The sequence below is a fragment of the Bos taurus genome, chromosome 3, assembly GCF_002263795.3.
Source record: "Bos taurus isolate L1 Dominette 01449 registration number 42190680 breed Hereford chromosome 3, ARS-UCD2.0, whole genome shotgun sequence".
NCBI lineage: Eukaryota > Metazoa > Chordata > Mammalia > Artiodactyla > Bovidae > Bos > Bos taurus.
This window is the reverse complement of record NC_037330.1, coordinates 33,401,338-33,473,426: the sequence shown is the minus strand read 5'-3', so window position 1 is coordinate 33,473,426 and position 72,089 is coordinate 33,401,338. Positions and strand designations below refer to the sequence as shown.

General features: G+C 41.8%; 1 protein-coding gene across 1 annotated transcript; it reads left to right on the top strand.

The window, feature by feature from the left end:
• The first annotated feature begins 28,599 nt into the window (after positions 1-28,599).
• Positions 28,600-69,628, top strand: AHCYL1 (adenosylhomocysteinase like 1). Its single transcript, NM_001101052.2, is given in 17 exon segments — positions 28,600-28,997; positions 54,328-54,439; positions 56,698-56,841; positions 58,225-58,325; positions 58,734-58,836; positions 60,727-60,821; positions 61,400-61,506; positions 62,328-62,444; positions 62,700-62,763; positions 63,539-63,627; positions 63,982-64,052; positions 64,640-64,734; positions 64,814-64,912; positions 65,272-65,340; positions 65,762-65,840; positions 66,953-67,073; positions 67,577-69,628. Coding segments are annotated over 17 exon segments (1,593 nt in total). The 5' UTR covers positions 28,600-28,877; the 3' UTR covers positions 67,584-69,628.
• The last annotated feature ends 2,461 nt before the right edge of the window (positions 69,629-72,089 follow it).

Here is a 72,089-nt window from a genome sequence, read left to right as displayed (position 1 = left end):
CAAAGAAGCCTTAAAAGATGCTGCTGTTGCTAAGTCACTTCAGTCGTGTCCGACTCTGTGCGACCCCTGGCAGCCCGCCAGGCTCCTCTGTCCCTGGGATTTTCCAGGCAAGAACACTGGAGTGGGTTGCCATTTCCTTCTCCAATGTGTGAAAGTGAAAAGTGAAAGTGAAGCCGCTCAGTTGTTTCCGACTCTTAGCGACCCCATGGACTGCATGCAGCCCACCAGGCTCCTCCGTCCATGGGATTTTCCAGGCAAGAGTACTGGAGTGGGGTGCCATTGCCTTCTCCGCTTAACGATGAATCAGTCTTTAGCAAAATTCTCTTGCAGACATAGAGGAGGAGGACATTACATGGCAAAGCTTCCTAAAAATGCCCTGGAGACATGCCTCCCTCTCCTTCAGGCCCCTTCATTTGCCTGCCCATCCAACTGCCCCAGGCAGCCAAATTTGTAACTGTTCCCAGGGAAAACACATGAGCATCAGGATTTAATTTTGACACTATTCGCTTTTAACCAATGGCCAGGCTATCAAGGGAGGAAAAAAAAAAAAAAAACCACCATCCACTTCCTAAACTCTTGGGCGTGTTCCTGGATCTGTCTGCCACACAGCAGGGTCTGAGTCCCCGGCGGTCTCATTTGGACATATTTAGGACCAGTTCTCAGTCACAAGAAGAAACTCAAGGAGAACTGCCTCCAGCCAGGGCCTAGAAGCTGACTCCAAGGAGGAGTCAGGGGAGGAGACAAACCTGCCTGACAGCCCATCAGCCTGAACGCTCAGGGATGCCCCACCTCCCCAAGCCAGCACAGCATCTCCAATGTGAACGCCTTGAAGGCATTCCTTCTTCCTCCTCCCAAGTTCATGTCAAATCAACAGCAACAACAACAACAAAATGAGTGTGGATAAAATCTCACTTGGTCCAGTAACTCTCAGCTATAAATTCCTTATGCTCCCATGTGATCTAGCCCTTTCTGATTCTCCTAGCTGTGCTCGTAGACACTTTGTTGTATGAGCAAGTCACCCCAAGTGCCTAAAAATGACAAGCGCTCCAGTGTAGGAGCTTTACCTGTTTTGTTGCATCTAATCCTCACAGTGACCCTATGAAGTAGGTACTATTGTTATCCCACATTTTCCCCAGGGGGAAGCTGAGCCACAAAGAATTTAAGTGACTTGCCCCAGGTAACTCGACTAACAAGCGGTGGAGACGGAGTTCAAATCCAGGCAGCCTGGCAACTTTAAGCAAATACCTCATCTTCCTGGTTACCTGGATTGTGAACTGGACAAATAAACTGCTGCTTCTCTCCATCTTACCGTGTCTTCTATCTAAGCTTTCAGGGATCCTGCCTCATATGCAGAGGGCTCCGGAGCCACATAAAATTCCTTAATGTTGGCCCCTTCCTCTGGCATTTTCTCATCCTCAGGTTTGCCACCCCTGTAACTTCTGAGGGCAGCACCCAAGCCCAGGGCTCCCTGTGAGGTCCTCTAGTTTCCAAGAACCTTTGAGATGCTTTACTGCTTCCTCCTCTTTGGGTTCTCAGCCTCTAAGGAGACATTACATTACTTTGCCAACAAAAGTCCCATCTAGTCAAAGCTATGGTTTTTCCAGTAGTCATTTATGGATGTGAGAGTTGGACTATAAAGAAAGCTGAGTACTGAAAAACTGGTGCTTTTGAACTGTGGTGTTGGAGAAGACTCTTGAGAGTCCCTTGGACTGCAAGGAGATCCAACCAGTTCATCCTAAAGGAGATCAGTCCTGGGTGTTCATTGGAAGGACTGATGTTGAAGCTGAAACTCCAATACTTTGGCCACTTAATACGAAGAACTGACTCATTTGAAAAGACCCTGATGCTGGGAAAGATTAAAGGTGGCAGGAGCAGGGGATGACAGAGGATAAGATGGGATGGCATCACCAACTCAATGGACATGAGTTTGAGTAAACTCCGGGAGTTGGTGATGGACAGGGAGGCCTAGCATGCTGCAGTCCATAGAGTCACAAAGAGTAGGACACAACTGAGTGACTGAACTGAACTGAACTGAAGGAGGCTGGGCTCAGCCTCTGAACTGCTCAGTCCTGTCTATCTCCTCCTCCCTCTAACTAACTGCAGGGTAATTGTGTCCACAAGACCAAGTTAACAGCCGCAAGAGCCTAAGTTAAACCCTGACTTCCAGCCTCAAGTTTCACCAAGGAATTCCTTAGACTTTTCATTCTGAAAAGCTGGCATCACTCTGTGTAAGGCGGTCCTTCATTTGCTACAATTAGTGCTGGATGCCTTACCCCAAAGGTGAGAATTCTGATCCCAAAGTTGACCTCTGCTTAATTATAGAAAGATCACACCTAAGTTCAACGCTTTGGATGGTAATTATGCTGTGTTGACATTCACATTCCCAAGTGTTAAAAAAAAAGTCCCCACATTGCCAATTTTAGTGGTCCAACATGTTATTATAAGAAAGTTCACTTAGAAATTTCTTTACTCTTTAGCATTTGGGCCATTTCCAATTTTTCACTTTTTTACATAGTATAAAAACAGGTTACTTTTTTTTTTGCTTGCTTAATTTTTCATTTATTTACTTGTCGATAAGTTTCATAAAATAGAATAGTCTGGAAGAGATAAACATTGTTGTAGCTTTTGATACATATCACCTGATTGTTTGAATGTTTAAGAAAACAAACAAACTCATATCGTCAGCAGCAACATATCAGTATCTATTTCCCCACAGTTCTGTTAATAAGCAGTCTACCACTTTTATTTGTTTTAATAGTTTGATAGTTTTGGAATATCTTTAAGTTGTTTAAATATATTTTTTTTATTGCTTTCAAGGTTGTATATTTTTCTATGTGATATTTGTTCTGCCATTTTATTTAGAAATAAACTCATCTTTGGCTACTTACAGAGTGGAATCCAGACACAAACTGTATATTTGTATCAGTTCTTCCCTATTTTGGAATAAGCTGCTAATAACTATATTTTTCATGCATCTTTTGTTTCTATAGCCTTGATTTATATGTGCATGGGTGTGTCCAGGCTGTGTCACTCCAGTCATGTCTGACTCTGCGACCTTATGGATGGTAGCCTGTCAGGCTCTCCTGTCCATGGGATTCTCCAGGCAATAATACTGCAGTGGGTTGCCATGCCCTCCTCTAGGAGATCTTCCCAACTCAGGGATCCAAACTATGTCTCTTATGTCTGCTGCAGTGGCAGGCAGGTTCTTTACCACTAGCGCCACCTGGGAAGCCTGTTTTATATGTATCTACCATAAAATTTAGAATAATCTTTACATATTCATATTTCTGTCTTGTCCTTAGTAATATTTTTCATTTCTTCCAGTCAGAAATTGATCACCTCTTCAAACATGAGATAATCATGTTATTTTTTCCTATTCTTAAAAATACTAGTGTACATTTTACTTTAATGCATCTGAAATTTATTATTTATATGATGTGATACATTACTCTAGAGTAAATAACTTCCTTTCTATTATCCCATTGCCCAGATAATTAATAGCCAATGAAGTCTTGCTGCATTTTTGTATTGTTTCTCTTTCGTTGTAATTAAGCTGCTAAAATAGGACATCTAAGCTACAGGAATTTCTGTTTTGTTTCATTCACTCAGCAAATATTTATTGAGCATCTACTATACTTCAAGCCCTGTTCTATGTGCTAAGGGTAAAGCAATGAACAAAACAAACATAGCTGCACTCACGGAGCTAACATTCTGGTAGAGGAATGAGGGGACAGAGACAAACTTTTAAAATAGATGGTAGATGGATAGATAATAAGTAAGGTAGAAAAGGGCTTCCCAGGTGGCATTAGATGTAAACCACCCTTCTGCCAATGCAGCAGACATACGAGATGTGGGTTCGATCCCTGGGTTGGGAAGTTCCCCTGGAGGAGGACATGGCAACCCACTCCAGTATTCTGCTTGGAGAATCCCATGGACAGAGGAACCTGGAAGGCTACAGTCCATGGGGTCACAAAGAGTCAGACACGACTGAAGTGACTTAGCATGCATGCACAAGGTAGAAAAGAATAAAAGGGAGGCTGACATTGGGGGAGTGAAAGTTGAATTTTTTTTAAGTTAATTTATTTATTTTAATTGGAGGCTAATTACTTTACAGTATTGTGGTGGTTTTTGCCATACATTGATCTGAATCATCCATGGGTGTACATGTGTTCCCCATCCTGAACCCTCTTCCCACCTCCCTCCCCATCCCATCCCTCAGGGTTGACCCAGTGCATGGCCCTGAGTGCCCTGTCTCATACATCGAACCTGGACTGGTGATCTATTTCACATATGGTAATATACATGTTTCAGTGCTATTCTCTCAAATCATCCCACCCTTGGCTTCTCCCACAGAGTTCAAAAGTCTGTTCTTTATATCTGTGTCTCTTTTGCTATCTTGCATATAGGGTCATCATTACCATCTTTCTAAATTCCATATATATGCGTTAATATACTGTATTGGTGTTTTTCTTTCTGACATACTTCACTCTGTATAATAGGCTCCAGTTTCATCCATCTCATTAGAACTGATTCAAATGTGTTCTTTTTAATGGCTGAGTAATATTCCATTGTGTATATGTACCACAGCTTTCTTATCCATTCGTCTGCTGGTGGACATCTAGGTTGCTTCCATGTCCTGGCTATTGTAAACAGTGCTGTGATGAACATTGGGGTACACGTGTCTCTTTCAATTCTGGTTTCCTTGGTGTGTATGCCCAGCAGTTGGATTGCTGGGTCATATGGCAGTTCTATTTCCAGTTTTTTAAGGAATCTCCACACTGTTCTCCATAGTGGCTGTACTAGTTTGCATTCCCATCAACAGTGTAAGAGGGTTCCCTTAAAGCTGAATTTTTCAATGGGGAGTTTAAAGACCTCACTGAGAAGATGACATCTGAGCTAAGACCTGAAGAGAGGGAGGGAATAGGCATGGAAATAGCTGAGGGAAAGAAGGTTCCAGCTGAGAGGACAGCAGTTGTAAAGGAATGCCCGGTTCCCTGAGGAGGAAGGTGCCTGATGTGGGGTGGCTGTTGTGCTGAGAGACTGTAGGAGAGCAGTGGAGATCACACATGTGTTAGGAGGCCCGAAACAGTGGCACTGGCAAGAGGCCGTGGGGCTTCTGTCAGGCTGATGGAGGTGAGGCAGTGAAAGGGGGCGATTCTGGATCTATTTTTGACCTCTTAGATGTGGACAGTGGTGAAAAAGAAGGTCAAAGATGACTTCGGATATTTGGGGCAGACCACTGGAAGGGTGGTTTTGCCATTTACTTAGATGGAGCAAACTCAGTTTTGGATTTGGAGAAATATTTTGGACTTTGGAGTTGGTCCTGTTTTAAGTTTAAGATGGTATACCAAGTGGAGATGTTCTACTGATTTATTTTTTCTGTTTGGGGACCTAGGGTTTTGATAAATATTTTTTTGTAATGCATTTTAAATCTTATGAGAGTCCATATTTTTTCCCACTATTCTCCCTCTAAGGCTGATACCAATTACTCAGCTTCTGTAAGTATTTTATAAAGCCTTTAACTACCACTGCATTAAATCTATTAACACTGCCACATTTATCAGATTTTTTTTCAATAATGATCTGGTATGTCTCTCCATTGGTTCACATCCTCCTTTTCTTTTCCTGTTACGGTTTAATAATTTTCTTGGAATAAATCTTGTGGCTCAAAGAAAGTCCTCAAACTTATTTTTGGTTTGTGGTTATAAATGAAATCATTCTCCTGTTTTTGTTTTATGTTTTTATTAATATGCAGCTGTATTTCACTGACAGATGGAAATGCCATTGTTCTACATGGGTTTCTTCTGGCTGTATGTTTGCTGAATTCATTTATTAATTCTAGTAATTTAGGGGTTGCTTTTCTTGGAATTTTCAGGTGTATAATCGTGTCAACTATAAAAAGCATGCTTTTTATCCCTAAATTTATATGTCCTTCCCAAATAGCTATTTGGGGCTTCCCCACTGGCTCAGCTGGTAGAGAATTTGCCTGCCAATTCAGGAGACATAAGAGACGTGGGTTTAATTCCTGGGTTGGGAATATCCTCTGGAGAAGGAAATGGCAACCCACTCCAGTATTCTTGCTTGGGAACTTCCATGGACAGAGGAGCCTGGTGGGCTATAGTTTATGGGTCACAAAAGAGTCGTAGATGACTTAGCGATTAAATACTGACAAAATTTTTCTTATACATAATGAATAGTTATATTTATCTTATAACCCAGTCTTTAAACTTATTTTCTCCTCATAGAGAAGTCTATGTCCTTGACATGTAATATAAATAATATGATCTTTTATTGTGCACTTATTTTTATTGCACCATTTTTTTACTTCCCTCTTTTCTTTAACTTTGTGAAGAAACAGAAGCATCAACCTTTATGGTAATATTTTGACAGTCTTGAATTCCTTTTGAAATTATATTTTTTTAGGTAGAATTTGGCAGATATTTGAATGTGGGCATTTTTTTTCCAATAGTGTCTCATTGACATGTGTTAACAAATCTGGGAAGTAGATATTATCAGCCTTGCTTTGTATACTTTGAGGCTCAGGGAGGTTAAGTGACAATGTTTTACACCTAGTAAGTGGTAGAACCATAATTAAATTGTATTAAATATTATATTACCAGTTGGTTTTACTTTGATTCATACAGTAAATGAAGTTCAAAGTAAATGAATTTTTACTTTGATTCAGCAATGTCTCAGGTGGATTACTTTTTCCTAAGGGTTTTTCTGTTTTGCAGACATTTTCATCCCTGGCTGTGGTCTTTGCCTCTGGGCTCTGCTGATAAATAGTATCCACACTCTTCCTTGCTCTTCAAAAAGAGAAGTTGGAAGCGGTCAGTCTCACTTGCTTATTGGCAGAGGGGAGGCTCAGATCCAGGTGTGCCTCTCTCCAAAGTCACGAGGTAACCTCCATGACAGTGTTTCTGTAGAGGCAGCCTAGGGACCTTGCCTTACACACAACTGAAAAATTAACTGCACACCAGCAAAACAAATTTCCAGACCACATCCTGGACTTACTGAGTCAGAAACTCTGAGGATAGGTCCCAGGAAACCTAACTTACTCTTAACAGACTCCCCCAGGTGATTCTTACGCACACTAAAATTTGAGAATCTCTGCCAAGTTTGGAAAGTATGCTTCCTATGGTGAACACATGTAGAATGGCCCCAGTGACTTATGTGCTTGTGTAAGCTTCTCCCTTGAGTATGGGAAGAATATGTGACCTGCACCTAACCAATAGAAAATGGTAAAGGTAGACACTCATGTGATTGTATTACATTATATAAAACTATATCAGAGGGGAGAGATTCTCCTTCCTTGAAGAGGTAAGTTGCCATCCCATGAGAGGAAACGTGGGTGACCTCTATAAGAACAGGCCCCAGATGACAGCAAGAAAATATGGACCTCAGTCCTACAATCACAGGAACTGAATTCTGCCAATAGCTATGTGGGCTGAAAGAGGACTCCAAGCTCCACAAAAGAATGCAGCCTGAGCTCAAATCTTGATTGCAGCTTTGTGAAATCCTGAGCAAAAGATCCAGCAAAGCCACACCCAGACTCCTGACCCACAGAAACTACCAGATAATAAATGCAGATTGTTTAAGCTGCTAAGTTTGTGATACTTTCTCTGCACAGCAATAGAAAACTTATATCCCTCCTTTCTAAAAATTTCAACATCTAACTCTCTTATTATCACATTAGTTACAGACTTGGGGAGAAAGGCTATGAATAAATATCCATTTTTAATCTAAAGTGTATCTTTTAAAATAGGTAATACACCATCATATACTCATTATAAAATTTAAAAGATCAACACCAAGTATTAGCAAGGATGTAGAACAACGGAAATTCTCATACACTGCAGGTAGGAATGGAAAATGATCCAATCATTTTGCAAAACTGGCATTTCTTAAGAAGTTAACATACATATACCATACAGTCCTGCCTTTCCACTTCAAGGTATTTACTAAAAACAAAAATGAAGACATAGCTGCATTCAAAGACTTGTACATAAAGGTTCACAACAGCATTATTCACATAGTCCAAATCTGTAGACAACCCAAATGTTAACCAACAGTTGGCTACATAAACAAAATGTGGTACAACTGTATGATAGACTACTATTCAGTAAGGTAAGGTAAGGTGAAGTCACTCAGTCATGTCTGACTCTTTGCGACTCCATGGACTGTAGCTTACCAGACTCCTCCATCCATGGGATTTTCAAGGGAAAAGTACTAGAGTGGGTTGTCATTTCCTTCTCCAGAGGATCTTCCCAACACAGAGATCGAACCCAGGTCTTCCGCATTGTAGACAGATGCTTTACCGTCTGAGCCACCAGGGAAGTTGCTATTCAGTAATGAGCTATCGATACACATAACAACATGAATGAATCTTGAGTCATTATGCAATGTGCAAAAGCCAGATACAGGAGTACATACTGTATGATTCAGTTTATATCAAATACACACTAACCTCTAATGACAGAAAGCAGTTCAGTGGTTGTGAAGGACCAGGGAAGAGAGAGAGATGGACAGCAAAGTGTCATGGGGAATCTTTGGAGATGATGTAAATGTTTTCTGTATCTTGATCGTGGTGATGTTTTCACAAGTGTATAAAATTCTCAAAACTCATAGAATTGTGCCTTTTAAATGGATGTAGTATAATACCTCCTGTACACACTAATTCCTCAATAAAGTTGATAAGGAAAAAATAGATCCATATGATACAAAATTCAAAAGGTACAAAAAGTGTAAAGTTAAGATTGTCCACCCTAGAGGCAGCCACTGGTACCAGTTTCCTTCTAGAGATAGCCACTGGTACCAGTTTCCTTCTAGGGATAGCCACTGGTACCAGTTTCCTTCTAGAGATAGCCACTGGTACCAGTTTCCTTCTAGAGATATTTTTACTTGATATAAACTGGAAACCTTTCCCATATCAGTACATTTAAAATAAAAATACTCTCTAGTTTTTAATAGTTGTATAGTTGTCCTTTTATGGATGTACCAGAATTTACTAAACCAGTTTCTAATGGAGGGAACCAGTTTTTTTATTATTTCCAGTCTATTTACAAAGAAAACAACAATGAGCTTATTAAACTGTTGGGTTAAAAAGTATGCAATTTTTTTTAATTTTTAAAAATATCGCTAAACTATCCTCCTTAGAGATTATACAGATATATATTTCCACCAGCAAGGAGAGTGCCTATTTTCTTCACACCTTTCTGGCACAGTATGTAATCAGACTGTTCAATTTGACAGGTGAAAAATATATATCATTTTAACTTTACCTTGTATTTCTCTTATTATGAGTGAGGTTAATCTTTTCATATTAAAAAAATTATTTCTAGTGTCTTTTAAAGTAACATTTTTGTGAACTATTTCTTCACATCTGCATACTTTTCTATAGCATTGTTGGTCTTTTTCATATTGTCTTCTAGTAGTTCTTTATATGGGCTTCCCTGGTGGCTCAGATGGTAAAGAATCAGCCTGCAATGCAGAGACCCAGGTTCAATCCCTTGTTTGGGAAGATCCTCTGGAGAAGGGAATAGTTACCCACTCTAGCAGTCCATGGGGTCGCTAGGAGTCGGACACGACTGAGCGACTTCACTTTCACTTTTCACTTTCATGCATTGGAGAAGGAGATGGCAACCCACTCCAGTGTTCTTGCCTGGAGAATCCCAGGGATGGGGGAATCTGGTGGGCTGCCGTCTATGGGGTCGCACAGAGTCGGACAGAACTGAAACGACTTAGCAGCAGCAGCAGCAGCAGTATTCTTGCCTGGAGAATTCCATTATCTTGACTCAGATTCCCTAGGAAACAGGGGCTGAGACAAAGCTCGCATTCTCATGCTGTACTGGGAGTGCAATCCTACGAGAGTGAGACTGAAGGGGGAATGGGAGTGAGGAGGGAAAGCAAGTACAAGGAGGTATAGCACAGAGCTGCTGCCGCTTCACGAGCGAACAGTTGCTCAGTTACCAGAACGCTGGGTGGAGAGAAGGTAGAAACGGGGATTCGAATTTCATTCAGATCTGTCATTTCCTCACCCCCCATCTGTAGTCTCTCATAGTTCAACATTTGCCCACAAGGCATCATGGCCCTGAACTTCCAGGCTGCATCACCCAGAATAGCTGGTGGGGAAGCCAAGTTCCATGTCCCATAGCATGATGCTCAACTTGAGTCCAAAAGAGGGAGGAATTACATCTTTCAGCTCTGGGCACCAATGCAACTGTGGTTCTAGTCCAGCCTTCATCCTGGTGGAGGACAAGTTAGGCAGTATGTTGGGAACCAGGTAACAAGGGCAGTGGCCAGACACTTCACTGAGCAAGAAACTGAGATCCTGCAGGAGCAGGTAGATCTGAACAATTCTGGAGGGAACTGGAGAAAAACAACAACAAAATATATACATATACATATATGTATGCATGTACTATAATTTTGTATATTAATGAATATGTAATTCCATCCAGAATTGTTTGGATCTACCTGTAATATCCAAAAATAATAATTATCTGTATTTTATATTAATAACATATAATTATATATTAAATTATACATTACTATATTAAAAGGATATTATATATTGTCCTTTTTGCTAATATTAAGTTTCAGATATACCCTCATCCCAGTTTGCTATTTTACTTTGACCATTTATGGTGATTTTTTTTGTCATGTAGAAACGTTTGATTTTCATGTGACTAAATTTATCAACACTTTCTATTATCAACAAACAGCTTTAGTTGTTTTGTACTGTAGGATTATGAAAAGGAAGATACAAACTGTCTCATGTTTTCCTGTAGTGCTTCTAGGATCTCATTTTTCAAAGATTAAATATCTCTGACTCATCTTGATTTTATTTTGGTATATAGGCATAGAATATGGATCAAATTAATTTTTTTTCCAAATGGCCAAGAGTTGTTATAAAAGGACACCTTTACCATATATTAAATTTCCTTATTTTTGAATACTTATTACTGAATATTTTACCTACAGAGTCTGAAGTTCAGTAGATCGAAAAAATGATTCATGAAATGAGAATCACGCAACTGGACAGCTAGACTTTGTCCTGCACTGTTAGTCACTCTAAAAGAGGCCACAGTGGACAAACAGGCAGTTAAAACATAATTAATACTGCATTTTGTAATTCTGTGGTCAATGTTTCATCTCCTTCATTTACCAGATGTTGCTGGCTGTGGAGACATTGCCCCATCTTGACATATTGTGGTTTGAATGATAGCCTCTTCCTCTGGAGAATATCATAAAATATAAATGCAGTTTGAGATGGCCATTTTTATCTGGCATGGTCTGTGGAATATCCTGAAAGGTGCTTAAAGTGCCAAAAGACTGGGGTGAATAGGAAAAAGAAGAAAAAAAACATTTAAGAAACTAGACCTCTGAAACAACCCTTGGCATATAGCATCAACAATGCCTTGTGCGCCCCAACACAATTTTAATGTTGAGTTATTTGCTGTCTATCCCTCTGGGCTAGACTATAAGTTTCTTAGGGACATATACTGGATGGAGACTTGCCTGTGTTTAATCCCAGGGCTAAGCCTAAAGCCTGAAACACAATAGTTCCTTAAAACATGTTTGGGGAATGAAGGAAATAAAGAGCAGGATAATGAATCAATTCAAACCACCTCCTTTGAAAGCTTTATCTGACACCAACATTACTCCCTTCAACCTGACCTGGATTCTGAGGTCCCAGTATGCCCTTTTACTTAATCATTGATTTCCCCACTTATCCACTTGTCTGTCTTCTACATGAGAGTGTGAACTCTTTTTTATTAATTGAAGTATAGTTGATTTACAATATTTTGTTGGTTTCAGGTATACAGCAAAGTGATTCAGATATTTATATATATATAAAATTTTGGATTATTTTATAGATTATTAAGATATTGAATACAGTTCCCTGTGCATCACAGTCAGTCCTTGTTGTTTATTTTATATATAGTAGTGTGTATCTGTTAAACTCAGATTCCTAATTTATTCCTCTCCCGCTTTTGTAATGGTAGGTTTGTTTTCTATGTCTTGAGTCTATTTCTATTTTGTAAATCAGTTCATTCGTACCAGCTTAGATTCCATATCGAAGTGTTATCATGCAGTATTTGCCTTCCTCTCTCTGACTTACTTCACTTAGTATGATAATCTCTATCAACGTGATCCACCCATGTTGCTCAAGAGTGTGAACTCTTTAGAGACGTGGACTCTTCTTCAGTTTTACATCCCTATAGCATCTAGTGAACACTCATAAGCATCTGTGGAATGAATGAATGAATTGCAGTTACAGAGGCAAATTATTAGAAAAGGTCTGAAAGTTATTAGGGGTAGCTAGTATCTCTGGTCTTCATATCCAGAGAAGAGATATCTTCCCAGAAGAGACAATATGGTTGAGAAGAAAGAGTATATGCTTCAGAGAAAGAAGACTTAAATTCTTGATTCCAACTCGTGCCACATTGGACAAGGTGCTTTTTTGTTCTGAGCTTCAGTTTCCTACACGGTAAACTAGAAATAATTAGGATTGAAGATAAAGTTTGGAAAGTTTCACCACAGGGCATGGCATGCAGCAGGCCCACTGTAATAGCTGGGCTACTGCTATTGTTATTAATATCTACTATTATTGTTAATAAGTGGTGTAAAGGAAATACAGAGGAAGCTGTTAAACTTAGAGTTTAGATAGCTTTGAAGGAGAGAGTTTGGGCATAGCTTGGAGTATGGCAGAGGGGCCTCCAGTAACCATCAAAGACACCTACTCTGTCAGGCACTCCATATGTGTCATTTCATTAAATCCTTGCAACAAATCTTAACATCAGTGGTATCATCCCAACGGTCAAAGTGAAGAAACTTAATCACAGAGCATTTCCCTGAGTTTCAAAGTCACAGAGCTAGTAAGTGATTAAACTTAATACTTATCCTATTCTGAATAATCCAGGAGCTTCGAATGTTCTGGGAATAAAACCTAGATTAGAGACCTCAAGAACCTAGATATTGAGTTAAACTGGGTTAAGGTCTTAAGTAAGATTACAAGGCTAAACATACTTATTTTTTCATTAACCTGAAACTTATCACCCCTACTGTTATTAAAGATGCCTTAGCATTTTTAAATAACTGAGCTTGTGCTGAACCACATGGATTGCATTTGGTGTGGGAAGCTGGTCCTTAGAAAAAATCTGTACCTATGCCTTTAGCAGCAGAAAGTTACCAGTGATTAGGAAAGCTGCCTTTTAAGGAATGGCCCTGGGCCTGGCTTATCACATGAAGAGAGAAGTTCATTGATTTGCATTTCCCGAGCACACATCAGATGTTTGCCTTAGCATACCACACATTCTCAAAGGACACAGAACATGGAGACTCACCCCAGGCATGGCTGTCACAAAGCATCATCTCGCTGCAGCTTCTCTGACCCCCTCTCTGGTGTATCTGAAGTATCTGACCTCATCTTGGTTATATACTTCTCTTCAGCATCAGTTCCCACACATTGCCTGCCATTGTTGTGCAAGCCTTCTCTCCACCAACCAGATGGTCTTAAATGTGCTCTGACTACCCTCCGCCCAATAAGTTGCAGTTCCCAATAAGTTGCAGAGTGCTTGATAGGTATTCCAAAAATATGCTGTGAACTGAGAGGTTCACTGAACAAGAGGACATGAGCAATATCTCCTTTTGGCATCAGTTTTATGTGGCATCAGTATTCAGGAGGGGTGGAGGGGGTTGTGGAGCAGGGGTAACTTCTTTAAAACCTCTCTGTTTGTATATATGTCTCCCCTACAGAGAGTCCTGCTGAAAATAAACATACCCTCCCCTGTGTGTCTCCACCACAGGCGGGTCATAAGACATGGATAAGAACTGGCTTCTCTAGAGGAGCTTTTCCAAAGGATAGCATCTATTTACTCAGCAAATATTTGCTGAGCAAAATGGGAGGAGGAATGGCATTCCAGGGAGAGGGAACAGTTTGAACAAAGCTAAAGATGAGGGAAAGCCAGGTGTATGTATGGGGTCCAGTGAGCAGAGAAATTCAGACGATAAAATCTGAAAGGCAGGAGGGAACTGATCAAGAAGAGCTTTGAATTCTTGGCAAAAGAGTTTGGGCTTATTTCAACAAGCAAGAGGGAGTCAAAGAAAGATTTTGAGCAAGAGATGGACAGAATCAAAGCAGCTCATTAGGAAAACCAATTTGACAATAGTGGCTAAAATGAACTGAGATGAAGAATAATTATATAAAGCAGTCAGCAATGATAGAGTGCTTACTATGTATCCAGCACCATGCCAAGCCCTTTATATACATTGTCTCATTCAATAGAAGTAATAGTGCATTTAAGATTCTGTCCCTGGCATGCAGTGTCTTCCAATCCTCATAATCACCCTGGGAGTTGAGTATTACCACCTCAATTTTACAGAGGATGCTCGACCTCAAAGCAAGGATGTTAAGAATATTATGTTCAAGGTCAAAAACAGAGATAGTGGCAAAGCCAGAATTTAGAGTCAGATCAGTTCTGATTTCAAAGCTGACATTTTTTTTTTTTCTTTTGAGCTACATGGCATGCAGGGATCTAGTTCCCCGATCAGGGATCAAATCCGTGGCCCCTGTAGTGGAAGCAAAAGTCTTAACACTGGACCACCAGGAAAGTCTCCTGAAGCTGACTGTTATGGGAGGGAAATGTTAGGAAATAATTGTTTAAAAGTCCTAATAAGTGGTGATGAACTGGGGGAGGGGCAGGAGGTAAAGAAAAGAGAAAATGGATGTACAGCTGAATTCTGAATACATAATAGATGTGACATGGCAACTGACAGACGATTGGAAAGAAAGAGTAGTCAAGAGGGCCCAAGGTTTGGAGCGTGGGTAACCAACAGAAAGGTGGCACTATAATGAAAATCAAGAACAGAGGAAACAAAGTAAGTTAAAAGGATTTAAAACATGCTGAAATATGTTGATGGCATTATCAAGTACAGGTATCTTGCAAGGATTTGGAAAAATTACCCTGTTCCTTACATGCTATTCCTCATTTATAATTTCTAATTCTTTCCTTTGAAAAATTCTTTATCATTTAAAATATACATAATATAAAAGTTACATTTTAACCATTTTAAGAGTCCTTTCTTTTTTAAATTAACATAAATTGACTTCTGGTTTCTGGTCTAGCATGCAAGGAGCTTGGAAGTCATCACTCCATCATAATACCAAGTAAAAATCTGGACAAATTGGAAAATCAACAACTCTTCTTAGATCCATCAGAGAAATGATGTCTCAGGGCAAACTGCAGCTCCCCAGATTGGGGAGACAGACAGACAGACACAGAACATCACTACTTCCCAGAGCAGGAACTTCCGTGAAAACCAGTATTGGGGTAGAACAACCTACACTGTAATTAATTAATTGCTAGATGCTCAGGATGGACAAGTATGAGAGCTTAAAACTCCAAGAGGTCCAATCAGGGGAGATTCCCCATACTTCTGTGAGTTTTAGCTATAGGAACTCTACTAGGCTCTCATAGAGAATATCAGAAAAAAGTCCCCTCGTGATTCTGGCAGGGGAAGGGGAAAATGACCATACCGAAATAAGCTAGCAAATTCTTTCTGTTCCTCTTAACAAGGCCTGCTCTCAAAAGGAACTGCTTTATCCAACTTATTGGGCCCAACTTATTGGCCCCAACTTACTGGGGTTTTATCACAGCTTAATCAACCTGGGGGAAGGGAAATACTCAATTCCACCCACTCTAGATGTTCTATTCCACCAAATGGGAGAGAAAATTGAGAATCACATATGAAATTCACAACCCAGGGGCACAGACTCACTAACAGCCCAAGTCCTAGTCATAGAAGTACAGAACGCTTACCCTTCCCCCCGCACCTTACCCCCACAACACTAAAGGCCTTTTTACCAGTGTGCCTTTTATCCAGCACATCATGTCAGGCTTTCAACCAATTTTTTTTTAAAGTTGCAAGGCATGCTAAGAGGCAAAAAACACAGTTTGAAGGGACAGAGCATACATAAAAACCAGATTCAGATATGGCAGGAAAATTGGAATTATCAGACTAGAAATTTAAAACAACTATGACTAATATGCTAAGTGCTCTAATGGGAAAAGTAGACAACATTCAGTAACAGATGGATAATGTAAGCAGAGAGATGGAAAGTCTAAGATAGAATCAAAAAGAAATGCTAGAGATTAAAAAAAATACAGTAACAGAAATAAAGAATGCCTTTGATGGATTTGTTAGTAGACTGAATATGGCTGAGGAAAAAAACCTCCGAGTTTGAGGATATGCCAATAGCAGCTCTCAAATTGAAAAATAAAGAGGAAAAAAATGCTGAAAAAAATGGAACAGAATATCCAAGAACTGTGAGATAACTACAAAAAGAGTAACATTTGTACAATGGGCATACTAGAAGAAGAAAAGGAAAAAATAATAGGAAATATTTGAAGCAAATCATGGCTGAGAACTTCCCCCGAATTACTGACAGACACCAAACCACAGATCAGGAAGCTCAGGGTACACAGAACAGGATAGATGCCAATAAATAAATAACCCTGCTGCTGCTGCTGCTGCTGCTGCTGCTGCTGCTAAGTCACTTCAGTCGTGTCCGACTCTGTGCGACCCCATAGACGGCAGCCCACCAGGCTCCCCCGTCCCCGAGATTCTCCAGGCAAGAACTCTACACCTAAATATATTATATCCAAGCTACATAAAATCAGAAATGAATAGAAAGTCTTGAAAGAAGCCAGAGGAAAACTCCACTACACCTACAGAGGAACAAAAATAAGAATTAATTTGACTTTTCAGAAACCATGCAAACCAAGTGTTGACAGAAAAAAATCAACCTAGAGTTCTATACCTTGTGAAATTATCTTTCAAAAAAGAAGGAAAAATAAAACAAACAAATATTGAGGAAATCTGTTGCTAGTAGATCTGACTTGCAAGAAATGGTAATTTCTTCAGAGAAAAGGAAAACTACATCAGTCAGAAACTCAGATCTACATAGAGAAAGGAAGAACATCAAAGAAGAACTAAATGGAAGTAAAATTAAAACTTTCATTTTTCTATTCTTAATTGATCTGATAGATAACAATTTGTTCAGAGGGAGGAATTAGGAATACTTGTTATTAGAAGATACAGCACTATTTCTGCAGTGGTATAGTGTTATTTGAAAATGGACTTGGATTACCTGCAAATGCATATTACAAATTCTAGGGTACGTTAAAAAAAGTTTTTAAAGACCTATAATTAGGGACCTCCCTGGTGGCCCAGTGGCTAAGACTCCACGCTCCCCATGCAGGGGGCCTGGTTAGATCCATGGTCAGGGAGCTAGCTCCCACATGCCACAACTAAAAGATTATGCAGGCCGCAAGGAAGACAGGTCTCATGTGCCTCAACTGTCACCTGGCGAGCCACATAATAAATACTTGTTTTTAAATATGTATAGTTGGCATGCTAAGAAAAGAAAGAAAAATGAAAATATAAAAATGGATCAATTAAAACCACAAAAGCCAAAAAACAAGTAAAAGAAATAAGAACAAAAAATAAGGATAATGAATAGAAAATAGTAACAAATATGGTAGATATTAGTCCAACTATATCCATAATCACTTTAAATTGTTAATAATCTACTACACCAAGTAAAAGATACAGATTGTCAGAGTGGGTAAAAAACCAAGACCCAATTACATGTGGTCTATAAGAAATGCTTTAGATATAATATAGGTTCTATATAAATATGAATATGATTAAAACTAAAGGGATGAGAAAAGATATACTCTGCTAACAATAATTAGGAGAGTAGGAGGGACTTCTTTCACTCAGCATAATGCCTCAGAGATTCATCAAGATTGTTACCTATATCAATAGTTTCTTTCTTTTTAATCCATTATATGGATGAACTATAGTTTTTTTTTTAATCTATTTACTTCCTGAAAAACATTTAGATTGTTTCAATTTTGGCAATTGTGAATAAATATTCCTGGACAGGTTTTCATAGGAATATAAATTTTCATTTCTTTAGGGTAACCACCTATGAGTGCAATTGCTGGTTCATATGGTAATCTGTGTTTCATTTAAAAAGAATTTGTCCAGTTGTCTTCCAGTACAGCTGCACCATTTTGCATTCATACCAACAATGTATTGGAACAACATTCCATTGTATGAGAGCACCCACACAGTGGACTTGGTATTGTCAGTATCCGTATTTTTATTTTAGCCATTCTAACATGTGTTGTGCTATTTCATGGAGGTTTTAATATGCATTTTGCTAATGATTAATGATGTTGAACATAATCTTATGTGTTTATTTGCCCTGTTTATCCTCTTTAGCAAAATGTTGAAGTCTTTTACTCATTTTATTGGATCATTTGCCTTCTTATTGTCAAGTAAGAAACATTTGAGAATTCTTTAGATATTTTACACATCTATTGTTGGACATAACAATTTGCAAATATTTTCTTCTACCCTGTAACTTGTCTTTTCATTTTCCTTAATTGCTTCTTTTATAGCAAAAGTTTTTAACTTTGATGAAGTCCATTGTATCCATATTTTCTTTTTGGACCATGCTTTTCTTCTCAAGTCTTAGAGCTCTTTGCCTAACTTCAGCCCATGAAGATTTTCTTCTATTTTTTTAATCTGAAAGTTTTGTAGTTTTATGTTTACATTTAAATTCATGATCAATTCTGAGTTAATTTTTATATAAGGTGTGAAGTTTGCTTTTCCTCGTATGGATGGCCAACTGCTACAACAGTTTGTTGAAAAAAAGCTATCCTTTCTGCAATGAGTTGTCTTTGCACCTTTGTAAAATGCCCATGGACCGTATTTATGTGTTTACTTCCTGAAGCCTCTGTCTCGCTCATCTATGGATCTCTTCTGTTGCCAATACCACAGTGTTTTGAATACTGTAGCTATGAAGTAAGTCTTAAAATCAGGCCAAATTTGTATTTCTTTCAAAATTGTTTTAGCTATTCTGGTTCCTTTGCTGTTCTGTATAAATTTTAGAATCAGATTGTATATCTATCTACCAAAAATCCTCTGAAGTTTTGATTAGAATTTAGTTAAATCTACTTATCAATTTGGAGAGAATTAAATCTATATAATGAGTCTTCTAATCCCTGAATATGTTGCTCCGCTATTTAACTCGTGCTCAATTTCTTTCATCAGTGTTTTATCATTTTTGGCACAAAGATCTTATATATGTCTTAAGAGATTTATATTTAAATATTTCATCTTATGCTATTGTAAATGGTATTGGTTTTAACATATTTTATTTCCAAATTTTATTTCTAGTATATAGAAATATGACTGATTTTTATGTATTGACCTTACATTCTACAATCTTGTTAAACTCACTTATTAGTTCTAGGTGATTTGTGTGTGTGTATATGCAAATTCTTTGGTCTTCTTTGCGAATAGGGACAGTTATATTTCTTCCTTTGCAATTTACATTCCCTTCATATCCTTTCTAAAATCATAACTGGATGTTTAATTCTGTCAAATGCTTTGTGTGCATCAACTGCTGTCATCATGTTGCTTCTTTGTTTTGGGTAGTGGAATGGGCTGGTTAATCAAACATTTAGTGTGGCAGCATAACCTGATTGAGAAATTAGTTATATCTGGTTTTCTTGGTTGTGGACTCTTCAGAAAAGAATGTGAAGTATTTTTGCCACATCCTCCCAGGATGACATGTGGGACTTCCAGTTCTGGAGGTCAAAGAGGATTGGGGCTAGTCTTCCAACTGGGAAATGGGAGTAGCCTTACCTGTGCGGGGGCGGGGGGGACTGATTTCTGGTACCTGAGAAGAGGGTGGGGGATCATGAGCATCCACAAGCTGAGATCCAACTGGAACACACACAGCCTCCAGCCTCTCAAGATAGCAAAACCTGATATGAAGATGGCCATGACAGGGAGGCAGGAAGAAAGACCACTTAGTGGTCAGCTGTTGGGAGAGGACTCTGTGAGTGGGCAGCCCAGCAGTCTGAATGGAGAAACAGTGCCCACAGAGAGAAAGGATCCGCATTCAACACCAGGTACAAGGAACAGAGTCACCAAGGCTGTCTCCACTGAACGAGGACCAGCTTCCCCAGTTCTACAAGATCAGGCTCTTGGTATGCTTGTCTGGGGAATTTTTTTTTTTTTTTTTTTAACCCAGTGAGCCAACAGATGGCTTTAACCCTAACATGATACTAAAATTCTCACCAACTGTAATGGTGCTTGGGACCTGATTAAATAAACTTGGAAAAATAGAGAATATTGGCCTTTCTTTCCTATCCAGTTACATGGGGCTATTCATTCTTTGCTTACACGCAACATCATGAGGAACACCTGTTGTTAAGTCACTCAGTTGTGTCCAACTTTTTGCGACCCCATGGACTGTAGCCTGCCAGGCTCTTCTGTCCATGAGATTTCCCAGGCAAGAATACTGGAGTGGGTTGCCACTTCATTCCTTAGGATATCTTTCCGATCGAACCTGCATCTCCTGCTTGGCAGGTGGATTCTTTACTGTTGAGCCACCTTGGAAGCCCAAGTAGCTAAATTTTTGTTTTCATCCTTGCTAAGAGGTGGCAAGCTTGCTGGGTCAGTCAGCTCATGGATTAAGCTCCTTGGACTAAGGGACCTGTACTGGACCAAGACAGATAAGGGTGAGGGAACCTGGTGCTAGTCCTCACTGTATCACTAATGTATTTTACAGCTCCCAAACAAGTTTCTTCGATCTCTCTGTGCCTCCGTGTTCTGGTCTATACAATTCTTAGAACCAACATGTCTTTGCCTCTTGGGAGCCCTCAGCCTGCAGCAAGGGTGGACAAACACACTGTCAGCTAAATGACACATGCTTGGAAACGGAAAACATCTCAGTACTCTCCCATGTGCTCCAGTCCAGACTGTGGGTCATGTTCCAGAACATACTCTTAAGTTTCGCACCCCTGTAAGTTTGCTCTTGCTGTTCCTTCCATCCAGAATGAATGCCCCTCATTTCTGCCTTTTGAAGTCCTACTCAGTCTTTGAGATTCAACAAAAACAATTCTCCTCCACAAGTCTGCTTCCACTCCTTACGCAGAAAACCATTTTTCTTCTCCTGCAGGCATCATGTGCCTTTGGCTGTAGTCACAGGGAACATTTTACAAGCTCCCTGAAGGCAGAGGCTGAACCTCATTCATCTCTACATCCTCTACAGGACCCAGCCTAGGATTCTGCAAGTTATGGTGAAGCCAAATGTTTGTGGAACTAAATTTGGGAACTGGGCCTAGGCTTGGATGAAGTTTCAGGCTATTTCAGGCCCTGACATGGGTGGGGTAGTGAGGGGAAGGCTGGGGCTGGGAGATGAAAGTCCTGAGCAGGAATGTGGCCTGGGCCTTACTCACTGGAAGGGCCTCTCTGCCTTCCTCCTGTCCCTACCCCGCCCCCCATGCCTCCTCACCCAGCCCCTACAGGAGCAGGGAAACACTGTGTACTTGGGACTCTCCTCTATCAGCTCCTTGGGCCCCTGAGGACCCTCGCCCCACCCACACCTTCCCTGGTCCCTCTAAACAGGGCAAAGGCCTGAGCAGGTCTGTAGGAAACGGTTAGGGTCCTATGGAGCCAGGCCAATGTCCACGTGCCTGGCTTCTGGCTTGGGCCCTGCTCTTAGTCTTGATCTGACACGTTGTGTTGATCCTTTGTCCGACTCTGTTTGGAGTGTGGAAGTGGCATGAGCTCATGATGGAGGCTGAGAGGCTTTCCTCACTGCTGCAGAATGGGACAAATGCTGAGGGTGGGGACGACGGAAGTTAACTCTTTTCCTGGGAAGAGGTGAGGCATTCGTTGGGGAATATGGGGCCTCCAACCCCCAAAGGGCTGCCAAGGCAGAGCACCTGTGCATTGTGAAGCAGAAGGGAAGTTTTTAAGGTCTGGACAGGCAGGCTCGAGTGACAGCCTTGGGAATCCAGGTCTGCTAGAGGGAGGCCCAGGAGGATGAAATGGTTAACGGTTTGTTGAAAAACAGGGAGAGTCCCTCCTCCAGGGGCCCAGCTGGCTGCAAAGCCAGGAGCAGAGGCTCCAAGGGTGATGCAATGGGGCCCGCCCTGCACACCAGAGAGGGTGAGGAAGGCGAGTTCCCACCCAGCAGCAGCCTCCACACAACCAGCAGCTGACCACTTTGTCTCCTCCAGCTCCAACAAACTGGCCACAGGCAGGGCCTTGGGGTGAATGGGGGCAAGACCCTGGCCACTTGAGATTTGGGAAGTTGTAGCTCCCACCTGTCCTGCCAGTCCCAGTAGGACCTTTCCAATCAAGGCAGATGCCTCTACTAGCTCCCAGCAGGGTGTCTAATTGACCTGGCAAGGAGCAGGTAGCGGGCAGTGGGTGGGGAGGCGGTACGTGTGACAGGCACAGATAGGCCCTGCTGCGCCTACTCTCGGCACACTGGCACCTCCACCAGCCCACTCTCCATTGCCTTGGGAAAGGATATCTGTCAGGGAGATAGTGTTCTAGAAGCTTCTAAAAGACTCGGGGCAACTCCAAGGGTTGGTAAGTCAATCTGAACTCGGGCTGGACTGCTGTCCTCCTCCCCACCCTGGGGTCTGGCAGGGTCTCAGAGACATGGAGAAGATGACTTTTACTTCTAGGAAGGACTCTTCAGGGTGGGGCACAGGGGGAGAGTAAAGAGGAGGGCTTCTCTTTCAGAAGGAACCCAGATTTGGAACCCAGATTTGGTGACCAAGGCCTGCTATTGACTCTAAGCCCCATGAGGACAGGAAGTGTGTCTGTCTTGCTGACTTTGGGCTCCCTGGCACCTAGCAGAGTTGGCGATCAATAAATAACTGACTGGCAGAGACATGGGCAGAGGCTGAAGGCCAAAGCCAGTTTCACAATTTCTGGAGTCTGCCTTTTTGGTAAACTCCTCACCATAAACACACACACACACACAGAAAAGTACACAAAGCAGCACAAAAAATCATCAGAACAGATTCCTTGAACATTGTTTACAATTACTGGATGACTTCTCAGCCTTAATTTTTATGAGCTTCAGCTCCAGAAACTGAAAAAAAATATATCAGACTCTCTGGTCCAACCTAGAAAAAAGTACCTGTGGAAGTCTGGAGAGGCTGCTAGACACACAGTAGCCAGACCCGGAGCCAAGTTGACCCAGAGAAGTGACAGCTGCTCACGGCTGGAGCAGGTCCGGCCCTCCTTTTCAAGGAAGTACAATCCCAGCGTAAACAAGTGCTCAGGATCAGCAGTGACAATCCTTTTCTGCAGCCAGCAGGTTTCTGTTTATTCCTATCATTCTGGGAAGCAGGGCACAGAGAGAGTTCCAAACTCTCAATAGTAACTCCGTTCCCGTCCAGATTTCTAGCCTGGACTCACATCTTAATAACTGATATTTGCACAATACATGCAACTTGTTCAAAGCTCTTTGATATTTATTATTTTGTTGGACTGGATCATCACAAGCCCTAGATGGAGAGCTATCATCCTGCTTTGCATGAGGAAGCAGAGACCAGGAAAAACACAGGATTCCAGTGGCCAACTTGGTAGTCAAGTCAAGACTGGAGGCCACACCTCCAGTCTGCCTGGATGCCCAGCTTCCCTGCACACCATGCAGCCTCCACATGAGTCAGCCCTCGTGAGTTCCAGGCAGTGGACCTTACATGCCCTTACGGCCAAAGTGTGACTTCTCCCAGGCCCTGTTTACAGCCAGGACAATTGACCCCACTGCTTAACATTTTTCCTCCTTCTCTCCAGCAGGACCTGGTGCTGTGACCCCGGCTTGTCGGCTTTGCTTGAAAGCCATTCCCATACTGTTCCTACCCTGACATACACTCTGTTTATATTGCACTGAGTTGGAAAGAACTCTAAGAACAAGAGGATAACGGTTAAGCAAACTCCTATGGCAATATGATGGCACCCTTGGGAAGCACTGACAATGATAAGTATGTAAACAATCTCAGTATGTGGTAATGTGTTTTCAAAATACTATAATTTGACCAAAACGGAATGACATGTACATACCGATCAGGTATGCAAAAGTACACTTCTGTAAACTGAGAAGAACTGCAAGTGAACTTATGGAGATCTAGAGATTTTCATCTTCATAGGTTTTTCTTTCCTCTAAAGAGTATGTTCAAAGTGAGCATAAATAGTAAAATAAATAATACATATGATCATCATAAGCAGAAGAGGAGGAGGAGCCTTTCTCCTTGGCCTTGGCCCTCGGAGAGTCTTCCCAACAGGGCTGGCATTGCAGAGAAGAGCAGGAAGAAGGCTAGAAGAGGGGAACAGGGGATTGAGGGAAGTAGGAGAAAGGCCCACCAGGGGAGCCAGTGCCCAGAGCCACAGAGGTACAGCCAGCAATCTTGCCCCGGGTGTCCCCGCAGGGCCAGCAGGGCAGATCAGCAATCTGAAGCTGTGTTCCCAGGGCACCTTTCACATCACTTACTACACCTATGGTGCCTCCAGGGTTGCACAATCAGGCAGCTCTGGGACAGAAAGAAGATGGCTAAAGTGGGGCCAGTACCACAGGAGGTGAAGGGGCCCTAGGGAGAGCACAGCCCTGCTCTGGAGTGTGCCAGGCCAGCAGGGAGCAGGCAGGTGTGAAGGGCGCCACCCTAGGAGCGCCGGGGCCTCTGGGATATGTGTGCACTGCACACAAATATAAAACTCAAACGGCTCAAGTTCACTCCTTATCTCAGCAGTCTCTCCACCTGACCTGCTTCTCCTCCTCCTCGCCTTCACCACCACCCACCCATAGCTCACCAGGCTCCGCAGGATCTTGCTGTCACAGTGGCTCTCATTCCACCCAGCCCTGCCCCTATGCCCCACCCACACTGAAATCTTTACAGCTCTCCTAATATGCCAGGATGCCTCAGGGCCCTGCATTTTCTCAGGCTATTTCTTCAGCCTGAGATACCTTCCCTGGCTTATCCAGCTGCTTATCTGTCAAGAGTCAGCTGGAGCAGCACCTTCTGTATAAAGCCTTTCCTGCTCACCCTCCCATCCTCCACCCACCATCACTCCCAGGTAGAGATCGGCACTTCACTTGTCTCTGTGGTCCCAGCATCTAGTACTGCTCTGAGCACATCTTCAGCAGTCATGGTGTGTGTGTGTCAGTTGCTCAGTCGTGCCTGACACTTTGTGACTCCATGGGACTGTAGCCTGCCAGGCTCCTCTGTCCATGGGATTCTCCAAGCAAGAATGCTGGAGTGGGTAGCTATTTCCTTCTCCAGGGAATCTTCCCAACCCAGGGATTGAACCAGGGTCTCCTGCATTGCAGGCAGATTCTTTACCATCTGAGCCACCAGGGAAGCCCAGCATTCACTGTACATTTTATGAATTAAAAAAATGAATGCACATGGAGAGTAATTTGGGGGGGGGGGTAGACAGAAGAATGAATTTGATTAAGCAGTCCCAGCCCACCTATGGTACCAGTGTGCTACCATGCTTGTGGTGACAGCATGTCCTAGTTCATCTCTCTCTCCTCAGACTGCTCCTTTCTAGAGCATGGCCCCCCTCTGATTTCTAGACCCTTTGGAGACTACTTCCGCCCACCACACATAACAGGTGCACCTGTCCTTAGGTCCCTGCCGACCTTGGGTCCGCATAGCATCTGCCGTCTCTGTGTGGGTGATGCAGTTCAGGGGAGTAAGCCCTGACTCACCCACCTGACACAGCATAGAGGCTCAGTTCAGAGAGCTGGGTGGGTAGGCTGGTAGCCAGACCCAGGGCCAGGTTGGGTAGGATGTTTATTTCTTTCACGCATAGGCAGTCACAGCCATGGCCTTGTGGGGCCATCGGGGGAGGGAGGAGGGAGCGTGCAATGGTTCTCACCAGTGTCATGTCATCACACTCTGACTGGGTGAACGCTTTGATCTGCAGCCCATACCTGGCGGGTGGGATGGCAACCGCCCATGTCCTCTGCAGGGGGCTGGTTTCCAGGAACGCCCTTGGTGGCTCTCGCCTGACATGAGCCACCTAGGCCTACTGCCTTTCCACCCGGGCAAGGCGTGCTGGCCCCCCACTTTCAGTGCAAGCACTCTGACTCCCCTCGGCCAGCCTCCCCAGCCTCCATTTGGGCCGGGCACTCAGGTAAGTGAAGTCACATCTGTTGATCTTCTTTCTGCTCAGACTGCAAAGTTACTGCTTCCTCTAGGTCTGGCCCTGTTGTCACCATTGTCCACAGCAGCAGCAGGCAATTCTGTGAGTCTAGTATGAGGGAAAACCTGTTACTTTGGTTCAGGCGGAATAAAAGAGAGGCTGAACTCCAGTCCCCAGCCAGCTCTCTAGCAATCTGAACATTAACATGCATGGCAGAGCTGGAGCTGACCACAAAGCTCTCAGACAACAGGAGTTTTAAAAAAATCAAATCCAAAAGACATCCATGCTTTTTTCTTTTTTTCAAATAAGCTCACCTAAGTCACATGCTTTCCTATTCATGGGATATGGAGTTTTCACCTCTGTTCTAGCTGGCTCTGTCTCTAAGGAGACAGCTCTGATTCCTGGACGCTGCCAACAGTTTGGCCAAACCCACACGATGAAAGCTACTTCAGGCCATACAGCCAGAGAGTCCTGGGTGGGCAGGCATAGCTCCTGGCCTCAGCTGAGAAATAAGAAGGAAAGTGCCAGTCTGGCACCCTTATGGATCAATCTCGTATTCTGCTCCCCAATCTCTGTCCCTTCTGCTACATAAATACTTCTGAGAGGGAAGTCGAGGGGCCTGAAAGAGTGGGTATAGGCGGGATTTCCCTGGTGGTCCAGTGGTTAAGACTCTGTGCTTTCACTGCAGGGGGCTTGAGTTTGATTCCTACTCAGGGAACTAAGATCCTACAGGCAGGATGGCATGGCCAGAAAGAAAAAAAAGTATTTACAGCACCCGAAACTAACAGAACATTGTAAATCAACTACATTTGAATAATTTTTTTTAATTAAAAAAGAGTGGGCAGAGGAGAGAATCCTAAAATGAAAATTTGCAGAAATGCATCCTTCCAGACACTTCCACAACCCAGTTCAAACAGGCAACCTCATGGGGCTGGGCGGTTGGAACATGGGATTCTCTGACTAAGACTCCTGAGGCCCCAGAAGCAAGTATTTTACACTCTTCCCAACCTTTTGTAAACCAGTTGGGAAAATGTTACTTCAAGCCACAACTTCTTTCTTCAGAGTTGACCTGTTGGGTCTCTGAAGTGGAAGGAAGAAGGTGGGATGGGAGGAATTTAGGAAAAGAGCCCTGGGAAGTCTTGAACACTCAGCAGAGTGGAGAGGAATCTGGCTTCCCAGTCAATCAAAGAGGGAAGGGTGAGGCGGAGGCATGGGAAGGGAGGAACAGGAGGACAGGGGATGAAACAGGCAATAGACTAGGGAGCTTTGTGGGGTGGTGGGGCTAATGAGAAGTCCCGGGTGACGAGATGGCCAAAATAACTTTTTAGAACATTTCAGAAATGTGACTTCAAATTGTTTGTGATGTGATGTAACCTCTCCCTTGTGGCCCACAAAACTTCATTAAAAGTTCTGCTACATGTTACAGCATTATTTTTGTGGTTGTTTTGGAATAGGGGTGGGGGTTGAAAGGAGAAGGGACTGTTCTCCACATTTGAATTGACAAGCAGGAACTAAAGAAACAGCCACAAAGACCAGAATAGCGACTAAAACTTCAGATGAGGCAGAAAACTAGAGCCAGAGGTAACCTTGAAAATTTCTGTCCCCCCAGTAATTCACAGAAATCGGGGAGGGGGGAGCATTGGACTTTCCACAGGACGTGGACATTTGAGCCAATGTCATTTGAATGTCAAAGGACAAGCAACCTCAGCTGACATTGCCTCACCAGCTGGACTAAGCCTTTAGAAACAAAAAACGTATTACACACATCTGTACTATCCAGGGCCTTGGCACAGGGGTAGCACATAGCCAGGCCCAGTAAAAGCATGTGAATATTTCATAAATGCCCTAGTGCTGCCCTGGAAGCTGGCAGAGTGAAACGCTTGGGGGTGGGGGGATGGAAGGGCTCGTCGACTTCTCTTCCCCTCCCCCACCCCTTTTCCTCTCCCACCCTCTTACCCATCGTTAGCCCTATCCCATCAGCTCCGCGACATGAAGAACTTGTAAACAAGCAAGGCCCAGCGGAGACGGTGGTGGAGGAGGTCACAAAGTGTTGCGCAGAAACCACACTGCTCTGGTTCTGTTCTGCCCACTCTTACGGTGTCAAAGAGGCAAACACTGCCTCTTGGGAAGGAGGTTCTGGTTCAAAGAGCCTGGGCATGGGGCATTGAGCGAGTGGGCTACGTAGGGCGCCGGAAGCTTCCTAGGACTGGCTGTAGGCTGTGTTGTGTAAGGCTCTGGTACTCGTTCCCAAGCATCCCTACACCCTTCTGAGGCCTCCCCTGGCATTCCGCAGTCCAAAGGCCCTCCAGCACCGCGGCAACCTTGCAGGAACCGCGCGCTCCTCGCAAGGTAATGGCGCCACCTGGCGGCATACAAGGGCGCGGCTCACCCCTGGAGCTTCCCTTCCCCCTCGAGCGAGGAAGAAAAGGTGGCTTCAGCGGCCCAGTCCAGCGTAGTGACGTCATGACAGAGCGCCGTTCTCCCCGCCTCTCCCCCCGCCCGCTGGGAGCTGCCAGTACTCGACGTGGCGTCACCGCCCTCTACCCTTACTTTGCGTCCGTGTTTGCGTGCGGCGGAGGTGGCGGCGCGGGCCGGTCGGAGCTCCGCGTTGCTGCTTCTGGTGCTCCTGTCGCCGCTGTCGCTGTCCGGCTGTCTTGGACCGCGGAGCAGAGGAGGCGCGGGCCACAGCACCTCAGCACCCGACGCGGCTTAGCTTGGGGCCCGGCGGGAGGGTGGGCGAGCGCGTGTCGGAGGGCGCCGCGCGGGCAGGCGGGCGGGCGCCCGTGAGGGAAAGAGGCGGGGGCGGCGGGTCAGCCGCGGGCCCGGCCGGCCGGGGGATGTCGATGCCTGACGCGATGCCGCTGCCCGGTGTCGGGGAGGAGCTGAAGCAGGCCAAGGAGATTGAGGACGCCGAGAAGTACTCCTTCATGGCCACCGTCACCAAGGCGCCCAAAAAGGTGCGGGGGCTCTGGGTGGCGGCGGGGGTCCGGGTTGGGGCCTCGAGGAAGGGGCGCGAGCCAGCCCCGGCCCTGGGCTCCAGCTAGTTTGGGACTTAAGGGGCGAGGTTTCAGGGACCCAGGACTACGGAGGTGGTGTGAGGGGTGGAGAGTGAGCGGCCCCAGGCCTATCCCAAGCTGGAAAGGCCGACCCTGACCTCACTTTCCTTTGTCCCTCGGCCCAAGTCCTCCGGGATCTTTTCGAAACCCAGCACGGCCAGGCCTTAAATTTGCGGCTGACTTATCCTAGATGAAGGGCCTCAGAGATGGGAGTGGGAGAGAGGTGAGCGAAGTCTGCTGACCCCAGTGACCAGCCCCAGGGGATGAGGGTGTACGGGAACTCTCCCCTCAGGTGAGCAGGTAAATCTGATAGTGCTTCTTTGGGAGCAGTGGCCGGCTTAGCCAACAACTGCGTGTGATCTTGGAGGCAAGATGGGGAAAAAAAAATGCGTGGAGCTAGCTAGCTCTTTTATGCAGGTGAAAAGCATGAGGGCAGCATGAAATTGAAGACTAATTTTCATCTTCTGTGGTCGTCTAGTTGCTTCGACACATGTAAGAAATTAACGTTTGGAGGTTAGTGACAGCAGACACTCATGGATACAGGTTGATGGTAGAGTCGTGTGAATAGATCACTTCGGCATCCCTTGAGAAAGGAGCTTGGGTGGGTTGGAGGGGTGGGTGGTAAGGAGCGATTGCTCATTCTTTACTGCACTTACTGAGGAAGAACAGGTTTAGTCTATTATGCTGTGGGTTGAGCTCAAAGACCATTCTTCTAATTCTTTTATTTTGGAAGATTAAATGGCAGCCTTTGGAAGTATTAATCTAACCAGCTCTCTGAGTGGTGGAATTGGGATCCTTGGTGCTTTCTGAGTGTTTACTGCCAACCACATTTTGATTTTCTACATCACTGGCACCAGTTAACGGAGAACAAGAGAACCTTTGCAGAGAGGTGACCTTTCTGAAACCAGTAAGAACCTGGGTAAATATTTCCCTCCTATATAAAGACAGAGTTTCAAGGCTGTCCCCACCTGCAGTGTTTGATGGGATGCACTGCTGGTGTAAGCTGCACAAAGCAAGATTTGTAGATAGTGACAGTCCTTCAGGCTGTGGGAGAGATGATTTTTTTGTTTGTTTGTTTTTTCTTTTAAGGAAATTAACCTGCCACTCCAGAAATCTAATACAGGATTGAGAAGATAGTTCACCATTGTGTGCTGTAGCTCTGTCTTCCCACAAAATTTAGATCTTACCCCACAGAATGCCTTATAAAACCTTGCAGAAGATCCCTTGATTCTAAGAAGTCTGATTAATCTTATTTTTAGTGCTCTCAGTTCAGCTGACTGCTTTGTTGGAGCAGTAACCCTTTGTAATCTGCACTGCTGCTAAGGCACTTGAGTTGTGTCCGACTCTGTGCGACCCCATAGACGGCAGCCCACCAGGCTCCCCTGTCCCTGGGATTCTCCAGGCGAGAATACTGGAGTGGGTTGCCATTTCCTTCTCCAGTGCATGAAAGTGAAAAGTGAAAGTGAAGTTGCTGCATTTGTGTCTGACTCTTAGCAACCCCATGGACTGCAGCCTACCAGGCTTCTCCGTCCATGGGATTTTCCAGGCAAGAGTACTGGAGTGGGGTGCCATTGCCTTCTCCGTTGTAATCTGCACCAGGTGGAGACAAAGTGTACATAAGCAGAATGTTTAAGGATAGTACTTGGCGATGAGTTAGGGAGAAGAATGGGAACACCCTGGTACCCTCATTCCCTGAACTCTTCCTCTGCGCATAGCCTTTTGTTGGCCTAGTGGCTTCAGGGATTAGGCCTCTTTATTCTTACTTGCCTTTATTTTAGTAAGGTTTTATTCCTGCAGGTGCCACTAGTAATAAAACAAAAGTTTGTGTTGTAGACTGTAAACTCCATCAAGGCGGCAACGCGTGTTCACCATTGTATCCATTGTGCCCCAGCTCTGTACCAAGCATATAGTAGGTATTCAAATAGTAATTGCCCATCTGGCTGGCTAACTGGTAATTGAGATGTCTGTATGGCTGCCTACCAGGAATAAATAACTCTTTTCCCCTTTTTTTCCCAAGGTGGAATGTTGCTAATGTGTATCACTGTCAGGTCAAGTACTAATGAAAAATCTCTAAAAAGAGATTCATATTCCATTAGCTCAAAGGAGTGGTCTCTGCCAGGAATGTGGGAAGACCCTGTTGTAAGTTTCCATTTGCTGGTAAATGTACCCCTGTGTTTCTTATTAATCTTGCTCTTTGTGAGCTTTGTTGTTTAGTGTTTGCACAGCACTTTCTATTAAAGTGCTTTATGATGACTAATTACCCTTCCCCCAGTGATGATAAAAAAGGCCTTTATTTAGTTAATGGGTTTGTTGAGGACTAGTCAAGGTCACATAGCAAGTCCTAAGTAAACTGTTTTTTCACCACTTTAGCTGAACTGGACATTATGACTTAGGTCACTTTTGTACTTCTGCCATGTGTTGATAATGTGAGAAAGCATGAGCAAAGTAAGAGAAAAAATTTTATCTTGGCATGTATTGAATGGTGTGAGAAAAGGCCTCTTCAAATAGTGCTGTCCTTTGCCTGTGAGAATTCAGCATGGCTCTAAACCAGCTAATCCTTGGATCATTCTAAGCCTGAGGCCCCTTAGGAAATGAGGACATTTCTGGTGCCAGCCAGAGGCTATAGGTTACTTCAGGGTGACCCTGATGGTCTTCAGTCAGATCAGATTCCTGTGCAACTTGTGAAGTTTTTTCACTTTGGGGAAGTTTGGATGTCCTTCCATTAAATGCATAAATAGCAAGATTCTAAAACTGTAATCACAAGTTACTCATTTTTGTATGCCGTGAGATCTGCCACAGTACTATGTAGATAATATGACTCCACAGTCCTATTCAAAGCTTGATCTGAGTATCAGAAAGCCAGCTAAATGGGTCCCAACTTGAGCAAATGAGCTGCTGTGCCTCAATTTTCTTATCTGCCGAATAAGTGCTTTGTGTTTAGAATATGTGCAGATAGGTATATGTTGGGAGTAAGCAAAAATGATTTTTAAAAAGAAATATATTAGTATACTTATACTCTCTGTCTTTAATGAGCATTTGAAATGATTTACAACACAGGACACATACAATATACATGAGGAGCCCGAATAATAGAAAAAAGGGAAAAAATGTTGTTAACCCTGAGGGCTAAGACAATTGATGAGGCTGGCTGATCATCACATGCAACCCTAAGCTCCCTAGGAGCTGGAGAATGAATCAGAATTACAGTCTTATTAGCAGACATGGGAAATAATCTATACCAATTCCTCAGGGAGGCAACTTCTGCTGACACTAAGTTCTAAAGGATATTTTCATGTGATAGTATTAATAGCTATAGTATGATTTGTGTGTGAAGTCTTGTTCGCCAGCTGTCACTGGTGATTTCAGATGGAATTGCCAGGAAAATCTGGGAGAGAAAAGGAGACCTTGAGTTGTAAGGGCCATGTACATTGTATCACAGCTGAAGAGGATCCTTGTTTAATGTTGGCAGTTATCAGTCAAACTGAACAAGTCAGCCAGTTCTTCATCTTCCCTGGGTATTCATCCCTCTTTTTCTGCTACTTTGTATTGCAATGGTAATATTTGTCCTTGGACCTTTGGAAATTGAGATTATGTCAAATTGGATTGTTGGTTTTTTTAATTTCCCCCCATAGGGTAAACCCAAGTTTGTTGAGGAAGCCTCCTGAGATGGACACGTTTCTTTGGAAGGCCTGTCAGAACACCTGTACTTTTGAACATATAGAGTGACTCTGTAGAGTGAAACATTAGGCATTTGACTAGGATCTATACAGTCAAACCTTACCACCAACATAGTAGGAAGAAGAGAAAAAGAACACGACAGAACTACTTTTGCTTGTAGGATATTCTTTGTAGGATGTATTTGAATAAAGCATATGTGGAACTAATTCATCAGAAGGGTCAGCTGAGACTTAGGAAGCATACCAGATAGAGACCCAGTAAGTAATGCTTAGACATTTAAGTGAAATACAGGATTTTTTTTTTTTTTTAGTCAGGGTTTTGTTGTGGCTAATTCTTGGTGCAGTTTTATAAAATTCACACCAGTACTTCTTGGATTCCCTGAGAAGTGATTTGATAGATTGGCATTTCCTATCCTCTCCACATCATTAGTATCTGTTACTTCTCTTTAGAATGACCACTGTTGTAGTGCAGTCTTTGAACAGGAGTCAGAGGTGTAAGAAGATCCTATCTCTTTTAGATTGCTCTACAGATACTGATTAGCTCTCTTTTTCTTATTGGATTCTGTTTAGTTTGTCAGGCACAGTTTTCATATTACTTTGTTGTAAGTTCCTTTAGATTTTTAGCTTGTAACAGAAATCTGTTCATTGTCTACATTCCTTGCTGTCAGTGTTATAAATCTGTACCTTTTGTTTCTTGAGGAGGGTGTCCTCGGGCTCCAGTGTGTTACCCAGTGTATTATTCTTGTAAAATTGTTTGTAAAAGATATTTTGATACATAGAATCATATCGATCTTTAGTTGCCTGTGACTCCTAAAAGTTTATTCTGCCACCTCAAGTAGTTATAATCTGTAAATAAACCCTTTAATGCTCTCTTGAAGCTGTTACTTAAAGGAACTAGCCACTAAAGGAGAATCATGTATACCTGACTGTTTCTCAAGTTTGGAAATTTGAATATTAAAATTTTATAAAGAAAGGCCACCCTTGTACTGGATATAATAATTCAGAATACATCACATTGAGGTGGGTCGGAAGCACACCCCTCTTGTATGAAGAACAATCCATTCACATAGAATATAATTTTTTTCCTGAAATCCAAGAATCCAAAGTTAAAGACAGATTCTTAACACAGATTTTCCTTCCAACTCTTGTCAGTGCTATCAGTGCCTTGAATGTGGTAAATATTTAAAAATTCACATCAATTTCTATTCACATGAATTCTGTTCTGATTCCATATTTCCCTTTGTCTCATTTCCCTTTATCTCATTCAAGTAGTTCTCTTGCGATCCCACTTTGGTTTCGCTGTTACATAAGACCTCTTAATGTCCCCCTTTCTGTTTCTAAAACTGTGAGGAGTAGTACAATGTAAGTTAAGCACTTGATTTTGCAGTAAGGTTTGCCTTCAGAATCTACCACCTTGAAGTTATGTGACCTTTGGACAACTTGGGTAGCTTAACCTGTTTGAACCTCCGTTTGTTTTTTTTTTTAATCTGTGAAATGAGGAATAATGATAGTACTACAGGATAGCTGAGATTAGAATGTAATAAAGACTAATTAGTGTATTTATTTGTTTCTGACTAGAGTGACCATATGTCCTGGTTTGCCTAGTACAATTCTGGCTTATGCCTGTTATCCCAGCCTGCTATTCAATGAGTGCCTTCTTACACAAAAGTACCCTGCTTTATATGGAATTTCAAAACACTCTCAAAGAGTGAAAACAAAGATGTTTCTATTGGAGTATCTTTCAGCAGGAAATTTCCCTGACAAAAATGTTATTTTATGTAGAGCTTACTCCTGTTGAACACTAGACTGAGTTCCAGGAGGTACATAGACAGTGGGAGAGCTTAGAGCTTGTAACGGAAATGAGGTGGGTTCTACTGGACCGCTCCCCCACCTCCTTCCCTGTGACACACAGTGTACCTGTAGAATATGGGTGTTTCTCAGACATTGGCCTAGCTGAGTCCAGGAGTTTATTTCCTTAACCTGCAATCAATAGTTTGGGAGTCTTCCAAAACTAGAATCCTAGAATCACATGAAGCAATTCCAGAGGCTCTTCTGAGCTGTAACCTTGTCTTTGTGTATACAGTCACCTTCAGATCCCATCCCTATGTACCCCAGCTCCCTCCAAACCCACTCAGGTTCTGTTTCTCTCTCCTCTAACAGCCTGCTCTTAATTATGTGTAACTGATTTTCTCTTGTAGAAATGTGTGGCCTTTACTCCACAGCAATTACGGACCTAGGGTGGCTCACCCTTTGCCTTTGTTGACAGTCATACGGGTTTCATTTTTGTTCCTATCTCTGTTCAGTTTTTCTAAAACAATTCAGTCAAGTACCTTAATCTCAGAATGTATATAGTGATTAGTACTGCTTAGTAATGTACAATGGGGTTAATCATTTACTGCCCAAACAGGACACAAAGTAAAAAAGTGTAATGAACTGCTGGTAAAAGGTAGTATTTGTGATGTTGGGTAGAGATTGAGAAAGGACTTTGACAAAACCACAGATCTAAGACTGCAAAGCTTGTTTCTGCTTTCTTGTCTTAAAAGCCCCAGTGCCTCAGCTAATGTGCCCCTGTACTTAATTTCTCTGGCTTAATGGGCTTAAAATATTCTCCTTTACCAGCCCAAACCAGTTCAGTTCTTTTAAAATGGGCACCCTGTTCTTAGTTGTGTGCTAGCAGGGAGGCTTAAACAGGAAGGATTTGGGATTGCTCACTGTTCCATGCTGTTCATCTTGGACCTGCCTCAAGTTTAGTTCTTTACAATCTGAAGAACTGCCCGACTCGAGCAAGCCCTGTTATTTCCGTGTTTGTCTCTTCTTTCCTGAACCTGTGTGTGTGCAGTGGCATCGGTGGGATCCACTGTGCCTGTGTGCTCAAGGTACCAAGGAAAGTGCTCACGTGCTGATCTGCATTGTGCACAGCTCTGTGAGGTAGATGGTGAGCTGGTGAGTAGCAGAATGAAGGGACTAAAGGCTGGAGCAGATGAGTGTAACCATGTTTCATTCATTTTGGCCTCCCTAGTGAAGCTGTTCGGGAGAAGGCAATGGCACCCCACTCCAGTACCCTTGCCTGGAAAACCCCATGGACGGAGGAGCCTGGTGCGCTGCAGTCCATGGGGTCGCTAGGAGTCAGACACGACTGAGCGACTTTACTTTGACTTTTCACTTTCATGCATTGGAGAAGGAAATGGCAACCCACTCCAGTGTTCTTGCCTGGAGAATCCCAGGGACAGGGGAGCCTGGTGGGCTGCCGTCTATGGGGTCACACAGAGTTCGACACGACTGATGCGACTTAGCAGCAGTAGCAATGAAGCTGTTCATATCTCCGAGCTTTGAGCAGTGTTAGGATTTTGGATGGAGAAGGCAGTGGCACCCCGCTCCAGTACTCTTGCCTGGAAAATCCCATGGACGGAGGAGCCTGGTGGGCTCCGGTCCATGGGGTCGCTAAGAGTCGGGCACGACTGAGTGACTTCATTTTCACTTTTCACTTTCATGCATTGGAGAAAGAAATGGCAACCCACTCCAGTATTCTTGCCTGGAGAATCCCGGGGACAGAGGAGCCTGGTGGGCTGCCGTCTGTGGGGTTACACAGAGTCAGACACGACTGAAGTGATGCAGCAGCAGCAGCAGGATTTTGGAAGTTCTGTTTTTCATAAATGGCTCCACGTCTTTTAGTACTTTTTAATTGTATTAAGGTGAACCTTTGGAGTATAGGTTTCCATGGGCATAATGGAAATCACTGTGTCCCTTTACCCCAGGACTGGCTTGACTGCAAGTCAAAGTTTCGGGGCTATGACCTAACCCTATTAACGGTTTGAGGATCCTGAAGTCAGAAGAGGCCTGTCAGGGAAAGTTAAGAGGACCGATTCTTCTCTGCCTCCTTTGACCACCCTGCACTGTTTCCTTACTCAGAGGCTTTAAGGGAAACCTTTTGGGGCTCTCATGACAGTTAGCTTTATTTTGAGCGTTTAGAAAAGAGCTCTTTGCTTTGAATTCTCAAAATGCAGCATCCTGTCTCTAACTTCAAAAGAGGTCAATTAGTAGACAAATTTGTGTGAAAGCTAGATAAATAGGCTTCTCTTTTGCCAGTTTGAGGGAATGCTCAAACCAGTGAAGTAGTCACTGGATTAGAGACTCTAGAACAGTGATTCCTATCTTTTGAATCATGGATCCCTTTAAAAATCTTACAAAAATCACTGTTCTTTCTTCAGCAAAATTCCAGAGCACAAAAACTTATTTATGCTTTCAGAGAATTTATGGGGCTCCCTGAAACTCATCTCTGGATCCTGGCTTTAAAAACCTTGATTTAGAAGGACAGGGCTCTAAGCCATGGTATCTTTCTCCCTTACAGATTCAGAAACAGCTGAGGTTAAATTTCCAGGCTTGCAGTTTGTCCTTGAAACAAAGCTGAGGTTGTTCGTGTTCTTTTCACCCCCCTCTTTGGGATGCTCCTCAGCTTCCTAAGAGACTCATTATCAATGCCTTGAGGGTTCAACTCAGGAAGTTGTGTGCACTGAAACCAGCATTTCAGTAACTTTGGGGGGTTTTGTACCTTCTCAGCCCCATTGTCCTCAAATGAACTTTTGATACCCCAAGAGCTCTAGAGTTCATTCCATAGGAGTATTTAGAATAGGGGGCTCACATCTTTAGGCTGAGTATCAAAACTCAGTAAAATAATTTGCTCCACTGTGTATCTCAGAAGTAGGTTTGATTTCAGTGTAGTACTTTTCCGACTGTTTTCAGTACTGACTTGATATCCGAATCTTTTCATTTGATTTCTCTAGACCAAGTCTATTAAGGACAAGGACCATATCCCATAACATATGTATAGTATGAAGGGCTTTGCACCCTACAGTGTCAATAACTGTTCACTGAGTAAAATACCGTGAGATGATTGTCCCTTAGAGAAAGTGGGTTGAACTCTCTTGGTGACTTTGGCTTACTTTCCCCTTCAGCTGGCCAGTGTTGTTTTTCTTGAACCCCTCTAATGTGAATGATAATGCAGTACCAAGAACTGCAGGTAAGAAATTGATGGAAATTTCCGGCAGCTTAGTAATGCCAGAAATAGGTAAGAGAATCTTTGGAGCTAAGATGATGAGAACCACAAGCCAGTAGGCTAAAAGCGTAGAGGTGTCCTTAGACATAATGGGAAAGGTCATTTGAATTTCCCACCAAGTTCTGAACACTTAGCATTAGAAACACTGCCCAGAGAATACCAGTTGAAACTGGTATTCTGGTTTACTCTTGATTTAAGCTTACTCTTAGGGTCCTTGAGATTTGGGGGCCAATGATGAGTTGAACAGTTTCATTTTGGAGTCTGTGTTGGAATCCTAAAAGTAATAAACAACATCTCTGCCTGGCAGTGCTGAGGAAACTTGTGATTCTTCTCATTCTGCAATCCTGACTGCCCCTTCTGCACCAAAGGCTGAGCTCTGTGCTCAAAAGCTGTATGTGCCCTTGTTTTTGAAACACACCTTCTTCAAGTCACAGTCTTCAGGGAGCTGGGCCAGTGCTTGCCGTAATCAAGAACTTGGACTCTGGTTGGCACTGAAAAATCTGTGTAGGTTGTTTTTCTATAGTAGGTAACCCAGGCAGGATTCAGGGGAATGGAAGACCTCCAGAATTTTTCAGCTTTAAAAGTAGAAATCTGTGCTTTGTAGAGGTGGCAAATGTTCACTTGTTCCAGTAACTAATTCAGTTTCCTATGGGTGGCCAGGTGGTATCCAGCCTCCAATACAGTACTTGTTTCTAGTGTCCAGAGCACCGGACTTCTTTGCAAGCAAGACAAGAAGATTCCCAATGTTCAGCTCTTATGGAGAATAGCCCAACTGGCTTGTCATACTGAACTAGATGAATTGTGAATGTTAATTATACTGATCAATACAGTGACCTTGGTAACAGGCTTGTGGCTGCTGTAGAATCTGTTTACTTCGGGTTTGTAACAGAAAAGAGACCAAGCTAGTTGGGAACATGGTGTTCTAAGTGTAAGTCCAAGCAAGATGCATACTGGACAGACTGACCCTATCACACCCCTTCCCTGGAATTTCCCAGAGGGAAGCATTACTCTGGTGATGGTTTCTGTTCTTTTTTGCCAGTTGAGAATGATCAAGGTTGGCAGAGGCTTGGTATTTAGTGTGGTGGGGTAAAGGGTGTTTACAAATCATGAAGGTTAAAGAGAATACCCGTGTTGAGGGGCACCTCCTTTCTCTACCTTGTTTGTAATTAGGAGTGGAGAATTGATGGGATTAATTTCAACCTTTACTTTCAGGAGAAGGAACCTCTTCTATTTGGAGAGTAGAGGGTTCAGAATTCTGCACATTCTTTTCTGACTCCACAGGGAGGGGATTAGCTGAGCCCTGGGCATGTTTGGAATGAGAATACCTTGCCAATTTTTACTGAATTTGGACCAACCCATTGTAAAAATAGTCTCTCTTCCTTAGACAGGCTCTTTGTCATGTTCTACTAAACCTCTGTGGATCCATCTAATGGATTGTCCACAGCTGACAGATGGAGTTGGTATTAAAAGCAGATTTTCTACTTCCTTGGCCTTATTTTTTTCTGAAGAATACTGTCTAACTCATTTGTTCCCTGTGTTCCTTGAGTCACTTTATCAAGAGCCTGGTAAACTCCACGTGCCTGTGTTTGCTTTTCCAGATCCTGCTTAGATTGTCTCAGATCAGTCCTTCTTATGCAGTAAGAAGGAATAAAAGGTATCAGTCACCTAGGGAGTTTTTTTTTTTCCCCCAAAAAATATTCATTACCTATTCATTACTGGAGCCTTACCTACTTAATCAGAATGGGGAGGGGGTGTGAAAGTAAGGGGCAAGTGGAGAAGGGATGGGATGTGGATTTTGGTACAGCTTCCTCAGTTAAACTTGAGAGATCCCAGACTTAGAACACTCTGTTAGAATTATCTAGCAAGGCTAGTCAAAATTTTGAAATCTGATATTTGGATGGTAATGCCGCTACCACCTATCTTGGATGACTTTGACCTTGAGGGAAATCTTGTGCCCCTTGTGAGAGGTCCTGAAAACAGCTTCTCCTTGCTCTTCTTTCCCAAGGTGTACAGAGTAAGCCATAACCAGAAATCATGCCACCCTGTCAGCTCAAGATGGAGGACCTCCTGTGTCCCCAGACCTGTGCTGGCCACTTAGGGTACATTGGTGAACAAGACAAGCGTCCCTGTCCGTCCTGTGGCATTTACATTCTTCTGAGGTTATTACTTGGGTCACATGAGTCTGGTGTAGTGGTTCTAACAATTTGGAGTTTAGAGCCCTATCAGAGCTATGCTTATCTTCCAGAAAAATTACATATATGTAACAGTTTGCATATAAGGGGGAGTTGGCAGCCTGAAGCCCATCCATGGACCCCAGGCTAAAAACCTTGCCTGGAATTAAGAATGTCATGATTGGGATAAAGCAAGGCCAGGAGTTTGGGTGTTTGGACATTTTTTTCTCCTAACAAGACTGGGTTGTGATTTCTTCGTCTATATAGCCAAGGCAGTTTGCCAAGAACTCAAGGGTACCTCTAGAAATAGTATAAGGAATGGCTAGAACTCCAGGAAATCAATAGCATTTCTTTAGTCTGTGTTGTCTTTGAAATGCCAAGAATGATTTTGACTCTCCATCTGCATTCCTACCTCTGGCTTCTGGTTGGCTGAGCTTCTTGGACTCAATAGATTAAAAATCAGGTCAGAATATAAGATTTCCTTAACATGGTTATTGTGAATTCCTGGACTGAGGGTGATAGTAAAATTATACGAGAGGACATTTTCATGAAATTCTGGCTTCAAAACATAGAAAAATCACCATAGTTGATTGAGGGGCTGAGGCAATAGCCAAAGAGTAAAGATTGGAGAAAGATGGTGGAAGAAAAAGGAGGGCACTAAGCTGGTAAGCCAGGTAGCCAGGAGAGCAGCTTCCTCCTTAAGCCAAAGTGAATGGATTTGAGACTCAGACAAAAGATTATTCCTTTTTAGCCCTCAAGGGGCCTGTTGCTATTGTTTGATTATCAAATAGAACTCAGGATAAAAAAGGAAGGGCAGATAAGGTTTGGCTTTATTGATAGAAATATTAACATGTCTATCCCTAGAAAAGTTGGTGTTTAACTTACATGAATGGCCAAAGGATTGCCCAGTGTTAGTACAATGTGTAACATACTACAGAAATGTGAATGAAATTTCATTTGGGCAATAGGAGAAAGAATTACATTAAAAAAAGACACAGCCAGATTTAGAGATTGAAGCACAATGCACTGCAGAACCCTGTGCCAGTGTAACCACAGGCCAAGACCTCTTTAAGGTGGTCTTTACAGGGATATTCTTGTTTCTAAGGGAAACTTTCCAGACCCACATTGAGGGATTGCTGAATAAGTGCTGTATTCAAGGCCCTTCAGGCCACACTTCTGTAAATTCGGAGAACAGAAGTCACAGTCCTTCCCAGAGGAGCCAGGAGACTCTAGATGGTTCCAGTTGTAACTGCTCTAGCATATGGAAAAAACAGATCTGCTGTGAAACCTTACAACCTGCTATTTAACATAAAAGACATCTCACTGTTTGCTTAATGATGCATTGAAGCCAAAGCTACCTAATCTAGTGGAATATAATCATACCACCAGTTATCTTTGTTTTCTATTTTTAAAGAAACCCTTTAAAATGATCAAAGGAGTTTCAGACCTCACTTCCTGCATCTGTTTAGATTTGTTTTGAGGTTCTATTCAGCTTACAAAGCTTTATAGTTAAAACCTGCTCTTCAGGTTTTGGAAAAATTCTATTCTTAAAAACCATATAGCCAACCATATAGCCAAGATATTTTAATTTATTCATTAAATGAGTACTTTAAATAATGTCTACCATGGCTATGAAACCAAGATCCAGTAATCACATATCGTGTCAAGTAAGTCCAGAATACTTCAATAAAATTAATAACCTTACAGGAACTTTTTGTTAGTTGTAGAGTTAGAGAAGTGGTACCAGAAAATGGGAAGGCATCAATGACAAAATGTATTTTTATTTAAATTTTTACTGGGAGGTCCCCAAACTTATTATAGCTCATTTTGAATTGGGAAAATGCAACCTCACTTGGTCTTTCAGACATGTTACAAAGTACAAGGTGAGTTGAAGTGGGTGTTGTTTGAGTGGTATGCCACAGTTGAGAAAAGAACCTAGTAGAATGTTCTCAATTTTAGGACATGTGCTCTAACTACACTAAGTGCTGGTCTGTGAAAGAAACATCCTCCCATCACTGTTCTACACAGGATAAATATTAACACTGATAAAATCCAAATTTTAAGTATATTCTCTTTTGCATGTTTCAAAGCATGATCATATCTTATGAAAATAGCCAGCAGGTTTCCAAAATGACACCCCAAAAATTATTATTCAGTTTTAACCATACCAAATTGAAAATCTCCTTGTGTAAATTAATAAATACAGGTGGAGTTTTAAAATCGCTTTTGATTGTGATGGTAAACTCTGAGGTCATTTCTTTCATCCTAGTAAAGTGTCATGATTGGGTCGCCTGTACATTCTCCTCCTCCCCACTCCATCCCCAAAAGACAGCTGGAAGTATGTATCGGAGTGGAGCTCTTTGCTTCCACAATGTTTGGGCTTAATTTGTCTCCTCACCCTTTCCAAGTCTAAGGAGTGGTATCTCTCAATGGCAATTCATAGGCAACTTTAAAATATTTTCTTTGCATTGTTTCACTTCTCCAAAATCAGTCTGGATTTTGGAACTGAAAGTTCTTTTCCCATCCCAAAGCTTACCATGTTCATCTGGTATTGTAAGTTCAGAAAGCAGTAGTGCAATAGTGGAGTGTTCTCTAAACTAACCCTTTGAAAATAAAGGGAAAGTTGCTGCTTCCCCTAGACTATTCCAAAAGAAGGATAATAGTACCGTTTTTGGAGGGTTGTTTTTTTTTTTTTTGGTGGGTTTTTTGGTTTGTTTGTTGCTTTTTACTCTGAGTTTTTGTTCTTGTTTTAATCTTAATGTTGGTAGCAGATTGCCTTGACCAAGGCACTTAACCACCATCCCTGTTGTTTTGTCATCTGTAAAGAGTAGATCCAACCGTCAAAGGATTCCAAAATGTTTCGAAAATACAGATCCTCTATAAGAAAAATTTTAGTCATATGCCACTAATTTTGAAAGTTAGTGAAAGTGAAAGTTAAGTCGCTCAGTCCTGTCCGACTCTTTGTGACCCTGTGGACTGTAGCCCACCAGGCTCCTCCGTCCATGGGATTCTCCAGGCAAGAATACTGGAGTGGGTTGCCATTTCCTTCTCCAGGGGATCTTCCCGACCCAGGGATCAAACCCAGGTCTCCCGCATTGCAGGCAGACACTTTAACCTCTGAGCCACCAGACAAGCCCTAATTGTGAAGCAGGTGCTTAAACTAGAAAGGCATAGAAATCCTGGCATTCAGAACCTTGGTTTTCACAATACTATTAAATGTGAACTTCAAACTTCTAATCAGCTTTAAGTAAAAGTTCTAATTGAGTGCTCTCAGGTGGTTTTACTTGTTCTTTGTATGTCGAGATTTAAACAAAAATGGTGTGAAAAGACATTTAAATTAATTTTATTCTAGCACTGTTACTGGTAAAATTCGCTGAATAACTTTTCCTATGCAAAAGTTGATTTTGACTGTTCATTTACTATACAGCCCAAAGCAAGAGACCTTTATCCTTGTGCATCTGTCCGCTTTACTCATTAGAAAATGGCTAGTCAGGAAGTCATAGGTCAGGAAGACCCAGACTTTTGTTGTCTGGTATGGGAGGCAGAGAGTGGAGGGGGATTGTACTGTATTCATTCTGGAGCAACAGGTATCTCTCATGTTTCATTAACTCCAAAGAAGTTGCAGCCGACAGTTTCTTCAGCCAGCTTGTTTCTTATAGGCTATCTAAGGTCATGATTTTAAACTGAGATTTTTAACTAAAATTGAACATAAACACCTCAAGTTAGAAAGTCAAGAAGGATGGCAAATACTGCCTCTCTATAATTAAAAATACAATTATGTTTTTAATGTGACTGATTATCTTTGATAGATTCTTGTCCATGTGTTACTGTCTCTATTCTCCCTCTAGAAGCTTAAAATTATGTATTTTATTTTTAAGAGCTGGGAAACTGAAGCTTGTGCTGCTTATCTTTAAAGTGGTTTCACCTTGTCCATTGAACTTGAAAATATCCAGTCTAACTACTGAATGGATTCTGAAAGGTCCCATTGACCCACTCATCTTTGGAAACAATGCCTGTTACTACATCGTATTTAATGTTAGGTCTTTAAAGTCAGATTATGTTATTTAATATTGAGTTTTGATGGCTTTTTCCTTCCTTGATGGAAAGCAGTAGATGGTGACTAAAAAAAAGTCTCATTAACCCTTGTTGAGTATTAGTCTAGGGTTCTGGAAACTGATTCTTTTTAGACTCAGCTGCTACTTATTTGGAGTTACTTGTATTTCTTCTGCCATATCACAGGTGGGATTCACTCACTCAGATGAATATGTGAAGAGGATTTAAGTTTCTAAGATGCCATTGACTTTAAACTTTATTTAAGCTAGCCTTCCAAATCAAGGAAGGAAGAATTAATCTTGTTCCAACTTGATAGGCTAAGAAGTTACACAGATGACATTTATTCAATCTATGTGGCTTTCCTTCCAAAATGCCACAGACTCCGTTTTCCTTTAGAGCTGTCCACTATTTACTTGCTTTCGGTGTTAACTTTTTTTTCTCATAGCAATTTGTTTGAAGAATACAGATTTACCTAATTTGTAAGCAGTTGACAAGTTTTCGTCTTAAGAAATGTTCCAGTATACTTTGCAGTCAGGTTTGCCAGTTTAACATCTTGTCTGTGCGTGTGTGAGCTCAGTTGTGTCCAACTCTTTGCAACCCCGTGGACTGTAACCCACCAGGCTCCTCTGTCCCTGGGATTTTTCCCAACAAGAATACTTGTGTGAGTTGCCATTTCCTTCTCCAAGGATCTTCCCAACCCAAAGATTGAACCCACAACTCCTGCATCGCAGGCAGATTCTTTACCGCTTGAGCCATCAGGGAAGCCCCCTAACATCTTGTGCTGCTGCTGCTGCTAAGTCACTTCAGTTGTGTCCGACTCTGTGCGACCCCATAGACGGCAGCCCACCAGGCTCCCCCGTCCCTGGGATTCTCCAGGCAAGAACACTGGAGTGGGTTGCCATTTCCTTCTCCAATGTATGAAAGTGAAAAGTGAAAGTGAAGTCGCTCAGTCGTGTCCAACCCTCAGCAACCCTTTGTGAGCTTCCCTTAAAATCAATATTGGCACCAAAGAGCAAATTAAGGCTGATGACTTTTGATTACAACATATAATATTTGTATATGTAACCAGACTTGGTCTTTCCCAGCATTCAAGAATTGTTGATTCTTGTACTCTATGAACCAATACAAATGATTTCCAAGTTAAAAAAAAAGGTGCAGAATATTTTAGCATGCTACCTTTTCAGAAAATGTAGGAAAAAAGAGAAGGAAAATAAGAATATAAATTCATATTTGCTTTCCCCACCTCAAAAATGAACATAAGTGTAAACCAGAAACTAATAGAGGAGAGTGGAACAGAGTTGGGGGGATAAGAATGGAAATGAGCCTTTCCTGAATATATCTTTAAAATTTGAGGTGTACTTCATATGTCAAAAATAAAATTAGAGAAGACAAAGGAAACCTTAAAATTGTGTATAAACAAACAAATGAACCTAACTGCATATCTGGAAGATTACACAGTCACCTAGAAAAAAAGTACTTTGCTTATGCAATACTCTTTGTGAAATATATTCCTTTTTTGTATGAAATATATCCTAAGGACAAAAAGAACTTCAAGGAAATATTGACACTTCACTGCAAAGATTATTGTTAATATTAGTCTTGTAATTTTGAAATTATTTTATGTGCATTGTAGGCTAAAGCAAATAAGTAAATATTTTATTGCTATTCGAAGTCAGGATTGTCACCAAAGAGAAAAGATATAAATAGGAAAATGAGAAGTTTAAAAATTGAGTGTTAAATTTGAAATAGAAGTACTGATATGAATTCATGAGTAAATCTAAAAGATTAATTTCTCTCTCTACTGCAAGAAGCTAGAAGCACTGACACCTCATAGCAATGGGCAGACCTTGTATCCAGATTTTAGTTTCTAAATACCTTTTCCCTCTGAAAGAAGTGAGGGCTCCTTGGAGAAATGACTTGATTCTAGATTGGAAGCAGAGAAAGAACAAGATGAGCCTGATATATCTTGTATGTCAGAAAGAGAGGAGTCATTTAAAGGCGATCATGTCAGAAGAAAAGTTAGCTTAAAGGAAGTTCCCGCTGGCCCAGTTTGGGACAACTGGAGCGTTCAGTGCACTCATGCAATTGAGTGTAACATAGATAAATAAAAATACGGATGACAAGTTAAAAAAAACAAGAACTTTTCTTTGCAAAAGAATGCCAGCTAATGTATGTGGAAGGAATGACAGAAATCAGGGTTCTATAACCCCCCCTCCCCAATGTAACTGACTCAGGCAAGGATTATGAACAGATGGTAAAGTCACTAGGGAACAGGACATTGCTGACAAGGATCACCGCACAAATTAACCTTTGCTTGCAAAGGAGAAAATATTCTTTTCAAAGACTGATGTTAATCACTCTAACCAAGGGTTCAAGTTAGTGTCCTTAATAGTGGAACAACCTGACTTTAGGTGCCTCCTGAAGTGCAAAGTATATAATATCAACTATGGAATATTCTTGCCAAATTTAATCTCTCTCTAATCCAACTTCAAAGCTGAACTTTCAGTTCACAGGAGGGAAACAACCTGAAAAATTCAAAATATGGGAGATTCTATACTGCAACTGACCTGGACTCTGGAGGAAAATTATGGAGGGGGGGGTGGGGGGTGGGGGTAGGGCAGGGATGGAACTTGTTTAGATTAGCAGAGACCGAAAGAACCTAACAGCAAATATATTTTGTGAACCTTGATTCCATCCTGAGGTGGTAGAGCTGAGTTTACAACTATGCAGGATATACTTGAGAAAAATTAATTTGAATACAGATTGGATATTTGATGATATGGAACTGTTAATGTTCTTAAGTATTATAATGTTATAGTGGTTCCGCAGGAGAATAGCTTTGCTAGAAAGTATGCATGTGTGCATATAGAGAAAGAAATCTAATATGGAAAAGGGAAAGTTTCAGTCTAGATGGAGGGTATACAAATGTCCTTTATATTAAATTTTTTATGTTGAAAATGATTATAATAAAGATAGGCAAAGTGCAAGAGTGGTGATGGGGGGGTGCAGTGGTTGGAGTGGGGAGGAGTTTTGGTGTATCTCTAAAGACATGGGTATATTTCAGGAACCTAGATTTTTTCAGTCACCTATTACCCCCCCCCCCCCCCCCCCCCCCGCCAAAATTAACCTGGAGTTAATGATAATTCAGTGTCAGGAGAAAAAGAATGACAGGCATGTTTTCATACAATATTGGTATTGATTGAAGACGAGAAACTAGGAACTGGCCAGGCAGATAGCTAAATACGCTTTGAAACATAGTCTGGATGCATGTTATGTTCTGTTGTAATTTGTGGTTTTCAGAAGATCCGGACGCCTTTCCTCTTACTTGTTGCCATTTTTTAAACCTATTAGTTTTATCTCTACTTGGCAATCAGAGGCCAAGATCACTCATTTTCACTGGTGCACTTTTGGAGATAATATCAGTAGAAAGCCTATGAAATGCACAGTCTGGTATGAAGAGAGGGGGAGTAGCTTATAGGGTAAACCACTCTTTGGCAGAGTTTTTCAAGCTCTATGTTCCTTCCTTTCATTTGGAAAAGGAAGTGGCAACCCACTCTAGTATTCTTGCCTGGAAAACTCCATAGACAGAGGAGCCTGGCAGGCTACAGTCCATAGGGTTGCAGAGAGTCGGACATGAGTGGGCGACTTTCACTTCACTTACCATTTAAGTGACTCAACAGTGTGGGCCTTGCTTGGTGTTGCTCACCCCTTGCTCCCAGCAACGTTAAAGAAGGATCAGGTTGAGTTCCATTTTGAAAGGAGTGTTTCTTCTGACTGTAGAATTGGCTTCTGTGTGTGTGTGTGTGTGTGTGTGTGTGTGTGTTATCCTACTACTGTTGAGATACAGTGTTTGTTCTGACTGCAGAATTGGCTTCTGGCTGTGTGTGTGTGTTTTATATCCTATTACTGTTGAGACACAGAGCCAGGTGGAGTGGGGGAGGGAGATGTGTGCTGTAGTCAGCTTGCCTGCCCACCTCCCTATAGAAACTCAGGGCCCATCTGGGGGAACTGAGAACTTAAGAAACTTGAGACAGGGAAGGAGAAGAGTGAGCAGCCAAAACCTACCAAGTTTCAGAAGACTGGTTTCTGCACCAGGGAATGGAAGAAATGACTGGAGATGGCTCTTGATTTGACTGTGTGGCCTGAGATTGATTCCCTTGAGATGAGTTGTTTTCTGATATACCTGCAGGCTACAAGTTGAGAAAAGGATGTCCTTCATCTTTGGGAAATTTATTTTGCCATTATAATTGCAAGTCTGAAAGATGTTCAGATTTATATAGTCCTTGTACCAAGAAGCTAGTGTTTATTGATAACTATTTCTTTGGATTCATTTGAAATGGGAATCAGACTGATCAATGGTAAGTATTAAGAACAGGTCTTAGACCTTTTTATCCTGATAGCCATTCTCTCTTTTCCTCTGAGTGGGGAAAAAAAGGCAGATGAGAGTAAAGTCTGTAGAAGAAAGAATAAGTTAGCCAGAAGATGTGTGGGAAAAAAAGATTAGAAAAGATGTGGTTGGAATCCTGAAAGGTGTTCTAGCATACTGCTTAATAATTGCCTTTGTTAAAATTTCTAGGTTCTGATAGTCACTTTTTTGCTCAGTTGACAAGGGTTAGCTAAGAGATGTGCTGCTAAGTCACTTCAGTGCTGACCATAATTTCTAAACAGAAAAGATTGCACAGATAATATGCTGGGGACAGTGGGACATCATGTAAATTTGAGAACATCTGAGAAAACCAGTAGTGTACCAGAAAAGATAATTGGCCCTTCAAATAATCCTCAGCAGTAAGGAAGACTGAACCCTCTATTCACTTCAAGCTATGCTTTCTTAATGACGTGTTTTCCTAATAATTGCTATTTACCTTTGAGCCTAGTTCTTCACCCTTAGGAGGAAACCTTTCTGAGGAAATTAAAAACTATTAGATAGGCATGTGAAATAACATCTTAATAATAAGTCATCTAGCCTAACCTCTGGTTTCTGGAGGCCTCAGTTAAACAATATCCAGATTAGGCTGTGAAGACTACAGTATCTAGCATGTTCCTAAAGAAACAGTGAAATTCCATGACAAAGCCATTTGTCATATGGCTTTGGGTTGTTATACTGTGGATCAGAACACATCTACAGATTGTAAGGGACCATATTTCCTTTCATAGCTCTTTCCTATAATAGCACCGACAACTTAGTTGGTGCCTCCTAGATGTGTTGACTAAATGAATGTAATACTCTGAGTGTTACCCTGATCACTGTCCATTGGCCATAGTATCATAGCAGAATTCTTGTGGCTGTTAATTCTGATTTAGGAGCTAGAAAGCAAAATTGGGTGGGACCTGGGAAGGAAGTGTGACTAAGCTATTTAAATATCTGAGTAGATAGACCATGTGTTTGTGGAAGTAAACTCAGCTTCTGATGGTAAAAACAGTATCAATTAGGATCAACTAAGGAATAGTATCAGAGAAGGCAATGGCACCCACTCCAGTACTCTTGCCTGGGAAATCCCATGGACAGAGGGGCCTGGTGGGCTGCAGTCCATGGGGTCGCTGAGGGTCGGACACGACTGAGTGACTTCACTTTGACTTTTCACTTTCATGCATTGGAGAAGGAAATGGCAACCCACTCCAGTGTTCTTGCCTGGAGAATTCCAGGGCTGGGGGAGCCTGGTGGGCTGCCGTCTCTGGGGTTGCGCAGAGTCAGACACGACTGAAGCGACTTAGCAGCAGCAACAAGGAATAGTATACAACTGTTTTTCTTCTCTGGAGTTGTTTTCAATTGCCTGTGATTCCTTTTTCTTGCTAAGTTCTGTAGAGCAACTCTTAGTTCACTGTCACCAGACTTACCACGAGATGGTGGTATACCATACCCCAATTTGTATCTTCAGTAGAACTTTTCTTTACCATTCTCAGTATCACATAGATAAGAGTCATCTTTTAAAAAGTGCTCTAAGATAGTTAGTATGTAAAATTGGCCTGACATTTAATTGAGTTTTTAAGGCACAGCAAGTAGACTTCCATATTTGAATGTCCTATTTGGAGAATGGGTCAGTCTGATATTTTAACCTTTCTCAGATGTGATTGATATTAGTTCAGGAATAGAGCACTGGTGGGAATTCTCTGGTGGTCCATTGGTTAGGACTTGGTGCTTTCACTGCGGTGAATCCAGATTCAGTTCCTGGTCAGGGAACCCGGATCCTACAAGCCATGTGGCATAGCCAAAAATAAACCAAAAAAAAAAAAAGGGACATTAGTATGTTTGTTGTGTATTTGCTGTTTATGGAGGTGAGTATCAAAACACAGAATAGTTCTTTAGCATAGGACTTTTTGGTTTTCAGATCCACTTTAGATTTCAACCTATCTTCTTTCCCCTCCCTTCCATCCCCATCCTATGTCATATTTAGACCTGGCAGTCTTTACAGATCTAGATTTGAAGAAATATGAAAGCATACCAGTAAAAACTTAATAATGGTTAGAAGAAATCATAATAAATAGGAAGTAATGTAAACATAACAACTTTGTAGTCATTCTCTGTGTTTTGTTTTCACCTAAATGACCATGTTTAGCTTAAATGGAGTGAGTCCAACCCAGTTAGAAGGCTATTATTGAGATCTGATTTCACTAGAGAGAAAACTTGTGATATCTATAAATTGCTTTTGGCAGCACTGTCTTTATTTACAATGTGAAGGTGAATAACACTCCAGGTGGTACTTCACCACAGAGAAGACAGAGCTTCTTGCTGTGAAGACAGCCAGTGGAGCTTGCAGGCCTGGTGGAATCTGGCAAAGAAGCTGCATTTCACAACAGCAACTGTTGATACAGGTTCTCTTCTGCAAGTTACTCAGGGTCGAAGAGAAGACAAGGTTTATCATACATCTGTGTGTATCTGAATCATCTTATTTGTAAGCACTGAGATTATCAAAATGCTGCAAGAATAGACAGTAACCCATTCATGTCACAGCCTGAGTTAACTTTTTACCCACTTGAAATATGGACCATATTCATTATTTGAGAGTTGAGGTACTGCAGTGATTAGTAAGCCACGTGCAACAGTCTCCTATTTTTAGATGGGAAAGATTTTGCTAAGCTTTAGGCTACCGATGAGCTGTATTAATACAAGGTGGGATTATGACTGTTAGTTCTTAGGTTGCCAAAGAAATACATTTCTATCTTGACACAGCAGGCTTTCTCTCTGTTTTCTGTTTTTAAAACTGAAAAGGTTACTGCAGTTCCCTCCCCCACCCTTCCACCCCCAGGTAGGTGGTATCTGAGAATATATCCAGAACCTTTGGAACTAAAAAGAGGAACAGGGCGGGGAATTGTAACAGCCATTACAGGAAAGCGGCTTCCAAACAGGCTGCCCGTATCAGGAGCAGGGAAGCTGTTGGAGAAGGAGCTGCCTCTGCGCAGCATTGAATGGTGTTGATAGTCTCTTGACTGTGTTTTTTTTCTGCCACCAAAATAACTGCCTATTGGGTTGAAAGTCATCACCTTGGTCCTGGATTAATCCCTTCAGTAAAACTAGTTTTGTTGACTGCAGAAGTCATGTGAACACGCAGTGGGAAATCCTATTTAGAAGGGCAGATGCTGACTAGTGGCCACTTCAGTAAGTGGGTTTGTTTGGGTTTGGAAAGGCAGTTGTGTTTTTGACATTTAAGCTATTTAAAGTTTTAGTACCTAAACTTAAAAAGCTGTTTCTTCAGATGCTTAAAGGTGTTTGTTAATTAAGTTCAGGTGTAGTATATGTAGTTTCGCTTGAATCTTTAGTATTTAATTTTGAAATTTGATTGGTTTGATCTTATATAAGAAAGAAATTTGAAAGCCTCACTCATCCCACAGATAATTATTGAATGCTTTCTATGTGCAAGACCTTGGGCTAGGTGCCAAGAATATAGCTCTCTTTCCCTTCCACGCCTTTAGGATCTGTCCTTATACTTAAAAAAAAAAAGTTTGTGGACTCTGCCTCCTCTCTATTTCACAAAATAACCTAAAGAAAAACCACAAAATTGAATACCTATGACATCAGTATTATTGTTCAGTTGCTCAGTCGTGTCCAACTCTTTGCAACGCCATGGACTGCAGCACACCAGTCTTCCCTCTTCTTCACCATCTCCCAGAGCTTACTCAAACTCATGTCCGCTGAGTTGGTGATGCCACCCAGCCATCTCGTCCTCTGTCGTCCCCTTCTCCTGCCTTCAGTCTTTTCCAGCATCAAGGTCTTTTCCAATGAGTTGGCTCTCACATCAGGTGGCCAAAGTATTGGAGCTTCAGCTTCAGCATTAGTCCTTTTAATGAATATTGAGGATTGATTTCCTTTAGGATTGACTGATTTGATCTCCTTGCAGTCCAAAGGATTCTGAAACGTCTTCTTCAACACCACAGTTCAAAAGCATCAGTTCTTTGACACTCAGCCTTCTTTATGGCCCAACTCTCACATCCATACATGACTACTGGAAAAACCATAGCTTTGACTATACGGACCTTTGTTGGCAAAGTAACGTCAGCATGGTTTTTCCAGTAGCCATGTATGGATGTGAGAGTTCGACCGTAAAGAAAGCTGAACACCAAAGACATCAGTATTCTCTGCTTTGATTCTTGACATAAAAACACAAATCTTGATTCTCTTGATTCCCTCTTCCTGACTTTTTCCTCCTAATTCAGTAATCGCCTTGTTCACGTTTAGCTGCACATTTAAGCCTGACTCTTACACTACCACCAGCTGCTGCCCTAGCTGGAGGGTACATGAGACAGGGGGAACCTTTAGCAGAGGTAAATAATGGACAGTTTACTAATGCTGGCTTCAAAATGCCTATAACCAGGCTGCCAGCATTATGGAGAGAAGATTTTCATCTGTAATCGGTTACATTTCCAGTAATAGGTTACATTTCCAGTTGTTTGCTGAAAACAGCTTAATGAATTCTCCGTGGGAACCTTTTCAGATTTAGTCAGATTGTGAGGAGAAGCTTGATTCAAGTTCTCAAACTTGAATTGTTTCTCAATTCAGAATCTCAAGTTCTGTTTTTCAGCTGAGGTTGAGGTTTATTTTACATTTCAAAGAAAGGGTTTATCAGTTTAAACAGGAATTCAGGAAGGTCTAAAACACTTAATAGAGTGTTTTCCTACACTTTAGAAACACTCATGAATTTATCTATAAATAATTTTAATTGTAAGCTGTTTGCCATTTATTAAAGCCAGTTGTTCCAAGTATCCTTTCCACAGTTATATTGTTCTGCTTTATTTCATTTAAGAAAGGTTTAAACCTAGAGTTTACCAAGTTATTATTTTCTCCTTCCTTCAAATTAGTTGGAATTTATTATGGTGTGTGTTTTTAAATTTTTATTAGGATATTCTAGTATTTTACTGGATATAGCAGGCTCTGGTGTTATTCCATTGCCTTTGTAAAGGATAGGTGTATGACTGGACTCTGGCTATTGGCACCTCCATGCCCATCACCATTTAAGGCATCTCTTCATAATCTTTTCAAGTAACAAAACCATTGCTAACTTCAGGATAAGATATGCTACAAGAGAATATTCTGAAATAAAAAACAAGAAGAAGCCCTAAGAGATTATGCCTGCTTTTTGATAGAGTTGTGAACAAGGGGGTAAAGAGTTTAATGTGTCAAGGTTATAAGAGGAAAGAAAACTTTATGGAATATGAGAAAGAAGACCTGTAAAATTAAACAAATGCTGAACGAAGTTGGATCTTAAGCTTTCACTCTCTGCTCCCCTTCTTCCCCCCCGCCCCCCCCAATTCTGCTGAAACTTTTGAGAAGAGATAGTAATTGGCATTTTGGGAGGAGTCAAAGAATAGCTTCTGCCATCCTCATTTCTGGTGGAAGAATTGTTGATTTAGTAGGAGCCACATGATAACATTAGGGCTTCCTTGATAGCTCAGTTGGTAAAGAATCGGCCTGCAATGCAGGAGACCCTGGTTCGATTCCTGAGTCGGGAAGATCCACTGGAGAAGGGAGAGGCTACCCACTCCAATATTCTTGGGCTTCCCATGTGGCTCAGCTGGTAAAGAATCCACCAGCAGTGTGGGAGACCCGGTTCAATCCTTCAGTTGGGAAGATCCCCTGGAGAAGGGAAAGGCTACCCATTCCAGTATTCTGGCCTGGAGAATTCCATGGACTGTAGTCCATGGGGTCGCAGAGTTGGACACTACTGAGCCACTTTCACTTTCACATGGTAACATTAACTTTAAGGGAGACATTGTATGGCCTTTAAAAATGAAACATTTCATAGAATCCTTGTTTTAAGTTTCAACTTTTCATCTTCCTCTTACAGCAAATTCAGTTTGCTGATGACATGCAGGAGTTCACCAAATTCCCCACCAAGACTGGCCGACGATCTTTGTCTCGCTCTATCTCTCAGTCCTCCACTGACAGCTACAGTTCAGGTAGGTGTGAACTCCTTGTTCTCTCTGATCTCTCGTCCCTGTTCCAGAGCCTTGAGCTAGTGCTCTACCCAGTTCTCTTCACGTATCTAGGATCTGAAAATGCCTCATGTCAGGACTGCCCATCTTTGTGCTAAAAGCTGATAACTAGCGGGTGGCAATGGGAATGTTCCCAGCCAGGCTTGTAGCTGGAGAAGCTTTTGTCGTCTTGAGACTTTCCTCCCCTGATGATTTCTGATTGTGGTTTGTGGCCAGTGCGTGGTTGATAGTACTGGGCCAGTTCCCATTCCCACGTTTACTGCCCACATCGAGAAGGGAGAGAATCGTTTTGGCTGACAGAACTGGCCTTGAAAAAGAGGTATACTTTGGAAGCATAATTTCTGATTTCTTTGTTTAAGATATACCCTGCCACCTATTTTTTTTCTTGCCTTTTAACTGCATGAATCATCACAAAAAATTGGTATTTCACTCTTTTTAGTTACTAGGCTACCCTTGATGTTGAAGTATCCTCCCCTGTTAATCTCTGGAGTGGGAAAGAGTCCAATTTACATGGCTCCAGCTGTTTCTTTTTAGTTTTCCTCTCCTATCTTAACCTTATATAATCTTTTTTTTTTTTTTTGCTTTGAATTGTGCTGTTCTCAACTTTAGAGGAGGGTATCAGAAAATTACCATGGAAAAGGATATACAATCTTAGTTTGAGTACTGGAGGAAATGGGGCATATAATCCAACCCCCTCAATGTTCAACTTGAGGAAACATTGTTAAAAGATTAAAAGGCTTGCTTGCCCAAGGTCATAGATTGCTGTAAATGTCAGCAAAGGAATTTGTACCAAAAGCCATTTCTTCTCTTTTGCCAGAATCTTGTTTGCATTGTATTATTAACTTAAGGACTGGGCTTGAGGTACAAGGACTTTTAAAAAATAAACAAACAGTTTTTGGAAACTTCTCCTCTGCCCTGTGCCACTACGCTGTGTCCCCCCCATGGACAGGATACACAGACAAGTACGAATGGCAGTGTATGCACATGGTCTAGTTCGAAGAGAAGGGAACGTGCACACTCACTGTGGGCCTGTGTGCAAGGAAAGTTCCAGATATAACGGCTGTCATAAATGAAAAAGTGTCCTGGAGTGAGATAGATACAAAAAGTGATAGGTGACAAGCAGGCTAGTTATAGCTAAGAAAGAAAAAATTTTGAAAGATTGAGTTATAAGAAAAAGAAAATTGAGATGAGTGACAAAAGCTTTAAGGAAGTTTTAAAGATCTTGATGGCCATGTTTTATGGGGACCTAGTAGAGCATTTTAAAAAGCTTAGTGAGAGAGTTAGATTGTGCTAGTGGGTAGATAACCTTTAGTACTATTTGTGCTGGCTGGACAGAGGAGGATGTGTATGTAGCACTCTGAGAGACCTGGTATACTGGGTCTGTGATGAGGAAAATGGAAAAGGAGTGATTTGAAAGGTAAAGAGTGACTGTTATATGTCCTCCTGCATGTCTATCTGAAAGGACTTCTTTAGTGTTTTGTGAGGCTGCTTATATAAAGTTGAATGTCTTGAGTGGTCTCAGGGCTGGCAATAGAACCGGAGCTGCTTATCTTTTGTGTCATTTCTCTGTTCCTCGGTGCAACCTAGTGTAAAATCTCTAAAAGATTTTATAATAAAAGATTATCTTATTGTTTGTATCCTTTTGCATTAATGGGTCTCAGAGTTTGGTCCTCTAAACAGCGATATCAGCAGCACCTGTTTGAAATGTTAATTCCTGGGTGCCACCTGAGACCTACCGAATGGGAATTTCTGGCAGTGGGACCTAGCCTTCTGTGTTTCAGTGCACCTTCCATGTGATTCTGGTATATGCTTTAGATATTTTGAGAACTGGTGATCTATGGAAATAGCATTCCTTATATGCCCTAAATTACTCTTCCATTTTCGCCATGTCTGGTTCCAGTCCCAGTTGGGACCAAGCACCTCATGAGCTGGTGCATATTTTGGGATCAGTAGCTCCTTATCACAGGCATTGATGGCAGAATTATCAGGATGGGTAAAAGAGCCACAACACTGAAGGATCTACAGGAGTTTCATTCATACCATTTCTTAGACCTGAAGTAGAATGGAGAGTGATGTAAAAGGTAGAACAGAGAGTGATGTTAAAGGTGGCTCCAATTAAGAGCATTTGCTTAACTTAAATGAGAGTCCTTTGGGGACTGCACCCTGTGGAGTTGGGGCCATTGAGGTTTTTCTTTCCTCATTTCTTTCTTTCCTGGCTTTAGCTGCATCCTACACAGATAGCTCTGATGATGAGGTTTCCCCCCGAGAAAAGCAGCAAACCAACTCCAAGGGCAGCAGCAATTTCTGTGTGAAGAACATCAAGCAGGCAGAATTTGGACGCCGGGAGATTGAGATTGCAGAGCAAGGTAAAGAAAGGGAGTGGGTTGGGGACCAGAAGCAACCCACTTGCTGGTCATCAGGATGCACAAACAATTTAAGGCTTGAAAGCTAACGAAAGTCTCCTGGGAAACTCCAATATCCTGGACATAAACAGCTCTCTCTGTATGGAGCTGTTTATGTAACAGCTCTCTCTGTATGGAGCTTGAGCCTCAGGATTCTTGTTCTTGTTCTCTCTGCTGCTTCCTGTTCTCAGCCTGTGGTAATTACACAGAGTAGTTTCTCTTTTCCTCCCCCATGACACCATATTCAGAGATCTGCTTGCAGAGTCAGCAAGTCCTGGATCAGTAGCTAGTGGTTAGTTCTGCGGGATCCTTCCATCGCTGCCAATCTCAGAGACCCAGATTTCTCAGAAGTAGCAAATGTTGGGAGGGTTTTCAGCTAAGGATGTGGTGACCTAGGGTCTCTTTTGATCTTTGATCCTGAGCACCCTCTGCTGGATCAAGAGTAAAAATAATTTGACCATCAGTTAAATCTTGGTTTCTCTACCCAGCCCCACTCAAAATAATGTCTCTTTACTTTTGTTGCTTTCACACTGGAAACATGTTCTATACTGGGCGGGAGTACAGAACTCAGAAAAACTGACAGAATAGGATTAGACAGCATAGAAAAACAGAAGCAAGTGGCGTCTGCTGATGCAAAGTCTTTCTTCCAGGTCTGATGATTTTACTCTGTAGGAATCCATTAGCCAGTGACATAACTATTCCTTCTTCTCCCAAAGGAAGGATGACACTCACCTTCCACTTTTGAGAATTTGACTACATATAAGCCCTCTACAGGCTTCCCTGGTGCCTCAGATGGTGAAGAATCTGCCTGCAATGCAGTATACCTGGGTTTGATCCCTGGGTTGGGAAGATCCCCTGGGGAAGGGAATGGCTATCCACTCTAGTATTCTTGCCTGTGAAATCCCATGGACAGAAGAGTATAACGGGCTACAGTCCATGGGGTCACAAAGAGTCAGACATAACTGAGTGACTAACACTTTCACTTTTCACTTTCAAGCCCTCTACATATAAGGCTGAAACAGTAGAGGAAGAGAGAAATTCCAGGTGGTTAGATGACAACTCCCTGCCTCCTCTTGTTCTGCAGTTGAAGCTGCTGGACATCAAATAAATATGCTTAGAGGGAATTCCCTGGTGGTTCAGTGGTTAGGACTCTGTGCTCTTACTGACAAGGGCCCAGGTTCAGTCCCTGATTGGGAACTAAAGTTCCACAAACTGTGTGGCAAGGCCAAAAAAAAAAAAATAGTTTTTCTCCCTTACCTCACCATATCTCTGCCCTAGATGTTGCTGGGGCAGAAATTAATGATCTCACTAGTGCAGACCTAGCTCAAATCCTCTGTTCTTTCACAGACATGTCTGCTCTGATTTCACTCAGGAAACGTGCTCAGGGGGAGAAGCCCTTGGCTGGTGCTAAAATAGTGGGCTGTACACACATCACAGCCCAGACAGCGGTGAGTTTGATGGGAGAAAATGATGGACTTCTGGTGGTGGGTTGAGGAGGGGCGTGGTGATTTTTTTTGTTTGCTTTTCCTTCCCTACCTAACCTCCAAATGCTGACTACCAACTGAACCTTCCAGTTACACTATAACGGGGTTTTCTACTTTGATTGTATAGCTTACTTTTAACAAACCTGCCTTAGGGAGATCTAGATTTGCAAAATATGATAGCTATAAATATGTTATTCAGATTACCTATTTTGGGTAAAGGTAGATTCCAGTTTATTAAGTAGGGGATTACACCCTTTTGTTACTTCCCAGTGTTGCACCTGTTGCCACTGAGTTCCTAGGTGGTATTCTCTTAATCAGCACTCCTGTCTGGGCCTCATCTTTCTCACTGTGTCTCTTTACACATCTATGTAGGTGTTGATTGAGACACTCTGTGCCCTGGGGGCACAGTGCCGTTGGTCTGCCTGCAACATCTACTCCACTCAGAATGAGGTGGCTGCAGCACTGGCTGAGGCCGGTAAGTTCAGCTGTTTTTCACTGACTTTACCTCAAAGTAAATATCCAAACATAATTTTTACATACCAGTATTATCTTTACTGTCATGTATGTCTAGGAGCTATAAAATGTAGAGGATAATAAAAAATGTCAAAAGGAAGGAAATGGACAGTGAAGATCCAGATCCATAATGGAACATTATATAGTCATTTAAAATGATCTTTGTACCCATTCACTTTTTTAAAAAGTGATCTTTGTAAAGAATCTAATATGTGGAGAAATGCCTAATTCTAATATTAAATGAATAAAAACTTTAAACTATGTGAGCTATATGAGTATGAGCTCAGCTGGTCTCCTTTCACAAAAGTTTCATCACTTTTGAGAGGACACAAGAAGTACCTTGTGTTCATTAGATCTGATAGTTCATTAGATAATTTGGTGTTCAGTATTGAACTGAAAATATATGAACTAGTTATGCGTTCAGTTAAACAGAAAACAATTTTTATTGTTAAAATGTTCAAAGGAAAATCACTCTGAAGGTTTTTAAGGTTCTTCCACTTTCCTGTGATCCTCAGAAAGCAACTGTATCTCACTTTTGTTTTTCTTCTTTACTCTTTTCAGATATTTATTGCAGAAAATTTTAGAGGTTCCCAAAAAAACCTAAAATCCTGCTACACAGAGATAATATATTATCTCCTTTTTTTATTATCATATATTATGATATATGATCGGAGAAGGCAATGGCCCCCCACTCCAGTACTCTTGCCTGGAAAATCCCATGGATGGAGGAGCCTGGTGGGCTGCAGTCCATGGGGTTGCTAAGAGTCGGACATGACTGAGCGACTTCACTTTCTCTTTAAACTTTCATGCATTGGAGAAGGAAATGGCAACCCACTCCAGTGTTCTTGCCTGGAGAATCCCAGGGACAGGGGAGCCTGGTGGGCTGCCGTCTATGGGGTCGCACAGAGTTGGACACGACTGAAGTGACTTACCATAGCATAGCATAGCATGATATATGATAAATATATTTCTCATTTTTTCTGTTCACTTTTTACAGAGATGAAATAAGTCTCAGTATATGTCCAATTTTATAACCTAAATATAACATCTTCAGAAGTAGTTTCCATGTCTCTCAAAAATTTGACAGTATCATTTATAATAGTCATGTGACCATGTGATTTTTTACTTCACTATTTTCCTAATGTTGAACATTTAGGTTGTTTCAAGATATTTGCTAACATAAACAATGTAATGAACAACTTCGTTTTGATTCCCGCTTCATTTTATCTCCTTAGAAGAAAGTTCCATATAAAAAATGACCAAAGAGGGGCTTCCCTGATGGCTCAGTGGTAAAGATTCCACCTGCCAATACAGGAGACATGGGTTTGATCCCTGATCCAGGAAGATCCCACATGCCACAGAGCAGCTAAGCCAGTGCGCCACAACTAGTGAGCCTGTGCTCTAGAGCTTGGGAGCCACAACTACTGAGCCCATGTGCTAAACTACTGAAGCCTGTATGCTCTAGAATCCATACTCCAAAACAGGAGAAGCCACCACAATGAGAAGCCCACATGCCTGCAAGTAGAGAGTAGTCCCTGCTCGCCGCTACTGGAGAAAAGCCCATGCAGCAACGGAGACCCAGCACGGCCAAAAATAAATAAATAAAATCATTTAAAAGAAAAATTTGGCCAAAGAGAATAACATTTAAGGTTCTAAAATACTTTTAAAAATAAAAATCCCTTAAATTCTTAACTGATTTCTGGACTAAAGATGCTCTTTTAACTTTTTGCCCTTCCTAAGTTGTTTCATTTCCAGAGTAATTTCCATAGCCTTTTTCTCTTCAGATCTCAGAGATGTTGGTGTAGGACACTGCCCAAAGGAGGAATCAGCTGATTTGTTTTCATCTCTACAGGAGTTGCAGTGTTTGCTTGGAAGGGCGAGTCAGAAGATGACTTCTGGTGGTGTATTGACCGCTGTGTGAACATGGATGGGTGGCAAGCCAATATGGTAATAATGCATATTCATCCTATACTTTTGACAATGGATTTCTTTCCTTTTTTCCCTCAAAGCATGGTTCCCTAAATATGTTTTGGATGTTTGGTCTTACGCACTTACTTTGTTGCCAAAGTGTTTAGCTTGATAGCTTTTCAAAATGGGTCTCAGTGCTGAATGGAAAGGCGGGGGAAGGGTAAAACCAACTGAACACATGTGGCTCAAACACAGCAGAATGAAATAGAAGAACGTGATATGGTATCTCTTTGGAGTAGAATTATGGTTTCTTTCCTTCCTGCCCCAGCTCCTTTTGTGTTCCAAGGGGCTGTATTTCAGGGCTCTAGACTAAAAATGAGTCTGTGATTAGCCTACACTACTCTTCACTGTAGCCTAGAACAAACTTAGGAATCCTTTTAACCATTTACACCAACAAATTTGACTGTGTTTCCATTATCTAAACCTGCTCTAAGGAGCTCTGAGGAGTGCTCTTCCAAAACATATAGGGCTCTCTTACTAGTGCAGAAAGTGGGTTCAAAGTTCCCCCCAGCTCTAGCAGCCTGAATGCCCATAGAAGTCTTCTGGCTGTTCTATAGATCCTGGATGATGGGGGAGACTTAACCCACTGGGTTTATAAGAAGTATCCAAACGTGTTTAAGAAGATCCGAGGCATTGTGGAAGAGAGCGTGACTGGTGTTCACAGGTAACAGACTCTGGAGTAGCTGCCCCTTGTGTCCTTGCCTCAGCAGATTCTTCTGGTCTCTTTTAGGCTTTAGGGCTGTGTTTCCGACTTGTAACTTAAATGGGAGTATTTTCATTAGATAAAACGTTTGAGTTTTTACCTTTAAAAAATCAAGGAGACCCTAAAGAAGTTATTTCAGATTCTAGTTCAGACATTTTCTCACCCATTTATTCCACTGTGATTCTCAATCAGTGCTGGGAGGTAGGGAGCGAGTATATCTTGAAAACCTGTATTTGATTTTAGATTATACTTTTATATTTAAAATAAAAAAATCTATTGTAAAACTATATGTTATACATATTATAAAAAATAAACCTGGGCAAAATATGATTTGCTTGTTGTAATACCTAAAAAAATACCTGAGAGAGTATTTCTCATTTGGGGGCACCTTGCATATGCTTAAACACACACACACGCGGAACCATATCAGAATCATTGATAATCTTATTCAGAAGTAGGCGTGGGTTTTGTTTTTTTTTTTTAAAGATAGAGAAAATGCTTGGTCTAAGGAACTGTATCCCCTTTTATGGAAGAGAAGTAAATTTCTTAAATTGAAAGATTGTTTTTTTCCTTCCAAAAAAAGGAGTGGGTGTTGGGGAAGAGAAAATGAAAAGACATGAGGAGGGATAACAAGGAAATATCTTGTTTACTGATATTCTTGGGCAATAAATAAGACTGGGGAGGGCAGCACAGAGCTTGAAGAGAATTAGGCAGACTTTGCCAGTTACTGTGTTTTACCAGCTAACTTTGTTTTTGTTTTTGTGGCTTTCTTCCCCCTTTAGGCTGTATCAGCTCTCCAAAGCTGGGAAGCTCTGTGTTCCGGCCATGAACGTCAATGATTCTGTTACCAAACAGAAGTTTGATAACTTATACTGCTGCCGAGAATCCATTTTGGATGGGTAGGTTGAAACGTATAATTATTCAGATTTGTAGGAGATAAATTTGGGTTGGGTTATAATGTTAGTCTGATATCATTCCAGTTTTGCCCCCTGGTCTTCCAGTGGCTTTAAAAGTTTGTTAGAGGGGTTCTATCTCATACTGAGTCCAACCTGCTTCTAGTTGAAGTTTTCATGGGGCGTTGCCCCACACTTACTTTCAGAGGGACTGTGTTTCAGCTAATAATGTTTGAGTTGAGCCCTTGTCTATTTCCACAGCCTGAAGAGGACCACAGATGTAATGTTTGGTGGGAAACAAGTGGTAGTGTGTGGCTATGGTGAGGTAAGTAGCTGGGCCTCAGTGTCTGCCTTTTCACAGGCTTGTTACAAATGTTGAGTGAAGGAGATTTGTGTTGTCAGTGTAGAGTACTGATAGAGTTTAAAATATGCTTTTAGACAAAGTATCTCAAAATTGTAGTAAAAGTCCTTTATTCACACTTACAAATACAGACATAGGGAATGAATTAAGTGACGATTAATCAAGTTTTCCTAGAATAAGAATCTGAAGGTAACCTTCAGAGCAAGCTGCTCTTCCTTGGTCCATTTCCCTGATGGTGATACTTTCATTTCCTTTATCTCTTTTACTGTCCCAGTCTCCAGCCTTTGCTATGAAATGTCTGCTAAATCACTTCTCTGATCACAATATAATCAGGATCAGTTTCTCCTCTGCTTGGATTGGAGCATCTTTGCAAGGATTTGCTAGATGATTGATGGGTTTAGGGAGGTTAATTCCCATCTCCCAGAGAGCCTATCTGCCCAAATGTGTGTGTGCTGTGCTCAGTTACTCAGTAGTCGTGTCCAACCCTTTGGACTATAGCCCACCAGGCTCCTGTGTCCGTGGGATATTCAGGCAGGAGTACAGGAGTGGATAGCCATTCCCTTCTCCAGCAAGAGTACTAAAATGCGTTGCCATTTCTTACTCCAGGGGAATCTCACAAACCAGGGATCGAACCTGCATCTCCTGCATTGCAGGTGGATCCTTGACCGCTGAGCCGTCAGGGAAACCCATCCTAAATACCCACGCCTTAGTGTACCTGACTTCTGTTTTACGTCTGCAGGTGGGAAAGGGCTGCTGTGCTGCTCTCAAGGCCCTTGGAGCAATTGTCTATATCACGGAAATTGACCCCATCTGTGCTCTGCAGGCCTGGTAAGAACAGAGTGGTAATACCATTAGATTGGCTCCAGGTGCTTTGTATTTCCAAGAGTTTGTGATTGATTGTATTAACTAGTCCTTGGGAAAATTCCTCAAAGGAGGAGACAGCTATGATTGCTCTGTTCTCTGCATTGTAATCATAGGGCATTCATAGAGCTTCTTGGTATTTTCCCTTCCTGGATGGAATCTTGGGCAGTCTGAAGGGGCCAGTGTGTATCTCTTAGCACAGCTTATCACTTATCATTCCAGTGAGGTAGCCCTAGATCTAACTTCAGAAACAAATTTGCCTCATTTTGTGACCAGCTTCTGTCCTACTCTTACTCATAGTATTCCTTCCTTTTCTTCCAGCATGGATGGGTTCAGGGTGGTAAAGCTAAATGAAGTCATCCGGCAAGTTGATGTTGTAATAACTTGCACAGGTGAGTGTCAGAGCTTTGTGTTAGTCACTCAGTCATGTCTGACTCTTTGTGACCCCATGACTGTAACCTGCTAGGCTCTTCTGTCCATGGAATTCTCTAGGCAAGAATACTGGAGTGGATAGCCATTCCCCTCTCCAGGGGATCTTCCCGACCCAGAGATGGAACCCAGGTCTCCTGCACTGCAGGGAATTTCTTTCCTGTCTGAGCCATCAGGGAAGCCCAGCAGTGCTTTGGTATACATGAAAGAGTATTAACTGAGGTTAAATCTTGAATGTGATCTAGTTGACTTTCATATAAAGTAGGTAAGACCTGTGTCCTACATAAAAGTCTGAGAACTAGAGTAAGCAGTCAGAACCTTAACATATTTTCCAGAACAAAGAGCCTTTTTCCTTGATGTCTTTATGTACTGCTTGATCTTAAAATGAAATAACTGAACCTAAAGAGCTGTTATGCAACACACACTTCTTTGCTTGCAGTGTATACATGCTCTTCAGTGCCAGGAGTTCTTTCCCATGTTTTAACTGAAAGTCAGTCAGTACCTTTCCCCCACAGGATTTCTTTCCTCAGCTACTCTATTTTACTTTTAGGAAATAAGAATGTAGTGACACGGGAGCATTTGGATCGCATGAAAAACAGTTGTATCGTATGCAATATGGGCCACTCAAACACAGAAATTGATGTGGTAAGGTTTCTCTTACCTGTTACTAGACCTTTTTTCCTTCTTCCATTATAGCCAGTCAGCTGTGCTCTCTTCCTTTCAGACCAGCCTCCGCACTCCTGAGCTGACATGGGAGCGAGTACGTTCTCAGGTGGATCATGTCATCTGGCCGGATGGCAAACGTGTCGTCCTTCTGGCAGAGGTGCACATACTGTAGGGTTCGGGCAGCACAGCAGTGTGCTTAGCACCCTTGGGGGAGGGGCGGCAGGGTAAACATATTCGGCCTGTTGTTCCCTGAGCTCTATCTTTGGATAGAAGTATATTTCTCAAATATAGTCTGGTTCCCAAAATAGAATCACTCCCTGACCACAACTGATTCATTAGTGTGTCAGATTCAGATGGACTTACAGAAAATAAGATAAAACCTAGAGTCCTGATTTGGAACTGTACTTCTACCAGCTGAGTTGAGAGGGGTATAAAGTCCTTTCTTGCATTTGCGTGGCTTTCGTGATGTGACAGGGATCACACAACTCACCCCAGGGCTCTGTTTCAACATTTCAGGGTCGTCTGCTCAATCTGAGCTGCTCCACGGTCCCTACCTTTGTTCTGTCCATCACAGCTACAACACAGGTACGTGACAGAACATCAGCCTGGCCTGCACTGAGATGCCTGGATCTGGGCCTAGACCGAGTTCCAGTGCGAGCGTGGCCTCCTGGGTTCTTAGCAACCTGTTTTCTTCAAGTTACAAGTTGTCAAGTATAGAAAATAATCGTTAGGTAGAGTCAGTATTTGTGTTCCTTTGCATTAACTATTTTCATTAGGAATACAGTGTTCCAGCGTAGTTGTATGTAGTCTGTTCTTTTATTAGGAACTAAGCAAAAACACCAATAAATCCTCTTATGATGTGTGCTGGTGTTTATTACAATCGAAGTCCTGGATGCTGCTGCTGTGGTAGTTCACTAAGTACTTACCCCAAGACCCTGTTAAACCTGCTTTTATTTTAATGTCCCTAAGAAGTGTTTTTGTGTTTTCTGACCCACTTTTGCCTTAGGCTTTGGCACTGATAGAACTCTATAATGCGCCTGAGGGACGATACAAACAAGATGTATACTTGCTCCCTAAGAAAATGGGTGAGTGGAAAGAGAAACCTGTGTTGACCCCTAGATGTTGGGTGGTTTGGTAAAATGAGTATCATGAAAAGCATTGGATTTAGAGTCAGGATTATAATCCCTGTGCTGGCACTTAATGGTTTTCGGACCTCAGGACAAGTTCTAATCTCCATGAGCCTCAGTTTCTTTATCGGTAAGGTGAGAATACGTACATTGCAAAATTGTAGCAAGAAATACAGCTAATGAGTAAAGGTGCTTTAGCACAGTGGTTTAGGGTAGATGCTCTTATATCCCAAGTAGTTTTTGAAGTTCAGTAAACTTAACTACCACTGATTACAGCCCGGGACCAAAATGGAAGAAACAGAAACCAAATACAGGTTTTATTGTCCATCCTCTGTGAGACATGTAAGCAGTCTCCTGTCATTCCAGCGGTCAGCTGTGCTGTATTTACATGACACAATGCATCATCTTTAGATGCCTACCTTTCCAGATATGATGCCAATCTCCCCTCTCATTCGTCAGCCCAAACCCCTGTCCTCTTAAAGCTAAAAACCACCTTATTCTTGTCCCCTCCAGCAGCTTACTTCTGATTGCTATTTGGTTTTTAATTAATATTCATAAAGGTAAAAGCCCAGGAAGCTTATCTATGGAAAACTAATATAGTTGTGCCAGCTGCCTTAGAAATCTGTGATCCAAAGATTTGAAGCCATTATGGATCTTACCCTAAGTAAATGTTGATGACTAATTCTTTTGAGCTCACTAGGATCCACCTTGACTCTGAATTTGACTATAATTCAGCTAAGGAAATTGCTGCAGGAAGGTGAGGGTAGTCCGTGGTATGTTGGCCATTGAGGTGAACCCAGAAGCTTTGCCAGAGAAGAATGGGGTGGTACAAGTTGCCGTACCACCCTAGCAAATGGCTTTCTTAATACATTCTGGTTGTACTGAAAGATACCTTAAAGACAACTTTGAGTGTTTTTTTTAATTAGGCGAATATTCCAAGTTAGATTCTTTCAGTGTTATTCCAAGCCTTGTCCTCTCTCTCAGAAAGCTTCAGATGAAGTAATGGGAGGTTATGCCCTGAGAGGCATATTTTATATGGAGTCTGCTCCCTGCTGCTTTGTTCTTCTTAGATGAGTACGTTGCCAGCTTGCACCTGCCATCATTTGATGCCCACCTGACAGAGCTGACAGATGACCAAGCAAAATATCTGGGACTCAACAAAAATGGGCCATTCAAACCCAATTATTACAGGTAACTTGGGGGAAAGTAAATGAAAAGATGTTGTCCCTGATATTATGCCAAGCAGACTTTTCTAAATAGTAGTATAGCTGATTTTGAAATATACAAGAACTCTGTCCCACACTAAAAAGTAAACAGAAAAAGTATTTATCTAGTAGTAAATGTAAAGAAGTCAGCATTTTCTAAAATTTTGGAGCTTGAGCCTTCCCCTCAGAGATTCTGATAGAGTTAGTCTAGAATGGGGCCCAGGCTTATTTTGTAAAACTTCTTCAGATTATTCTAACATATTGTCACATTGAAAATCACTGACTTATTAGGGAGCAGGAGAGAAAGCTAGAGATGGCATTGTTGGAAATCCTGTGGAAGTACAGTGAGAAATGATCCGTGGGGAATGACTGCAGGAATCCCTGGCCTGTGCGAGGGAAGACCCTGGAGAGTGTTCTCTGTTTTTGATTCTTCTCTTGGAACTCTCATGTGGAAGACACAAGTGCTAACCAGTCACTCTTTCTTTACAGATACTAATGGACCATATTACCAAGGACCAGAACACATGAACCACACAATTCTAAAAGAAATATTTTTTAAAATAACTTTTATTTTCTTCTTAATCCTTTCCTTTTGATTTTTTTTTCCTATAATTTCTTTCTTGTTTTTTTTTTTTCATCTCATTATCCAAGTTCTACAGACCACGCAGGAACTTGCTTCATGGCTCTTTAGATGAAACTGAGATTAAAGATTTCTCACCCTAGTCACTAAAGAAGGATTTTACTCTCCCAGCCCAGAAAGGTGATCCTTTCTTTTGCATTTCTGGGGACTTAATAGTCTTAATTGGGTACCTTATTAACAGGAGACGCTAAGGTACCGTCTGTGTGGAACAATCTGCAATGTCTAAATTGCCTTAAAAGAGCCCATTTCTCAGCTGCTGGAATCAGTGCTCTTTCACTTCTTCAGAGGAGCAGGGATGGTACCTACCAGGCAGGTAGGTTAGATGTAGGTGGTGCATGTTAATTTCCCCTAGATGTTCCAAGCCCTGTTTCCTGTGTAAAGGTGGTATGTTTGGTTCAGAGATGTGTACTAGTGAGTGTTGCTTGTTAAGATCCAGTAGGCCCACTTGGATTTAGTACAGCCCTTCCTCCGCTTCCCACCAGACCCTCTCATTTTCCAGGTTTTTAACCAGACTATTCTGTTCAGTTGAATTTTGTCCCCTAGCATTTATTTCTGTTTCTGTTTTAGGGTTTTTTGTTTGTTTTTTAAGTAAGAAAAACGTTTAGTCTTAATATTGAGGAGCTGCTTGAATGATTAGTTATTATCAGTTTATCTTTTGAACCTTTGGAGCTAAAAGTGCAGAGTTGAGTCTAGAGAAATGCTGATTTCAAACTCTGATAATCCCAGTTTCTAGCCCATAGTTCATAGCATCAATGAACTGAGGCCATAATAGTGGATTTTATCAGCTCTGCCCATCAGCTTGTGCTGGAAGCAAATTTCTTGAGTCATTAGTCAGTATATAGCACTGAACTCTCTTTAAGAGCAAATTTCTGATCAGCTGTGCTTCTGCAATTTAAAATATTTAAAGGGAGATAGGTGTGGATGGGAGGAGGAAGGCTAAATTGGGCCAGGGCGAAGGAAATCGGCTCTGTTTAACTTGTCTGGGACATTAGGCCCCATATAACTTTAGTTTTACAGAAGCAGTACCACTTTTGATTTACACGTGACACAGAAAATGTATGAACTGAGACCTCAAAGGGCAGTTTGTGCATAGAGTAATCGGTATGTCCTGGCTCACACTCTGTAAGAATCCCCAGAAAGGCTCTTAGAAATCAGAAAGATGATGTATTCCCCTGCCATGAACCCTGCTTACCAGCATTTCTGCATGGTCAGATGAGCTTTATGCTCATGAGCTTTAAGTGCATAATTATCCAGGATTCTAAATCCTCAACTTGTTGTAGCTTGTGATCCTTCAAAGTTGGGTCAGGCATTAGTGCTAGATACTAGAAATTTTCATTTCCCTGTTGCTATTGATCAGAGAGACAGGCATTAATTAAAAACAAATATAAGAAAGGAAAGTTTCCACCCTGTGACTTCCTATCAGGGGACAGTGATCTTGCCAAAAATTTTTTCCCTTTCTTTTTTCTCCCTACCTTTCCCACTCCTTGCCAATGCAACCATGCTTTCTTCTTTGTAGATGCTAAGAGTTTAAGCCCTTTTCCCAGGGCATTTAACCAGCCAATCAGAACAGCACATCCTTTAGGGGAGATAACCTGGCCAACAGTGGTATCCATCATGTCAGCTCTGCTAGAGGGATGGGGCTCAGGTCCTGCTGCCCTCTGGCCTGCCCCCTGCTCCCATATCTATTACTGTGTCCATAGGAATACTCGGTAAGGGCTCCGTCTCTGTCAAGCCATGTAACAAAGGACACTGTGGGAAAATGTCTGGCATCAGAGGGAGCATGTGGAGAGCAACTTAGGAGGAACAAGTTTATTTTGTATTGAATGATTTTTAATGAATGCAATATTAATCCTTGCAGATGAGCAATAATCATTAAAGTCAATTAAAATGATAAGACCTTATTGGAATCCTGTGTCATTCTTGGTTGAACAACACCTTCATTTAGAATCTGTTTTCCAAGATGAGAGAAGTCATGGGTCAGTTAGCAATATCTAAGAGATTTTTTAGGACCTAGTATGTAGAGGAAGAGGCTAGATGCAGAGTTCCTCAGTAATATCTTAAATTTTGTGTCTGCTCTGTGCCCAGCATTGGGCCTGCACACTTTCACTTTAACTTCGTTCCTGCACCTTGCTGCCTAAAATTCAGGCCTCCTCAGGTACACAGTCCCCTTCATAAGACCCTGTACCTAATTCTTAAAAAATGCCTCCAAAGTTACATAAGCTTTAGCCCATCCCCACCCCACACCATACCTGTATCCATCTCTGAAGTAGTCTCCATATTTTCTGATTTAACAGTGTATCTGTTAATATTGTTCAAAAGTAATACCCTTTCTATTTTATTAAACTGATCCCAGTGTTGATTTTGCAGTGCAGATTGGTAAAATGAGTGTTTTTAGTTCTGCAAGGTTTTATCCATGCAAATAAATCCAAATATAAGATAAACTTCATGTTGCCTAGAGTTAAACTTTAAAAAAAAACTGTTTCCTGAATCTGATAACTTTATAAAAAGTTTATTATGATGGGAAAATATTTGAAAATTAAGTGTTTGAATATAAGGAATTTAAATGAACTGTTGACTGTGCAGTTTTATAAAATTAATTCTTCAACGTGTCTTTTATTGCTTTCTATGCGCTAGGATCTGTTTTAAATATTCGGGATACAAGTGAAATGAGGAGCTCTTCCTTTACCCACAGTTCAGCATTAGGTAGCGCTGCTATCCAAATGGGTTCCCAGCCTGGGATATGTGGGTGAGAGCTGGGATGTGGCCTAGTGCTGGGAGTCTCCCTGCACTTGGGGTGGGGAGGACAGCCATGCAGGAAAGGGATGGCAATGTTGGAGTGTGCAGGAACAGGGAACTTGATTAAACCAGAAGAAATGCTAAGGCTATTGGAAGCCAGCTATCTGATTTTGAGAGGAGTTGTTAGAAAGGGAAAAGACTAGAATAAACTCTAGTGTTGAGTTTGAATAGGAGCTACAGGGTTTTGGTGTGAACTCATGAATTTCAACATAAAGAAATAGGGGAATGGGTGTTTGTACAAACATTCCCTGGCTCTGTTTACTAAGTGAGCCTTGGAGCAGCAGTTCCCCTCTTCCTCCAGTGCACTGCATGCTCTAGCATCCAGATTCAAGCATTACATTCTCCACTTAAAGGAGTGAGGACTCTGGAGAAATGGCTGATTCTATGGCTGTGCAGAAGTACATGAAGAGCAGGAAAGCAAGGAAGTACTCAAAGAATGATTGCATGTCAAAAGGACACAGAAACCGATATTTAAGGGCAAATCTGGAAAAATCTGAGCACCCAAGTAATGGTTTATAAAGCACTGAATAGAAGAAGAAACTATATACTGATATAAATGAATCAGTTTAATAATAAAGAATGAGATAGTAATTTCAGAGCACTTCTCCATAAAATACTTCTTAACACATTATTGACCAGAGACATATTAATATGCCTTTTGTTACCTGAATGTTATTGACCAGAGACGACATCAATACGTTTTACAATTAACATTACCATGCGAAGTTGTTAGAGCTTGAAATTGATCAAGGGTTCATTATACAACTTAACAATTGTCATTATCATTCACATTTTGCTTCATTAGGTTTTTGTTCGAACCTTGTGTATATTATTAACACAAAATTATTACTGTAAAATTTTCAAAAGTGAGACATCATGAACTTTTGAGTGAAGAATTTTTCAGTGAATTTTATGCAGTTTCTTTCTCTGATTGTCCGAGCAGTTTACATACTAGTGTCTTAGAAGATGGTAGTTCTTCAGAATCTAGTTCTGATTCAGACAGTCCTGGCGGGATTCAAATTTCAGTGTCTGTAAATGAAGTTTTGAACACAAACCACACATTAGTTTATGTAATGTCTATAGACTACTTCATTCACAATGGCAGAGTTGAGGAGGCACAACCAAATGGCCCACTAAGTCTGAAATAGTCCTCGATGTAAAAACTTTGCTGACCCTAGGCATAAAGGTTATGTTAGGGATAAAGGGATAAAGGGAAAGATGTGTCTGAAGGCATTTACTGCTGCTGCTAAGTCGCTTCAGTCATGTCCAACTCTATGACCCTGTGGACTGTAGTCCACCAGCTCCTCTGTGCGTGAGATTTTCCAGGCAAGAATACTGGAGAGGATTGCCATGCCCTCCTCCAGGGGCTCTTCCTGACCCAGGGGTCGAACTTGGATCTCATGTCTCCTGCATTGGCAAGCAAGTGTTTTTTTACCACTAGCACCACCTGGGAAGCCCCCTGAAGGCGTTTGACTTGCGTTCTATTAGGTAAGAAGAGGAAGTCTCTGTGACAGCAGAAAATGAGAATGAAAGCATCAGAAAATAGCATTAAAACATCTTCTTTAC